The 72,089-nt window shown below is 45.6% G+C and overlaps 2 protein-coding genes and 2 long non-coding RNA genes across 6 annotated transcripts; 1 reads left to right on the top strand and 3 right to left on the bottom strand.

Moving 5' to 3' along the window:
- Positions 1–225: 225 nt before the first annotated feature.
- LOC132463924 (uncharacterized) lies at positions 226–1,798 on the bottom strand. Its single transcript, XR_009527145.1, has 3 exons — positions 1,536–1,798; positions 1,131–1,295; positions 226–916 (listed from the first exon to the last, which is right to left on the bottom strand). It is a non-coding gene; the product is annotated as an uncharacterized LOC132463924 (long non-coding RNA).
- A 27,774-nt stretch (positions 1,799–29,572) lies between these two features.
- Positions 29,573–68,281, bottom strand: LOC132464856 (uncharacterized). The gene is made up of 3 exons (XR_009527366.1): positions 67,996–68,281; positions 59,998–60,701; positions 29,573–30,229 (listed from the first exon to the last, which is right to left on the bottom strand). It is a non-coding gene; the product is annotated as an uncharacterized LOC132464856 (long non-coding RNA).
- On the top strand, positions 34,418–38,029 carry LOC132464854 (zona pellucida sperm-binding protein 1-like). 2 transcript variants are annotated; one of them, XM_060061487.1, is made up of 8 exons: positions 34,418–35,386; positions 35,483–35,667; positions 35,767–35,864; positions 35,947–36,107; positions 36,418–36,610; positions 36,779–36,923; positions 37,002–37,080; positions 37,171–38,029. In XM_060061487.1, exons 1-8 carry the CDS (start codon positions 34,780–34,782, stop codon positions 37,275–37,277), a joined length of 1,575 nt encoding a protein of 524 aa, XP_059917470.1. In that variant the 5' UTR covers positions 34,418–34,779; the 3' UTR covers positions 37,278–38,029. The 2 variants fall into 2 exon arrangements, with proteins under 2 accessions (XP_059917470.1, XP_059917471.1); XM_060061488.1 differs by having other exon boundaries at positions 35,243–35,667.
- tmem263 (transmembrane protein 263) lies at positions 38,407–41,072 on the bottom strand. 2 transcript variants are annotated; one of them, XM_060061490.1, is made up of 3 exons: positions 40,912–41,072; positions 39,951–40,019; positions 38,407–39,757 (listed from the first exon to the last, which is right to left on the bottom strand). In XM_060061490.1, exons 1-3 carry the CDS (start codon positions 40,922–40,924, stop codon positions 39,453–39,455), a joined length of 387 nt encoding a protein of 128 aa, XP_059917473.1. In that variant the 5' UTR covers positions 40,925–41,072; the 3' UTR covers positions 38,407–39,452. The 2 variants fall into 2 exon arrangements, with proteins under 2 accessions (XP_059917473.1, XP_059917474.1); XM_060061491.1 differs by lacking the exon at positions 40,912–41,072 and adding an exon at positions 40,387–40,896.
- Positions 68,282–72,089: the final 3,808 nt, after the last annotated feature.

The raw sequence follows: 72,089 nt of genomic DNA, 5'->3' as shown, positions 1-72,089 counted from the left end.
ACCTGTTTCAAACGTCCCGCACATCACCATGCGTAATTGCGCGCACATTGCACGATCAATACCTGTATAAATTACAGAATTAATAAATGTTTTGCAATGATTAACTACTGCTTTGAATTAATAACATATTTTTAATGAACAAAACGTGTTTATCACATGCATCAACAGTTTACTGAGAGAAGGGGAGGGCAGAGGGCAGTGAAGCCATTCATATTGGGCTCACCCCTAATGAGGTCAGTGTTGTGAAAAGGGCTACATACATTTTTGGACAGGCACACATGTATGCTATGCACATAGTTTAATTAATAAATATGAACAAATAACATAAACATAAACACACAAATGTACATCAACTGTTTACGACCCCGTGCATTTCAGCTGCCCATTCCCTGCATCCTGGTCGAGGAAGGACTGGATCACCTCCTTCATGGAGCGCAGTAGCAGCTTCCCCCTTCGGCGTCCAGAGGCCACTAGCCAACAACGGTTGTCCAGCTTCAATCAAAACAATGTCAACTTGTTCTACCAAAATTGAAAGACGGTGCTGGACAGGCACCAGTTCCAGGCCAAGGATATTTGGAACATTAATGAAACCGGTATTTAATATGAACTTTATTAATATAAAACACATCAATACATTTATAAAAATAAACTATGCTCACAACCATATAAATATGAAAAAAACGATATACACTTAACTAGTAGAAACGATGCTAACAACTATATACATATCAAAACAACTATATACACATCACTATATATATACACAACTATGCTCACACAACTATTTACAGGGGTCACCACTGTCCAGGTGCGCCCAGATGGGGCAGAAGCAGGTCAGGTCAGTGACCTCAGCGGAGTCACACCCGTGTCCGAGGAGTCGAAGCTGCTCCGCCTGCTGGACAATCACCCGTCCCACCTGTCAATTGCAGCAATCGATTACTGCAGAGCCAACGGCATAGTGCTGCTGTCATTCCCTCCCCACTGCACCCGCAGGTTGCAGCCAATGGACATTAGTGTCTTCGGCCCCCTAAAGGGGTACGTAAACAGTGCGGCGGACAGGTGGATGAGGAGCCACCAAGGGATCAACATCTCGATATATGATGTGCCCTCCATCATTGCTGAAGCCTTACCAGAGGCTGCAACAGTGAAGAACATCACCTCCGGGTTCTCAAGTTCAGGGATCTGGCCTTTTAAACCCTCCGCGTTTGAGGGAAATGACTTCACCGGATCCCATTCCACAGACCGTCCTCCTCCCAAGGCTTCAGGTGACGAGGTCAGCGCTTCTCCAGGTGCCACTTCAGGTAGGAACAGTTCATCAGAAGCAACAGAGTTCATAATACATAAGTAAATAGTCCCATAAGTCAAAGTTCATAAAAAAAGTCTATAGGTTAGTGGATGGCAGAGAAGCTGCTAGACCACCAGGCTACAACTCTCCCATCAGGGAATTTAACAAGGATCAGGAGGGTGGGAATATAAACATTTATTTATTTAAAAGTGTATTTTTTAAATGTGTCCTTTGGCAGGCATGGATGTACCTGGACGAGTTGCCGGGCCTGACGAAGCTGTCTGGCCTGAGGAAGATGCCCTCGAATTCTGCCTGGACATCGTCCGGTCTTACCCTAAGGCCGGGCCTAGAAAGATTACAAAGAGAAAAGGGAGAAAGAGGCATTTGGAGTTACTCTTGCATCTCATATCTTGTCTGGCCTTCCTTTGTCTACAGTCATGTAGACCTACCACATTTAAAGTAATTCAATTAGCATTAAAATGCACATTTTATGTTTTCAGGACAACTGCTATACTTACGACACCCCGAACTCTGAAGCAGCGTCATCCCGCCAAGCAGCCTCCCTCCTCTCGGGCTCCCAAGAAGAGGCTCTTCTCGCCCGCTCCTGATGCCGCCCCCCTTGCTGGAGTCACCCCTGGTGCCACCTCAGCTGCTCCTCCCACCATCACCTGGCCCGCTGATGGAGTCACCCCCACCTTGGGTCCAGTGTGATCGCATGAGGTTTGCACCGACGGGAGTACACACTACCTGTGTCACCTGTGTGACAAAGAATACAAATATTTAGCCTACTATACTGTCCATGTGTCTTCACTAGTTTGCAGTGGAAATACTGTAAATGTAGGCCTACAGCACAATTCACTTAACATTATAGACTGATTAACTAACTAACTATTAGGCCTGGGTTAGGCTATGAGTGGGAGCTGGGCTATTACATATTTTGCTGGGTAGGCCTACTTTTTGTCCATGATTGTAACGCATCCAAAATAACAACGGCTACATTAAATTATGACAATAATAATTTAATTTAGTGGACATGCACACTTAAAAACTGCTGGGTATAAGCTATAGGCTAGCCTACTACACCCTTGCTCTTGGTCATGACACATGGCATGCCGATTTATTTTTTTCTCCAGCCATTACCATCTATCAGCTAGAGTGCAATCTTCATCAAAGTTCTGCTTATTATATGATTTCAACATAATGTTCATGTCAATGTGCAGACTATTACACAATATTTATCAGATAAAATAAGTTTAGCCACTTACCTGTCCACAGAGACTCCGGATGCTTCTGTGTGCCGGGCTGTGCGTGTTGAAAAGAAATTAACCCCGTGCGGCGCTTGGATAAATTTCCGCTGTAACAGGTCTCGTGATATCCTGTTGACCTGGTCGTTTTTGTTTAAAATAAATAAAAGGATGTTCAACTGTGTATCCTTAAACATGACTTAGGACAGGGAAATAAGTAAATTGAATGCAAATTTAGTCGTCCAAAAGAAGAAAGGTGAGTTTTAATCGAAATGTGCATCTTGACAATTACGCACGGGCCAAAAATATATTTTGACCTATTTATATTATGCGGAATTATGTGAAATTTTAGCAATGAAGAGTACACTAGTATGTTGTCTGGTATGTTGCATAAAAACAAGAGTAAGGGCAATAGATTATTTTTAAAATATGCTGTTTCATTCGTCCCGCATGCGTGTTTCAAACGTCCTGACTAGGCGGGGCGTTTGAAACAAATGTCAACATACGTTCAAAGTTAAAAAACAGCTCGATCATCCAACATATGTATTAAATTTCACTTGCAACTAAGAGAACACACCTGTGAGTTGTTGATCACATGTTAAAATTATTTGTATACGTAACGTCATCTTTGAAAAAGACGTTTAACTGAAAAGTGTTTCAATCGACCCGGCTCTCCCCTACTACGTATCAGCGTGATAATCCCCCATTTCTTTGGAGCGTTTCCCGAAACTCCTCTTAACGTGAACGCGCATTCGCTGCACTCACGACGATCGTAGGATTGTACCTGTCCGCTGACATGGTGCTGAAACGGGCTATGACGCAGGGGGAGACGCAGGAATGTCGGAGAAAAATGGGGTTAAAAAGGGTTAAAATATCTCCCCATCAAGGCCAACCGCAGAGTAGCCTACGAAAAGAATAGATTGCAATAATATGAATGCTAAAGATATTAAAACACAATTGATTAAGCCTAGGCCGACATATATATCAGTCCTAATCCTGAATGCACTGTGCATACATTTATTCACGGCATTTCCCCCCCTGAAATAATTCCATATTACGAAAATCCAAAATAGCTTGTGTGACAACTACATTTATCTTAATGTGCTGATTTTTTAAACACATATTTTGCGCAGCAAGAGAGCCGGCTTTATCTGATATAGGCCGTAAATATGGGCTATTATGACACGGCTTTTCTCAATGCCGTGGAACGCTCCGTTCACTTGCATGGGCCCTTCACAACAACGCCAGCTTCTTCGGTTGCTAAGCGACGTCAACGTCTTTGGCTAACTATTTCTCTGCTGATCAACACTACTTATGGTAAGTTGGTAACAAATAAATTGTTTTTCGTTTGGCAAGTAGCCGCTCATTATCGAAAATAAATAATAAATTATCGAAACACCTCCGCTTCGAATCGGTGTCCGGTTCGCCCTGTCTGGGGTTATTTTCCCGATAATGACCGGCGTTCTATTATCCCACTTAACGTCAATATAACTGCATGTGGAAGGGAAAATAGCTTTATTGGTAATGACAATAATATGCTGTTGTATTTTCCGAGACCCCCACATATATTTGAGTTTACTGCTTTCATGGGAGCCAGACCTCTCTATGGGAGCTCAGCTCCAAGGGCGTCAGTTTGTTTTTAGAAGTGGTGGGGACAATAACCATAAGCTTGAATGTGGTCTGAAAAGTGCTGGGTACCCTTATGTAAGCTATTCATCCAGTCAACGCTGCATTACAATATGCTCTATTGTCAGGTGTTGAAATTATTCGAATATTCGAATAGGCCTACCAGTTCGGAAAATGTGTATTTGAAGCTTAAAGGTTGGGTACGGAATTTGCTTTTTAGGCCATTTTTGCAAAATTACTTGAAATCCTTATCATAACCCGCTTACAGCCACTGAGTTAGAAGTACTGACATGAAAATTAAACAAGTCAATCATCTGTGGAACGGGCAGGGCTCGAAAAACTCCAGCCAATCATTTGGATTGCCACCTCGTTGCATTGGACAGTAAGTACGTCAATCAAACGGTCGTACTGCACTCCCCCTCCCCCGCGCCCCGCTCGCGACCCCTTCGTGCAGTACTCGTGACCCAGAGCTCGTGACCCAGAGCAAGCTCCTGTTTGTTGTTATCCTGCGGTAGCTACTGGAACTAGTTAATCCACATTTGGACCTAGCAGTAGAAGACAATTTCCATGGCAGACAAGACCCACCACCACCACCAGCAAAGAGAAGGAAAACTCTTTTTCAGAGAGTAGTTGATAATAAAAACGCTGAAAGAGAAAAACTGAAATCAAGAATAATCCTAGGCGCTGCTTTCGAACGTTGGCGGCAACTGAAGGACGAGAAGGGTCTAAAAACCGATGCTTGTGTGGCGGTTGACATAGTTTCAAAGTTTATACCGTTTATACTCGGTAATACCGGTGTTGAGACGAGTGTATTACTCGTTGTGAAAATGTCCACACCGCAGCAATCCTAGTGAAAACCAGGACTTCCAATACAATTATATGAAACAAACATACATTTTCTAAAAATAGTAATGATTTATGTGTCCGTTTAATGTTTATAACATCTGGTGCAACCATAGCCGCGAGAACGTATTCTCAGCAGGGGGTGCTGGAAAAAAAAAACTCGACTAGACTCGCAACTCGTTACATTGATAAAAAAGATATATAGCAGCGCAGCTCAATTACACCAGTGCATGCGCGCACAGTTGAAAATCGATCGTTGTGTTCACACCATGGTTCACATCCAGCTGCTCAAAGAACAAGTTTAGCGCACCACCGCTACCCTCACACTTTTTCATGTAACCTTTTTTCAGCACTAGGTCATATGAGCATTAAATAAATGCTGCGTCTCAAAATGCCTTGGACAGCAGCGAGGATGACTCGCTTTGCCACGGGCCGAAACAGTTCGGAGCGACCACAGCCGGAGCGAACACAGCGGGGCAGAGAGGAGTGTCAGGAATAGTCTTTGGTGTACACATCAGTACGGCCTATTTGCACTACTGTTTAGTGGCAATGCAGTGTTTTATTCTATGCCTTTTTATTTTCGTGTATTATTTCAATGAATACAATTTATTTATTCATAAAAACAAGATCTGGTCTTCAAATCTTTTTTCCAAATATAGGTCGTCTTACAATGGGGTTTGTGTTTATATTCGGACCAATACGGTACAGCGGGCGCTCACATGACGTTAAGCATTTCCTAGTGCATAATGTGACGCTTCAGAACCTAAAATCCCGTTTCTCCCCGTTGACACGACAACACATAACCGGCGTTTTCACAAATCTCCACTTTGGCCGGAGTTTTTAGAAATGATCGTTTTCTGTGATAAGACAGGGCCTCGGACAGGGGGTGTTGCAGCACCCCCAGCACCCCTACTTCCCGCGGTACTGGGTGCAACTTACAGCTGAATGTAGTGCCATGTTGTTAAACGAAAACCTACGCTAGCCTGGCTCGCTCTCGCGCATCTCTGTTCGCGCTCGTGCATGATTGCGCGTCCAGGGACTTGGAATGGGTGGAGTCAGAGTCAGCGTTGAAGGAGAGGGGGTAGGACCATTTGAGTTGTGTATTTTCAAAATCTGCTGGCGTTTCGCAAATCGCATACCCAACCTTTAAATCAGTATTTCGGAGCTTCGTTATTTTATTTTTTTTCCACGTACGTGACTTTACCAGAGCGAGGGAGGCAAACTATAAGCGTCAGCGACACCAAGCAGAGATCGCGAGAGAGGTGGAGGAAGAATCTATATCTTGTTTCCCTTTACTTTATAACACATCATTAGCGGGATCTATGGAGGAAAAGTAATACTTAAAACCTTAGCTTAGTTGTTTGTTTACGTTCGCTGTACAGCGCCGCGCCAATCAACTGTGACTGGCTTGCTGCAGAGCGTGAGCGTCTTGGGAATACCCGGTCAATATAATGGATATAATATGGACACATAAGACAATCAATATTCGGTATTTGTTATGGATTTATTGTACAAATTCCCTGAAAATATGCACGTTCCAGGATTAATTGAAAAGCTCCTGTAAGGGCTGAGATGGCAGAGAACAGCTGATTTGGAACGGAGCAACAGCTGTTCGCTTTCACAGGGAAAAACGAAGGAACTTCAACCTACTTAGGCCTACTAATTAACGGTCAAAAGCTATTAAATCGTCAACAAAATATGCAGATACTGTCAAAATCGGTTCGAGGGAGTATATAAGGATTATTAATGTTGTTTTTGATGGTGTTTTTTTCTGGAACGAGTATTCGAATATTCGCTCCGAAAAACCGAAGTATTCGAAGCCTGAAAAATGGCATTCGGGCCAGCCCTATGAAGATCCTATTCGAACAATAAAAGTTGAAAACCACAGTTTGTGTTTTGGCTTGTTTTGCAAAACGGCGTTGGAAACACCAGGGTATTGGCTCGGGATGTAGGCCTAATACTAGTGCACACAGGACAAAGAACAGTGTTGGCAATTTAACACTTATCTTGACATCAACAAAGTTTACCAGACAAACAATGCCAGACTGTAAAGGGGGTACGAAATGAAACGAGGTACTGAGCATCAGCCTTTTGAAGACGAGCAAGGGCTGCTGGTAGCATGTTATGCTGTATTAAAAAAAAGCAGAACAATACAAGCACCCAGAGGAGAATTGCATCTGCCAAATCCTGACCACCAGTAAACACTTGCGAAGGACCAATGTAGACTTCACTCGTTACAACATCATAAGAAAATTGTCCGCAAATAAAATCCCCTTGAGTTTAGGATAATCACACAGGTTATGCGAGAACATATTTATGTCAGGATAGGCCTACCAGGATCCAAGTCGTCACATATCTCAATCAGACAAAACCAACTATAACCACATTGGCATAGCAATCGCACCGTGTGTAGCTGCCACTAGCTGCAATCTATATATACAATGCATACTAACTGGAGAACCAACCAGAATCAGATCACAATCGCTTGGGACCGTGGGAAACCTTTGGCCAGGTCATCACGATTCACGAGCAAACAGAACCAGCAGCAAAGTTTACTAAACCAATTTCTTACCTTATGTGGCCCTCCACATGCACGCTAGATAACGTATCCATATCGATATCCAGTGTCACAAACATGCTTTTTATAGGAAGCAAAATTACCAGCTATTTTCTGAATACAAATGTCAATTTTGGCTGTCTGTCTTGAAACTTCTCCTGTGCGTAACACGCAACGGGACGACAAGATCCCATACAAAGTGAACGTATAGACGCGTATCGGGCGAATTTTTGTTTTGTCTTTTTGATTAGTCGCGCCACACTTTCGCCGTGCACAGACGAGCGCGTTCACGAGGATTTGTGGCGCGACAAATTTCAACTTTGACACGAATTTCACGTGCTGACAGCCAATCAGCGTTCAACAGCGTGGCCACTGAGTGACATGTGTAACGTAACAATCAGCGTTCAACCGTCAAACTCAGCACAGTGCAGTCCGGGGTGTACTGCAGCATGGAGGAGAAAGTGATTGTTGCCGTTTGCGACTCTCGGAGCTCTATATATAATAGTATATAATATAATATAATTGTATATATAATATCACGGCCAAAAGCTCTGTGTGCCTCCGGATGGCCGTAGCGCGGGGAGCTCATAGGGATTGGGCTTCTCGGGAGTCGGGGTTTGTTTACCGGCGTTGCTATGGGTTCCGGTCTTGTGTGTTCCAACGGTTTATTAGGTAGGCCTATCTAATAAATGATGTCTTCGAGCGCGCCTATCGCATGATTTTAGACTCGACGATTTCGGTTGAGTATGTGGGGATTTTTTCAGTCCTAATTGGTTTGCACATTTTTAAAACTGGTGGGGACAAAATTCGTATTTCAAATAGTGGGGGGGACATGTCCCCCCCGTAATCGACGCCTATGCTCAGCTCCCACTGGCTCCCACCTAACTCGAACCCTGGCTATAGGTCTTTCTACACTGCCGAGCCGGTTCGGTCGCAGCTTGGCACGCCGGGCGATTTCACCTTCTTATCTCAAGTTTCCTGTGTCAAACCGAGGGGGTTAAATCCCCCGTTCGTCACGGAGCAGGGTTTCTTGGTTCACTGGGGAAGGCGGGGCTGTGCACGGAGTCTCTGGCCTCTTTAGAATAATTTGTATTATTGCATACTCCCGAATGTTTTCATTTTTTATGAATGAAGACACCCGCATGCAATAATGAGTTCACTCTATAGTAGGCTAACGACGCTCTTAGCGTCCTACGAGTACCCTGGAGCACTCGTTAGCTACGAGCGTTTTCAAGACGTTCGTTACCAACGATGCTTTCGGGAAACGGTCCGAAAACTGTACGATGCTCGTACGACCCACTCTGCGATCCACTTAGGCTAACGATGCTTTCGGGAAACGGGGCCCTGGTCCGATAGGGCGACTATTTGTTGCTGCTTCAGGGTTTTCGTGCGAGCTGTGGTGTAGTTCTTGTAAGCAAGTTATTTTAAGTATTTTCTTTCACGGCAATGTAGTTGATGCTGTCTGATGGCTAACACTAGTGTGGTCTCAGGTAAACGTTGATGACGGCCGGAGTCCTCTCTCCCTCCCTCCTCCTGTGTGAACGGGAGTGTGTGTGTGTGCCCGTGTTTGGTTTTCTCTGCCGATCAACACTACGAATGCTGGAAACACACCAGACACACCATGTGAAGTTATTTAACCCGATTATTGTTATTTATATCCGAGATTATTTAATCTAACCCGATTCAAGCTCTATCATGCACCCAGACACGGCGGCGTTTGGGTTTCCTTCCTCGGACTCCTAAATCCAGCGCAGCCACAGGCGCGTAGCTGCGTATGTAGGACCATTTTTGACACAAAATGGTCAAGCAACATTTTAGCTGCGTTACGCGCGTACATGGTACGCGGGATACGCTTTTGGTGTGTCCGCACCTTTAGGGTGCTCATCCAGTGTGTCTTTTGGCCGGGGTTTCCCCCCCACCCGAGTGTGCATGAGTGTTAATGTGTGTTCTAATTATTTGAATGATTTGTTTTCTTTTGGTTTGATTACTTCTTTATTTCTGAGTTTATCTAAACTATCTCGTGTGTATTGTTTGTTTTCTTTTGATTTGATTACTTATTTAGTTCTGCGTTTATCTAAACTATTTTGTGTGTATTGTTTGTTATCTTTTGGTTGCATGGTGAAGATTTTGCATTGAAAAGGAAAAGTTATTGAATAAATTGTATTTTTCTATGACATTTAAACCACGTCTCATGCCTTTTAAACGAGTGGACTTACCTGTGTGCTTTGCACTTTACATCAATTCCCTGAGGTGAAATTCCAAGGGTGGCGTTGTCGGTTCCTTTTTCTTATTTCTTAGTTAGATCTTTTAGTTTATTTTACTTTCGCCTACCACCTTGCCACAGATACAAGGAGCTAACGTTGCTAAGTTATCAATATCTATATTAGCCTATTTCAGGCTTGCAAACTAGTCACCTTTCGCCGAAATTCGCTGTTTTGAAGACAAAATTGACCACTTGTGTGATTCGTGGAGATCCGTTGAGAAAACATTTGGAGGGGGGGGGGGGGGGGGGGTCTGATGGCCAGCCATGGAGTCCTTGTAACGCCTGCTAATACATTCTCAATGGAGAGGCGAGCGGCCAGACAGAAGACGCAGCATTCTGTCAGGCGGCACGACAAGTGGGCGCACTCCCGAGGAACTGTCGCTTACGTGCTCGTCGAACACATGCGCTCGCTCGTGAAGCCGCGCGGCCAGCCGACAGCGCGAGCGGAAAGTCGCCTACCATCTGAAACGGCCAAGCGTGAGCCCATCGGAGCCTTTAAATGCCTCGTTTCCACGAGCGTTTCCACCGCCGACAGTACCCTCATGGTAGGCCGGATGTCGCGGCAAAAAAAGTCGCGGCAGCTACGTAAACATCCCGAAGGTGAACGACGAGAACTGATTCCCAAAACAAACATAACAAAATTATAGTCACGTAAATAAAATATAGAAACAAACAGAGCTTCGTCTCCCCGCGACCTTATATTATCTAAACTTTCTCTTCGATTCAGCCAATGAGAGTGCAATCGCGTTGCCATGGCAACGCGAGGGTAAACAAATGATAAGGCACCACCACACAAGTTAACTAACGATCGCTGTAGGCTTCAATATCATGCAAGCACTTTGTTTTCTTTTTATTTTGTCCTACATCACAATTGCATGCTTTAATAAAGTATTGTCTTTAATAGGTCCATGCTCCACCTCCTTGTTCGCCCAAGCAGAGCCGGCCCTGGGCATAGGCAGTATAGGCAAATAAAAAGCAGTTAAAGTGTATTACTGTTAATATTTCATACCTTAGCTTTCACATATCATTCATAGGCTATATATACATATATATTCATTTCACTGCACTTTACTGGTTTTTGCACTGTGGTTAGACTGAATTGCATTGCAATGACTATAAAGTTGAATGGATATCATCACATTTTCATTATTAGTCTATATTAGTCTCTTGTAGAGCACACCAAGCATGTTTTTTTAATTTAAATGTAACATGCAGTTGTCACATATACTTCTCTTCTCTCTTCAGATGCACTTTTTAATATTTCAGTACCACCCCCAGTGACACAGCATCAGGTGCTGCTGTCCCGTCTACCTCTGCACAGCCCTGATACATTATTGTATTTTTTATTTATTTTTATTTTTACACTTCAGTTGAGTGCTTGTTTAATCTCTGGTTAGAACCAAACTAGATAAACCATACTACATTTAATTGTATTTACAATCATTTGAATCTGAACTCTATCTATTAGTTTGCTTATGAATGCCTTTAGTAAACATCATGCATTTCTTTGCAGTATTTTGTGCATACCTTATTGTATGAGTGATTCATTGTCACTTGATTTGCAAGACTTTTTTTTTTACTGCAAAGTGTTTAATTATTAAAAGTTCTAACGTCTGCAGTATTTTGTGCATACCATATTGTATTTATGATTCATTGCTTGTTACTTGGTTTGTAATACGTTTTGTGTGTTTAATTTTCTATCTAAAATCAAGGAGTCTCAAAGACAAAGCTTTGTAGCTTCTCTGAGTTTATGAACATTGGTAGTCAAATTTACCCTGCGATCCAAAGGATAGGGGGCTCCAGGAAAAATCTTGCCTAGGGCGCCAAATTGGTCAGGGCCGGCCCTGCGCCCAAGCTAACGTTTTACGCGACATGTCCATTGTCTAGAATGATACCTGTTTTTATCCCCATGTCACGCCCACTTTTGGCGGTGGAAACGCGAACCGTGCCGCAACTTTGCAAACCGAACCGAACGCACCCTCCGGTGGAAACGCACCAAAAGAGAATTTTTCAGCGGGTCACCAGTTGTGTTGATACATACTAGTCGATATAGCCGAGAGAAGTCGCTGTTTTGCATGCTGCAAAACAGCGAAAGCGGGCCTTTGAGACACTGGTCCAGGCCAAGAAGAAAAATAAATATTGGCATACTCCTATTGCCCTGTCCTCCCACCTCTTTTTATTCTTCTCAATATTCTTTCTTAATTTTGTAATAAGTTATGTACCTGTAATGCTTTGTTCGTAATTGTGCGCAGTCCTGTACTTTTTTTTAGCTTGTGACTAACCCTAATACATTACAAAAGTAATAAAAAATGTAAAAGAAAACTCCCCGGAGTATAAACCTGGAACCCTATAGTGGGTCTGTGTTTTTCTCAGCTCACGCATCATTCTCACCTTTTTCACCCCGAGCCAGTTTGCATGCCTGCTATTTGCTAGAGTGGCGGTGTCATGCCAAATTTGTACCGGCTGCCAAATTTGTACCGGGCGCGTCATCCATACGTAATCCATTCCAAACCTGCCTGGCAACAGATGATCGCGTCGTCCGTTGCCTGGCAACGGACGATCGCGTCGAATGACGTGAAAGGTTCACGAACATTCGCGAACCTTCTATCTAGCGATCCGTTATCTGTATTCTGCTATTTCGTCCTTGACCTGCTTTAAACACTCAGTTTACTTGCTAAATTTGATAAAAAAATTAAATACAATACAAATATAAAGTAAAAACAAGTGTTATCTAGCTATCCGTTTTCTGTATTATGTTATTTCGTCTTTGGCAACATGAGCGCGAATGTTTTTTGAAACCCGCTTCAAACACTCAGTTTACTAGCTAAATTTGATTAAACAATTGAATACAATACAAATATAAAGTAAAAACAAGTGTTATCTAGCGATCCGTTAACTGTATTATGTTATTTCGTCTTTGGCAACATGAGCGCGAATGTTTTTTGAAACCTGCCCGGCAACGGACGACGCGATCATCTGCTGCCATGCAGGTTTGGAATGGATTACGTATGGATGACGCGCCCGGTACAAATTTGGCAGCCGGTACAAATTTGGCATGACAGCGGCAGTGGCGCAGGAGGGAGAGCGGGTTGCCTAGACAGCCAGCTAACCGGGAGCCTTGCATGGCTGACCCGCTCTCGGGGTGTGAATGTCTGTATCAATAGGTGGATGTGAGGCAAAAATTGTAAAGCGCTTTTACAATTGTTATATATGACCTATTGAAGGAATTAACTTACCTCATCCACATATCCACCGTTAGATAAAAAGTCTGCTTCTTAACCGTGCGCCTTCCTCTGCGTGCGCGCGTGGAGCAAGTGCCGCAAATCTTGTAGAAGAATGTTCAAGAATGTTCCAGGCCACTAACGGCTCATTTCAGAAAGGGATGTGATTGGACAGTTATGTGTTGACCAACATACACCAAGAATTGGACACAAATTCAACATAAAATGACACAAACTGTGTTACAAGTGTGATAACACAAAAAATGAGTAACTGTATAACACATTTCTGAACTCATGTTATGGCGACCATTAAAATACATTGAAGGACATTTGCGGCATGTAAATGAAATGCTTTGGGGGGAATTCACTTGAACTAAGTCATTTCTTTTAACATAATGTAGGACATAGCCGTCGATTACGGGGGGGACGGGGGTGACATGTCCCCCCAACTATTTGAAATACAAATTTTGTCCCCACCACTTTTAAAAATGTGCAAACCAATTGCGACCGAAAAAATCCCCACACACTCAACTGAAATCGTCAAGTCTAAAATCATGAGATAGGCGCTCACAAAGACATCATTTATTAGATAGGCCTACCTAATAAACCGTTGGAACACTCAAGACCGGAATCCATAGCAACGCCGGTAAACAAACCCCGACTCCCGAGAAGCCCAATCCCTATGAGCTCCCCGCGCTACGGCCATCCGGAGGCGCACAGAGCTTTTGGCCGTGATATTATACATACAATTATATTATATTATATACTATTATATATAGAGCTCCAAGAGTCGCAAACGGCAACAATCACTTTCTCCTCCATGCTGCAGTTCACCCCGGACTGCATCGATGGGATCTTGTCGCGCCACAAATCCTTGTGAACGCGACAAATCAAAAAAATGTGTACGTTCACTTTGTATGGGATCTTGTCGCCCCGTTGCGTTTGGTGTGGTGCATTTTTATTCAGAAAATAGCCGGTCCTTTTGCTTCCTATAAAAAGCATGTTTGTGACACTGGATAACGATATGGATACATCATCTAGCCTGCATGTGGAGGGCCACATAAGGTAAGAAATTGGTTTACGTAAACTTTGCTGCTGGTTCTGTTTGCTCGTGATGACCTGGGCCCTGTACCACGAAGCTCGCTTAGAGGGTTAGCGAGGTATGTTGAGCTCCAAGCCTGGGTTAATTGTACCACGAAAGTCGATCTCTTTTCGCGTCGCTGTATCACCATGGTGACTTATGCTCGCAACCAAACCTGGTCGGCAGCAGTTTTTCGGCTTAGTCTAGCCGGAGATCGGCTACTTAAATCGGCGTGCACAGCTTCCTAGCCCCTCCTCTGACAATGGCGTCACCATTTGTGGGTGTTCCCGTGGACCTCGGCGCACTTCTCGTACAGGCGTCTCTCCGGAGACAGAGGGTTTTACGGGACAGAACCGATCCCTTGGCACTGTCTGACGATATTCAGATTTCAGACTTTATTGTCATTGTGCAAACAACGAAATTGGGGTTCTTCATGAGAGATACAGATTCTCATCAGAGGGTGTTCGTTATTTGATCGTCCTTTTGGACCTTATGTAGACAATGCTTACTGTTGCGCATTGTGTCTCTGTGACAGAGTGCTAGAGTGGAGGTAGCGCGTCAGTCTTGAATTTCTGCGTGGGGGGTTCGACTCCCAAGAGACGCGAATTTATGCGAATTTAAGCTTAAAAAGTCCCAATTCTCATGCATATGGAATACTTATTCACTAATGGAATTATATTTTTGTGCTTATTTCGAACTTGAACCCATATTTTCAAGGCCGTGCTGGTGTTGGGAAAAATAACCTGATGAGCACATCACATGGCAGGCACATTAATATATAGTCGACTCTTGCTCTAAACCCAACGAACACATAACACAAACATGATAATATAGTCAGGTCAAGGCCAGAGCCGAAGGCCCCATTTCCCAGGCAAATGGTTGACACTCAGACAATGCACCAGTCATCCTCAAGAACGGGAGAGCCACATTAATTTATCACACAGGAGACACCTCGAAGCTCTCCCCCACTAGAAGGAACACATGCAGATACTAGGGGCCTGAGAGCCACATTAATTTATCACACACGAGACATTTTGAGAGCTCTTCCCCGTTAGGAGGAACCAAGAGATACCTCTGCCCACACCAGGGGCCTGAGAGCCACATTAAATTATCACACAGGAGACATTTCAGGGGGGCACTCTCCGTTTTAATTTATCACACCGGAGACACGAGGAACTCTCCCCGTTACGAAGCTCTCTCAGGGCCTGGGAGCCAAAACACACAGAACCACACACACCTCAAACGCACACACCTCATCGAGAGGAGGATACAGCATAAAAACTGTACCACACAGGGACTCTGCATCCCCTTCTTCTGCAGCAGACCTTCCATGGAGGCGAAGCTCTGGACGAACCATCAGCGCTGATTAGGGACTTAGACATATTCGATTTCTCACGCTTTATGACTCTGTATAACCGTTGCCACTTTACTTAATAAATCCAAGGTCCTCGTGCCGATAGACTTTATTACCTCTCCGTCTCATTTCATCTGGTCCAGTAACTAGACAGACCGTTTTTCCCAACAATTTGGTGACCCACGACGTGATTTTTTCTGAATTGAACCGCAACTGGGAAACGAGAGACGGAGAGCGGCGCGACCTCGGGACCCCGGAGCACCGGACCGATTCCTGCAGTCTCACCTCGCATGCGCCCAACAAAAGGTAGGCAGAACCTGTTGATAAAATCCAAACTCTGCATAGTTATATAGGAATCACATTAGGAGGTGAGACTGTGAGAGCGGTTCGCTACGGGATATCTCGTGGGGACGAATAGGACTGCATCCCAGTATTTCCCCATAAACCCAATTGACCCTGAACGCGTGACACATCGAATATCGGCTCGTTGCATGGTGAAAGAATACCCTCGAGACCATAGGGCCTATAAGAATCGGGCATAGTGATACAAGACTACCGATGGCCTAGTGATAAATGCCTGGGCCAAGAGTGGACCCGGAGGGATGCCTGGACCGCGGGTGGAATCGAGAGGGAATGAGAAGAAAAACACTAGGGCCTATAATAATCGGTCATAGTGATACAAGACTACCGATGGCCTAGTGATAAATGCCTGGGCCAAGAGTGGACCCGGAGGGATGCCTGGACCGCGGGTGGAATCCAGAGGGAATGAGAAGAAAAACACTAGGGCCTATAAGAATCGGTCATAGTGATACAAGACTACCGATGGCCAAGTAATAAATGTGTATTAAATAATTCTATGTGGTAAGAAGGTTAGAGTCCCTTTGCAGAGGGAACCGTATGCCTGGGGCACGAGTGACACACAGAGAGACAGTGTGTGTATGCGCGAGTGAGAGAGAGAGAGAGACTGTGTGTGTGTGTAAGAGGCCCAGAGAAAAAAAAAAAAAAAGAGAACAAGCGTATCTGTGAGCTGGCTAAATATAGAAATAAATCATTCAATGATAACCCGGGTGTGTGTGTGCAGCGTTTCCTTGCTTTGTTATGCTCAACGCTATGTGTGCAGCGCTTGCTTGCTTTGTTGTGCTCAACGCTATTTTGCCGTGTCTGATGATTGTGGGCGCGGGACACAGAATGAGAAGTCTGTTGATATGTTTCTGTGTGCGTCTGCGAGAAAGAGGGAATCTGTGAGTGAATCAGTGGGTGTGTATGCGTGGCCCGCTCTATCTTGACCCGTTAAAACGGGTAAAGGAAAGAATAGATAGATTGATAATAATGAATAATGTCTCTCTGACGTATTGCTTCGGTCTATGGCTTAACCTGCGGACTTAGATAAATTGACAAATGACAAATAACCTTTTACGGCGTTGCTTCCATTTACTGTTGGACCCGTTACAAACTAGACCTAGATAAGTTGACAAGGATAAGTGATATCTCTTTTACTGTGTTTCTTTGAATTACTACTGGACATGTCGCATAGATAAACTACGTGTGTGCGTCTGCGGGAGACAGAACGAGAGGTCTGTTGATATGTCTCTGTGTGTGCGTTTAGAGGAGACAGAGTGAGAAAGGCTGTGTGCGTCTCTGTGCGCGTGTACGCAAGAGGTGATGTTTCTGTGTGTGCGTTTGGAGGAGACAGAATGAGAAAGGTCTGTTTAGGTGTGTGTGTGTGTTTGTGAGAGAGGGAGAGAGAGAGATAGCAAGGAGAGATAGCAAGGAGAGCTAAAGTCGGAGGACGATCGAGAGGGACCATTTTCCCTCTAGACAGTTGGAGGTAGCGATAGAGTGCGTGTTTTTCTAACAATGAACAGTTGTTTCAGGACCACGAGAAAGGACTCTGTATGGTTTTCAGGCCCAGAGTGTAATCCCCTTTCCCATATGTGTAGTCCTCCCATTTGAGGTCCCCGTCCACCATATTTGAAGTCCTCTACTCCACCTCATGTTGTAGTTCCCCTCCCTAAAATTGTATGGAAGTTAGAACCTGTGAGGGTGTTTTGGTTCGGCCTGACGAGGCCTGTACCAATTTCGGTGGTCAGCTTCTAGTTTTGTGTATATAGAAATTTGGAAAGGGGGAGCAGTATTAAGTTATATATAATAAAGTGAAAAGTTATTTGTGAATGAAGGGACAGAAGGATCTTTTTGTGTGTGAGAGATAGTTATTAGGCCTTGTTCCATGATGGAGAGTTGAGGATGTTGCATTCCAGGCTTATCTGTTAACGGTCCTAGCTGCTGCTTGACCCTAAGGGGAGCGAGGAAGGGTGAGAGAGAGAGAACACATTTCCCCCCCCATTTGTCGACCTACACCATTCAGGCAGTACAGAGAGACACACTAACACACAGTACAGAGAAAGGAAATAGAGTGCGTTCAACTGAAAGCGTGTGGTGGCCATACGCCATAAAATACCACATATCCAAGGAATGCAGGTAGAGCTCTGTTGAGTTTTCAGGCTTTGATAAATTTGTAGTTCCCTGTCTGCCATGTTTGAAGTTCCTTGTAGTCTCTGTCCATAGGTTTCACCTGAACAACCCCTCTGCTGGCCGAGAAAAGGAACTACCCATGGTTTCTCTCACACCCAGCCCCCAGAGCACGCTCGCTTTCAAGGCGTTATGGCCGCACCCAACGTGGGAGGGAGACACGCAGAGAGAGAGAGAAGCCACATTCCACCCTTATCTGTTGTCTTGCACCAAACAGCACCCCGTACTGAGGAGGGAGAGAGAGCGTGTTCTCCCGAAGGAGGGAGAGAGTCACAGGGAGACACGCAGCGGATATTCACATTATGGCTAATTTGTTTTTCTTTAAGTTTAGTTTTAGTTTTGTTTTTTATTCAGGATGATGAACACCCTGACACAGTTACCATTCAGGATGAAGAACATCAAAGTTCATGAGGAGGTTATAAGGACAATAACGTTGATACTTTAATAGGACAACAGTGATGATAATCTAATGCAATTGGACTAAAGAAGGTGTTGCTATTAACTAAGTGATTCATATTATTTTCACACAGGAAAGAATAATTGAATAAATATGGATATGATAAAGAAGGAGAATAATAATAAAATAAAATAAAGTAATCTTGATAAACTGATTACAAGTAGGACTACACCTATTAAAATATGGGGTGTATCTCTTTGGTCAAGGATGACAGGTGGATTGAAGCCACATCTGCTGGGAAGGGGTCCTACATGCTATGTTGTCAATTTGGATTCGGAAGTAGTGGGTTTACCTTTCAAATGCCACTACTGCTGCTGCAATAATTTTAACTCTGATAAATTACCTTTTGTTTTATAATTTCCCTGATGTGTATCCAATACGCACACACTTGGCTGCATAGAACAGATGGGGCTGAAGACTCTGTCTCCATCCCTCCACTTTGCGATCTATACCACCATATAGGTGGGGATTGATTGTATCCCAGGTATGGCATCCTGCAGCGAGCCAGTATGGAAGGCTGGTTAGCCAACGACGGGTAAGATCCCACCTTGACACCCGGGACGACCTAAGGCAGGCACAGTCACGATTACTTGGCAGAGTCGCTGTGGACACTGGCTTACTTGATCATGAAGTCACGAGCTGCAACAATCATAGGAAGTGCCGGGTGGGGTGTAGGGTGGAGGAGGAACAGGAGTCAGATATGTCAGCTCTGGCAGCAGAGGTGGTCTTGGAACGGGGCATGTCGCGTTTTATTTTATTTTACATTTGTGGTATAGAAGGCCACTAACGCATGTACGTTTTTCGGTTTAGTGCATGACTTTGGAACAGCGTGGTCTCCGGCGGCTGATGGTAAACCCACCCATATTGGGCTTTGGTTTTGGACATACTGGTTTCGATTTCCCTTCCCAAAAGATTGGTTTTAGTTTGCTGATGGTTAAGGTTAGACGTTTCGACGTTGGTTGCACCAACGGCATTCTTAGATTTGCTTATCATTTAATGTGCATGGTTTTGACCATTGCGCAAGGGGGGAGGTATTGAGGAGAATTAAAAAGAAAATTTGAAAACAAGGTTTTCTTCACCATACTTGCAAAAAAAAAAAAAAAAAACAGTGTTCAACAGATGGGTAGAAGCAGTCCCATCAAAAGACCCAAGTGCGGCTACAGTAATCAAGTTTCGGACTAGAGAAGTCATGACTAGGTTTGGAATTCCGTCAGAAATAAGCTCAGACGGAGCGTTTATTCAGAGAACACTCAAACATGTGATTCAATATTTGCATGTCAAATAAAGACTAGATTACGCCCCAATCCTCAACCACAAGGTATGGTGGAAAGAGTGAATGGGACGCTCAAGACAAAAAATTAACAACATTTGTGCAAGCACTAAATTGAACTAATGCACTACGACTGACACTAATGAGTTATCGCATGAAAACTAACAGAACGACGCATCTAACCCCGCATGAAATGCTTAAGGGTCGACCCATGCCTTCACCTAACATTCAAGGGTCCCAAAAGGGACTTCCATTAGAGTAATTAGAAATAGAATTAAGGAAAATATGTTTGAACATCTAACTGTTGTACATAAGTTTGTAATTCCAGCAAGAGAAACACGAAGTTCCAGGGCCAGAGGAGGAGCCAGATGCAGACACGCCCGGAGCTGACCAACCACCCAAGGATGATGCAATCAGATTTCGCACCGGATGGGTCGGTGGCCAGGGTGCTGGCAGGGTTACAGTCCCTCAGATTAGATTTGGCAGAGAGCTCCGGCATTAATGACCCCTTCACAGGATGGATGGAGAGCCCAATGAGCGATGGGCGCTACAGGTGCAGCAGGTGCCATCCAAGCTTACCTGGGGATCGAGTATACACCGGAGAGTTTGGACGAGGGACCACCAGAGGGGCCCGACCTGATCCGGCTGGAGAACATGGTGGGCTGCCCCATTCCCGTCCCCGCCAACGGCACCACCCCCCTCCCACCTGATGCACCCACGTCGCCCGGACCAGGGATCTGCGTTCCGGTACCAGGGGCTGCGGCCCGTTCCCTTAAGGTTTAAGGGCGCCCCTGGCTGTATTCGCTTCTGTATGCTTCACTGTTTTTAGCCACTCCCATATCTATGCCCGCGTCTACGCAACCGACGCCGGGAACATAAATGTTGTTGTTTATATCGCTGTCCCACTAGATGGAGCTCGGGGATACACACGGGCGAGATTCCAGGGGCCTTGATTGCCCGTTTATCAGATGGGGTCCTGAGCGCAGTTGAATAAAAGGGTCTAATGCTCAGGTGGCGCCTTGCGACCACCTGCCCGTGATGACGCTCAGGACTATTCCGTGGTTTCAGTTGTTCCCGTGCCCCGGGCCTACCCTGAATACCCCATGCGTGTGATTGCTTATTGTTGCACGACCAGTTAACTCCTCCTCACATCCTTAGTGTGCGGTCATCTAGGGATGGGTTGAGGGGGATTGCCATTCGTTGTTTACCTCATATCTTTCTGATATTATTATTATTATTTAGGGACACGTTTCAGGGTTGCATTTCTTTCCTGTGATTGTTATTGTGTAGTGTTTGTGTGATTGTTGCATTTTTGTTTATATCGTTATTGTTTACTGGTAGTTTTATTGTTGCATTTTGTTGTTGTTGTTATGGTTTGGTGTTGGTTTTGTTGTGTATCATCTGCTGCCAGTATTGTTGGTATTGTCTGCTCGCGATGTAAGGCCGGGGTGGATGCCACCCCCTAGGTGGGGTGTGTATGGCATACCCATGTCTGAAGCATGGGTAGCGTTTCTCCCACGTGGTTCCCCATACGCCCGGTCCAGCGAGTTGTTTTAGTCCCATGCTCATGGTTGTTTGTTTTTATGATCATTTTGCCTTCTTTCTGTTATTTCTAATGGTGTTATAATGGTAGTCCCGCGCTGGAGTCCTATCCCTCGTACCCCTAATGAGTAAAAGTCGTCTTGCGACGACTTGAGGGGGATATGTTGGGAAAAATAACCTGATGAGCACATCACATGGCAGGCACATTAATATATAGTCGACTCTTGCTCTAAACCCAACGAACACATAACACAAACATGATAATATAGTCAGGTCAAGGCCAGAGCCGAAGGCCCCATTTCCCAGGCAAATGGTTGACACTCAGACAATGCACCAGTCATCCTCAAGAACGGGAGAGCCACATTAATTTATCACACAGGAGACACCTCGAAGCTCTCCCCCACTAGAAGGAACACATGCAGATACTAGGGGCCTGAGAGCCACATTAATTTATCACACACAAGACATTTTGAGAGCTCTTCCCCGTTAGGAGGAACCAAGAGATACCTCTGCCCACACCAGGGGCCTGAGAGCCACATTCAATTATCACACAGGAGACATTTCAGGGGGGCACTCCCCGTTTTAATTTATCACTCCGGAGACACGAGGAACTCTCCCCGTTACGAAGCTCTCTCAGGGCCTGGGAGCCAAAACACACAGAACCACACACACCTCAAACGCACACACCTCATCGAGAGGAGGATACAGCATAAAAACTGTACCACACAGGGACTCTGCATCCCCTTCTTCCGCAGCAGACCTTCCACGGAGGCGAAGCTCTGGACGAACCATCAGCGCTGATTAGGGACTTAGACATATTCGATTTCTCACGCTTTATGACTCTGTATAACCGTTGCCACTTTACTTAATAAATCCAAGGTCCTCGTGCCGATAGACTTTATTACCTCTCCGTCTCATTTCATCTGGTCCAGTAACTAGACAGACCGTTTTTCCCAACACTGGCACCACATCTATGGGGGTAAAATGCATGATGATAGACCGGCGAATTTGATCCCCGGTCGCTGGCGTTCGGGTCTTATACTAATCCACTACGCTACAGCCGCTACCTCTCAGCGGTTGATAACATGCCATACATTTCTTACATAGGGTGTTTTTAAAGTGAATTCCCTAAATGATAGAATAAGGCAGGATGGACGTTGCTTATGCATTTTTAAATCATCATTCTATTTGGATTAATGGCAAACAATTCTGCATTTGGCATAGTTATTTTATAGACAATATGCAGAATCTTTTCACTTATACGCATATAGACTGCTTGATCTATCGTAAAGGTGAGAAAAATGACGCAAAAAACACCCCTTTCACGTGAACGCGCACTGAACCTAAAGCAGAAAACCTGGTTCAACTAATTGAATCTAAAGTGAGCTTCATGGTACCATTTAACTCTGATTGCGAGTTGCGGCTCTGTCGAGCCAGGTTTTCCCAAGAAAGGCTGGGTATGTTCAGCGAGGTTCGTGGTATACCCCCCTGGCCAAAGGTTACCCACGGTCCTAAGCGATTGTGATCTGATTCTGGTTGGTGCTCCAGCTAGTATGCATTGTATATATAGATTGCAGCTAGTAGCAGCTACACACGGTGCGATTGCTATGCCAATGTGGTTATAGTTGTTTTGTCTGATTGAGATATGTGACGACTTGGAGCCTGGTAGGCCTATCCTGACATAATTATGTTCTCGCATAACCTGTGTGACTATCCTAAACTGTAGGGGATTTTATTTGCGGGCAATTTGCTTATGATGTTGTAACGAGTGAAGTCTACATTGGTCCCTCGCAAGTGTTTACTGGTGGTCAGGATTTGGCAGATGCAATTCTCCTCTGGGCGCTTCTTTTTTTAATGCTGCATAACATATGCTACCAGCAGCCCTTGCTCGTCTTCAAAAGGCTGATGCTCAGTACCTCGTTTCATTTCGTACCCCCTTTACAGTCTGGCATTGTTTGTCTGGTAAACTTTGTTGATGTGTAGATAAGTGTTAAATTGCCAACACTGTTCTTTGTCCTGTGTGTATTAGTATTACACATCCCGAGCCAATACCCTGGTGTTTCCAACGCCGTTTTGCAAAACAAGCCAAAACACAAACTGTGGTTTTCAACTTTTATTGTTCGAATAGGATTTTCAACACCTGACAATACACTGTAGAGCATATTGTAATGCAGTGTTGAATGGATGAATAGCTTACATAAGGGTACCCAGCACTTTTCAAACCACACTCAAGCTTATGCTTATTGTCCCCACCACTTCTAAAAACAAAGTAGCCCGCGCAACACGGTGGGGAGATCCCAGCGTGGTGTAAGCACGCGCGAAACAGGCCTAACCCGTCTAGCCCCACGCAAGAACCTCTTGACCAGTGGATGGCTGAAGATCGGTCCACCATCACAGCCCGCATGGCCAGCCGAAAACAGCTGCCTTATAGACCTTGATAGTGGAGAAAGCCAAACCTTTCCCCAATAAGTGCTGTAGAAACGCAAGCACGCTTCCCACCTCGCAACGGGATGGGACAGCGTGGTTCCTGTCACACCAATCAGAGAGAGCGCACCACTTCGCCGCATAGAGGGAAGAAGTAGAAGGCGCACGAGCACCTCGTACCTGAATAGTGTTGATAACCGCTTCAGGCAAACCTTTGCCCTGCAGGATCAACCTCTCGGGAGCCAAATCAACAACCGTCGGGCGGGTGGTGCACCGTCCCATGGGCCTGTGAAAATGCATCCGGTCTGAACGGTACCGGCCACGGCGCCGTCCGTGAGAGCGCCGCCAGCTCTGGAAACCACAGTTCTCCAGAGCCACTACAATCAGGGACAATCTCTCCTGTCTGACCCGTTCCAGAAGAGGAAGGATCAGCTGGAGCGGAGGAAACGCATACAAGAGAACCCGCGGCCAAATTGTGTGCGCCAACGCATCCACCCCCAACGGGGGAAGATCCGGAGGGTCGAGAGAGAACCACCACCTGCAGTGTGTGTTCTCCCTGCACGCGAACAGGTCCACCTGAGCCGTCCTGAACCTCTGCCTGATCAGTCTGACAATGTCGGGATGCAACCGCCACTCGTCGCGACGGGGACCGCCGCGAGACATGAGGTCCGCCCCGAAGTTCTGGGCACCGGCGATATGCAGGGTTCTCAGACTGAGGAGATACTGAAGAGCCCAAAGCCAGAGCTCGACCGCCTTTTGGTTGAGAGCAGAGGAGCGCACTCCCCCCTGTTTGTTTATGTACGCCGCCACCAACACACTGTCTGTCCTGATCAGAACGTGGTGGCCACGCACCAGGTGAAAGAAATGCAACAGCACTTTCCTCACAGCGACGAGTCCCAGCACATTTATGTGGACTGTAGGGGGCGTGCGCCACTCGCCTCCGACCGAGTGAGAGAGGCACGTTCCTCCCCAACCATTCAACGAGGCGTCCGTGAAGACCACTATGTAGGACGTCACTCTGCCCAGGGGAACACCCCTGAGAAGGGCGGGGGGGGGTTCCCAAATATTCCAGGTTTGGTGACACCGAACGGGGTAGGAGGAGCACCCTGAGCTTGTGTCGCACGGGGTCAAACCGTTGGCGAGCAAACCACCGCTGGAGTCTGCGCATAAAGAGCAGACCCAGGGGAACCACGGGATGGGCGGCTGCCATCAGCCCTAACAGGCGCATGGTGGACAGCGCGGTCATGTTTCTGAGAATGCGAAAGCGAGAGAGCGCCAACAGGATGGCGTCTCGCCGAGGAGGCGAGAGCATTGCTGTCATGGTGGCTAAGTCTAGGCAAAGCCCCAAGTAGGCCATCTGCCGGCCGGGGAGCGGGAAGCTTTAGCCGAATGGCAGGCACTGGTACACGTACGGCACCCCCATAAAGGCAAAACGGAGAAACCTCCTGTGCGCCTGCCGAAAGGGACGTGGAAGGAAGAATCCTAGAGATCCAGGGATGTAAACCAGTCGCCCTCTCTCACACATTGGAGCAGCGCTCCAATAGTGAGCATTCCGAATTTTCTCGTGGCAACGAATCTGTTGAACACGCGAAGATCCAGAATAGGTCTCATCTCCCCTGACTTTCAGGAAACCAGGAAGTAGCAGGAGTAAAACCCTTGATGTGACTCGTGGGGGGGGGAACAACAGTGATGGCCCCCTTCTCAAAGAGACGGGCCACGTCTGCTGCCAGAGCCGTGCTTGCCACCGGATCCTGTAGCCTGGTCTCCACCAACCCCATAAAGGATGGGGAACGGCGCTTGAACTGTATGGGATGACCCAATCTCAACTTGTTGTCCAACCACGATTGTAGAACGCACCGCTCTAGCCAACACGCATAGCGGTTGGAGAGAGGGCGAGCCGACAGCTGAGGAACTCTGCCCAGGAATAACCCGTATTCCTCGGACCCTACCGCCTCCACACAGTGTGTGGACCAAGGGGGACATCCCATGAAAGGGAGGAGGCTCAGCGAGCGTGGAAGACGTCACAGAACTAGTGGCTGTACAAACAGCGAGCTGTCTAGACGCCGCGCTCGTGTCCGCTGAACAGGCAACGAGCCGTCTAGCCGTAGCACTCATGACCGTGCGTTGTCCGCTGGCTGTAACCACAGCGCGCAGACCCGTCTTCTCGCCTTCCACAGACTGTAGAAGGGAGGTAGAGGGGATTAGGTGGGAAACTAGAAACTAGTACAAACGTCCGTATCCACGGGCTTGTTTAACGAGTCTCCAGCCCGCCCACGAAGCTCAAAGGGACGCCGCTTCTTAGAAGCAGGTGAACCAGAGGTTATGTAAACACGCCGTCCGGCCGCCACCCTACAGCCATCTGGCTGAGGGGGGGGGGGGAATATCTAAAGGAATATCGCTCTTTAGGGAGTATTTACTGCCGTTCGGTCGAGCGGTCTTTCTTTTCTTTATTGGTAAAATAAGAGAAAGTGGGAGCAAGTTTGCGGAACTTCTGGCCCCGCGCTCCCCGGCTGCGGTGGCGCTGCTCTCCCCGGCTGCGGCGGCAGCTGCTGCTGCGAATGCTGCTGCGGCATCGGGGTTGGAGGCGGAGGCGGCCCCCTGGAGCGCTGGAACCGGCCTGCTGGTGGGAGGAGCCCGTGATAATCACCCCGAACCGGGAACGATTCTCACGGACGGCCTGCTGGTGAGCGAGCACCTCCGAGAACCGAGGCCCAAATAGTCCATCCGGAGCTAATGGGCCCTGGACGAGGCTGGCCCGCTCTCGCTCCGGAACCGTGGTGTGAGAGAGCCATATGGCCCTCTGGACCATTGTGGCCCACGCCATATACCGGCCGGCCGAAACGGCTACCGGCTGGCACAGCTGAAGCATGGCGCTGGAGAAGCGGGAAACCGCCAGCCATCTCGCGGCCTCCTCCGGGCCGTAAGCCTCCCTGCCAGCCGACAAGGAGACCAGGGCAGAGGAGAACAGGGCGATGTTGTTGACCGCCACCGCAGACTGCGAGGCACAGACGAACACCCTGTCCGTCAGGCCGTCAATCTGCCTCTGGAGGCGGTCGGGGGGCAGCGGCTTCTCGTTAGGACGCCATCCGGCGCCCGGACAGAGAAGAGATCCCAGGGAAGGCTACGGGCGAGGGATCCCCCTCGCCTGAGTATCAGCCCACCCTTCCATGTTGGTGAAGTCAGTGAAGGCCCTCACCGGGGCCTTCAAAGCAGAGGGGTCCGCATCCGCAGCGGTGAAAAGGTGCTGAACCGGTGGGAACAGGGGGCACTGGGTAACCCGCCGGGAGGAAGACAGGGTGCGAAAACACTCGCCCTGCATGTCATCCGACATGGGGGCGGGTGGCGGGGCTGGCATAGGGATGCCCTTGACGGCCGCAGCCTCACCCATGATCTCGCCGATCATGGGTGAGAGATCGGCCATCCGGCGCGGTCTCTCCCTCGGGACGATAGTGACTTCGGTGGAAGCCCCGGAGCGGGAGAACTCAGACGCAGAGCCAGGAAAGACGTCATCCAAGGAGGCGACGTCGTCAACCTCGAAGCGCTCGTCGGCGTCCTGGGCGTCCGGAACTTTGGCCCCGAAGATGTCAATGGCGTCAGCGAGATCCACCGACGGGGAGAAAAATAGGTGCCTGGAGAGGAGCCCCTCTGCAGGCGGCGCAGGAGGCGGGGGCACCCAAGGCAGCCGCGGTGTGTTCAGCGCCGAGGCACCTGAAACACGCCCAGTGTCACCCGGAGCCAGGGAGGCGGGACAGGAGGCTCACTGAGGCCCTGAAAAGGGCCCGCCAGCTCCAGTGGCCCTGAAAAGGGCCGTTGGTCCGTGGCCTCACCCATGCCGCCGCCACCGGTCATCTTAATGGAAGTCATCTTCGTTTTCATTTAGTCAGTACAAAGGCTGAAAGAAAAGGGAGGATGGGCGGCGGTTTGCGCTGCCTTATATACACGGTGCCGTGGGAATGTGGGCGGTGCCCACGTTGATTGGTGCATAGTTGAAAATGTTCAGGGACAAGTCCATGAGGCGAAGCGTAGACGGCGTAGCCTACATGAAATAGAACTGTCGTTCCCAACAATGGTATGTGACACCAGCACGGCCCGCCTCCTCCGCATAATTTCAAGACAAGTATTGCCTTAAATGTAAAGCTATATATATTTGGTTTTTATTGACACTATAACACAACATAACGCCGTAAATAAAGGGATTTATATGTTTCTCTCGTCCGATCTATTGTTAGGATATTTGCGATCAGTTTGTTGTTGCTTTTGAAATGACAGATGCTTTTGAAAACAGCCGGACTTGCTCCGGTGACGGTAGTTAGCCTAGCCACCTAAAAAGACCTGTTTAGGTGGCTAGTCTAACTACCGTTACCATTTCGTACTGGCTCCTACCGTTTTTCCACTGGCATGGCATTCATGTAAAATGGTAATTACCAGTTTATACTGGCACCTAGCGTTCTTCCAGTGGCATGCCACTCATGTCAAATGGTAATTACGATTTCGTACTGGCTCCTACCGTTTTTCCACTGGCATGCCACACCTTTCCTGAGATATTTGCCCGTTCATACACGCATTAAGCCAATAGCCTTTTGAGGCAGTGTTTTTTCTGAATATTAGTGTTAAGGACCAATAATGCTTACTATCATACGTTAGTTACCATGTCTATGGACACATTTGTATGCAGTCACATGTAAATATAAAAAAAAAATTGTCCTATTGACTTATGATGGTGTAGCCATGCATGTTGTTTTATTGTTAATGTCAATTTTTTTTTTTTTAATACTTTGTGTAGATTAATTATCCCCAAACTTGTCATCGTAACACCTTTGAAATAAACATGATTTAACATGGCAGATACCTGTGTATTGTTTATCATATGCGGTAAGAGTGTAACATTTTCAACTGAGTTCCTTGGTAGCACCTACTTACTGTAAAAATAACTTCTGATGGAAAAAATGATGTGTATGAAAACACTTTTCTTATCTATTGTTACTATTATATTGTTTAAAATGAACGCATATATTAAAAAAATATGGAGTGGCTGGTAGGGCTGTAACGATACGCGTATCGAAACCGAAATCGCGACACTCAAAGCCACGAACCTGTCTCGCGGTGTGAGAAGGCAGAAGCGCGATATGCCCTTTCTAACTCTCCGGTCAAAATGTCCGATTGAAATTTGCTAATAATTGTCTAAATAATAGTCTGCTGACAGCGCCCCTCCTATGCCTTAAGTATGCGACGAGATGCCCTCTCTGTGATGACCGCTCTCCGTGGCTACGGAGGATTGCATTTCTCCACAGCCGTCGAAGGTCCTCATATGCGATATGAACGACATTTATCCAGAGTGGGAGTTGACTGGCAGTTTGTCTGCTTATAGGTCGGAATGAAGCGGCCACCGATTATTGACAGGATGGGTACTTTATTCTACCGGACTCGTTCGCTTCTACACTAGACACTAGGGATGTGTCGGTCGCGACCGATTCGTTACAACGAACGAATCCCGAACGTGAACGACAAGAACTGGTTCCCCAAAACAAGAAGAACTGGTTCTTTGATTCTTTTTTTTAAACATAAACCAAAAATATGGTCACGTAAATAAAATATACAAACGAACAGAGCTTCGTCTCCCCGCAACTTATATTGATTGAGTCAACGTTCTCAAAGATTCAGCCAATGAGAGGTAGCAATGGTGTTGCAATGGCACCTGGGTAAGCCAATGACAAGGCGGTACCGTCGAATATGCGCGCTTTCTGTCCGACGTATCTTGGGTCATACCATTCGACGTGGGGCCACTCATATATCCCCCTACATTTTTTCGAAAATAGACTTGACCTCCATCTGTTTAATAAATAAACGTTTTTTTAATTTTTATTTTTTTTAAGACGTAATCTGACGTAACGAACGAATCAAAACGACCGAATCAAATAAACGAATCGTTATAGTGAACTGAACTGAAAGAACTAGTTCCCGGAAAATAATCATTTTGCCCATCCCTACTAGACACACGCGCTACCGCTCGCTCTCCTCGCTCGTCCACTCACTCGCTGACGTCACTCACACACGCATACGCACACTGCCAATCTCGCGCACACACATATGCTACTCGTAACACTATGCCTCGTTATTGCGACGTTCATGTTAAAGACGTTCATGTTTTTCCCCATCTATTGAAAGTTAGGCGATTAAACATGTTGCATTCTATACGGCCTGATTATGTCATTATTTAAGCCACATAGCCTAATAAGAAGCGCTAATAAGGATATTTGACTAAACCAACCAAACAGTTGAGGGTTTTTGCCTACCAGCAAAAAGCATCCTCCAACTGCAATCTTTGTTTATTTCTTTATTAATTTAGCTATACTTTAATAGTATTCTTTCTGTTCAAATCTGTTCAGTGTTCCAAATTATTTGTTATCAAATGTTACATAAAGTTAATTGGTATATCAGTGTTGTTTAAATAAAACGCTTTTTAAATTTAAAAAAATCATGGGATGTATCGAACCATGGGTCAAAAATCGTGATACAAACCGAATCGTGAGTTTCTGTATCGTTACAGCCCTAGTGGCTGGTACATTTTTTAATATACCTGCCACAGTGGCTGGTGGGCAAAAAAGTTAATTTCCATCTCTGGCCTGCACCCATTTATTTTTTAACTGTAAGCTGACTATTTCCTTACAATGACATTGTTTTCCACAAAGTATCTAATTTCACAGATCGATTGTCTTGTGAATACTCTCTGCATTCCTGCTGTTAAGTTATTTTTGTGTTACATAATGTGATGGAAGAAACAAATTATGACGTCATTCAGACGTCATCATTTGTTTCTTCCATCACATTCTGTTTCTTCCGTAGGCCAAAGAGCTGCACGGACATCAATTTTCTTACAAGTATGGGAAGGAAGATCTGTATAATGTTGTATGAGTGAGAGAAGCGCTGGAGCAAGATGGACGTTTTAGTGACGAGGTATTACAAATCAATTATTTTCTGCAGGACACAAAGGATGTAAAGGTACGGAAATGTCCACCCCTGCAGATTTTCTTGACGGTAGATGTTTCAAGATAACCAGAGGTTACTGCTTAAAACCGTCATGTTAGTTAAACGTCTGTGCGTGGTTTACAACAAACGTAGGGTCTTTCCTGATGACGCTACGCTTACTTATGGATATTAGCTATTAGGCTATCATCCGTAGTGATAAACAAGGGGTACGAGGTTGTACAGACTAATGTTTTGGTTCATTGTTGTTTTTTATTTGTTTTTTGTAATATTTTTGTGCATTATATGTTGGTGTCATCAGTCTCTTTTGTAAAATGATTTGTATATATACCCGATTAATGTGTGAATAAAGAATAAGATAAGATAAGATAAGATTTTTATTGTTATCATTGCACATGTTACAGAGCAACGAAATTTCCAGTTACATACAATGTCAAATATCGTATGTTAAATGTTTAATGGTTTTTGTCACAAAGTATCCATCCCATCAGGGGGGGCAAGAAGGGTGGTAAGATGGCTTTGGGGAACAATATGTCTGACCCCAGGCTTCAACAACCGTTCAGCATGGTAGTATCAGGACCATCAAACACCGGCAAAACCTTCTTTGTCAAAACAGTTATTGAGAATATGATCGTCTATTTTCCGAAAAGATTGACAAATATAGTATATATTTATTCATTCTGGCCACCTATATATGCCGAATTGGTTAAAATGAGGTGCATTAACGTTGTGTAAGGGATCCTTAAATCTCTGGGGCGATGATTCAATCTTACCATCCAATACTAGATATCGGCTCATTATGGATGACTTGATGAATGATGCTTGCAATAATTTAGAGGTTCAGCATGTTTTTACCAAATTTGTACACCATCGTAACCTCAGTTGTATGTATCTGGTACAGAGTTTATTCATGCAAGGAAAAAACAGGCAAACAATAGGCTTAAATACAAATTACATGGTTTTGTTTAAGAACCCTCGTGACAATTTTCAGATTTTGTTGATAGCCAGACAGATGTTTCCGTTTAAGACAAAGTATTTTCTAGACTCCTTTAACGATGCTAATAGTATACCGTAAGGATATTGTAGACTTTGGAGCCACGACCCCTGATAGTATGACACTTAGAACAGCAATTTTATCAGACCGACAAGTTGTCTACCCCCAGAGATGAAAAGTGACTAGCCAGAGGCCATGTCGTCGCGTATAAGCAGAAATCTAGTCATACCCCGTCTAGGGGTATGCCTAGATGGGGGGAGTGAGAGTTTGAGTCTGAACGTTAAAGTGTTAAAAGGGGGGTTTTATCTATGATATGAAACACTATAGTTACCGTATAGTAACATGCCAAATGAGTATGGGGGGGAAAAGATGGGATGGTATATACGAGGTATGTTCACTAATATACAGTATATGTATATTAAAGTGTGTAGTATGTATGTAACCTATTTCGATAGCAGGCATTATGCATTATGGTGTATCTACCACCAGGACAGGCAATTGCAAACAGGATGTCTGACAGCCCCAAGGTGGTCTGTGGTCAAGGGTCGGGTCAATCCCCAAGGCTGTTCCACTGGCACGAGGGAAACGACGGAAACGACAGACGGACGGAAGGACGGACGGACGGACGGAAAGATATGGATTCATCGATTTTATTTGGATCCCCATTAGCTGATGCAGAAGACACCAACTACTCTTCCTGGGGTCCACACATAACATATAACAAGACAAGATTCAACATACAAGACAACAGACAAAAAACAGGAAAAGAATGGATAACTAAACCATCAGCATGCATAACAAACAAAAACAAAAATAAATAAAAGTAAATGTCAAATGCTGCTGCTTGAGGTCTAACAAAGACCAACAAATTTGTACATATTACACCAATTCTTAAATCGTTACATTGGCTTCCTGTAGGTCAGAGAATTGATTTTAAAATCATGTTGCTAACCTATAAATCCCTACATAGTTTATGGCCAAAATATTAAGATCTTCTGAGACCAATCTGTTAATTTTCCCCAGAGTAAACACGAAACATGGGAAAGCAGGATTTAGTTACAATGCAACAAATAGCTGGAATAAACTCCCTGAGGATTTAACACATGACCCCAACTCGGACCTCAAGACTGAAGACTTTTATGTTTAATTTAGCTTTCTGCTAAATCTTAAGTACATTGCACTTTCTAAAAATAAAAGCCTTTTTAACTATACCTTTATTTTCTATTTTTCTTTCTAAAATGCTTTTTTAACTTTGCCTTTTATGTTCTATCTATTTTACTAAATGTCTGCATATGTGTTATTTTCTAGTAATTAATTTTTAATTAATTTTAGTGTATGACAATGTTTATATGTGAAGCACTTTGAGTCTGCCTCATGTTGATATGTGAAGCACTTTGAGTCTGCCTTGTGCATGAAAAGTGCAGCATAAATAAAGTTGCCTTGCCTCAGTTTAATATCATTTTGTATCAAAGAGCTGAGTTGTTTTATGGTGATATCAAAGATACAAATCTTTGGGTGATATTTAAGCATTATTACGGTAAATATACAGTATACATCAGTAAGCATGTACAAGAGTGAGGCCACGTACCTATGTGTGTATATAAGCGTAAAATTTGACTTTTTGACTTGTGCTTTGGATTAGAAATGGATCCTCTCCCTAATCTTTCTTTTTTGTTTGTTTTGATGTCCTGCGGACATATGTACCACCTTTGTTTATGTTCTGTAAAAGAAAACTCAATAAAAAGGTAAAGATAAGAAAGAATGAAGTCTGCATTAATAAATAGCTTATTTAAGATGGTTAGATGTTTAAGTGCAGGTATTGGGTTATAGATGGTTAAAGTTAGGTAAGTGTTTAGGTGACAGATGGTTAAATTAAGAGATGGTAAATTAATTGGCATGAATTATTCTTGAGTTACCTACTTGAGTTAAATAGTTGAGGCAATTCTGAGAGCGTAACAAGGCCTTCGGGACATCCTGTGCCGAAGGCCTTGTTACACTCTCAGGATTGTGTTATGAAACTGAAGTCTCCACTACAGCAGGCCCATACTCCATATCTCAGGTAGGACACCACTAGATTGCCACAAAGCATCTCAAAGTAAGGCAATACATCATGTGCCAAATTTGACCCTAGTTCAATTTTCATTCAGAGCCAAAACACAGTGCAGCTCAACCTGCCACAGTCTATCACAATGTCAAAAAAAACTGTTTGGCTTCTCACTTTTTCCAATTCTTGGTCAGTAAACGCAGCTGTGAATATGCAAATTAATTTGGATGTTTATAGAAATGTGTCAACTTTTAATGTACAAATGTGCTAGTACTCTTGGAATCTAAGTACTATCTGTCAGGGTGTGGGTGTCTCCCTGTGTTTCCCTCCTGTGTTGATTACTGTTCCCTCCCCTAATGTGTCTCAGCTGTTCCTCGTTGTGTTTGTTATTTAAGCCCTCGTCTTTCCTTTGTTCCTTGTGCTGTCATTGTGGTTGTTAGTTGTGGTTTGCTGTGGTTGTTTGCGGTGGCTAGTCATGCGTGTTCCGTGTTCCCTGTCGTCTCCCGTGTTCCCTGTCGTCTCCCGAGTTCCCTGTAGTCTCCCGAGTTCCGAGTTGTCTCCCGAGTTCCCTGATTCCTGTGCCTTAGCCTTTAGGCCTGAATAAAGTGCCGTTTCCGTTCAATACCGTCTGCGTTTGGGTCCTACCTGCCTGCTCGCACCACCAGCTACCTTAACACTATCAAAAATGGAATAGACAAGTCCTGTTCAATGTGCACTTTAAAAAATAAATATTTGCTGGCAAATAAAGTTTACAGGTCAAACAGACCTTTAGGAGTTAGGGTCATCATGACCAAAATGTGACCATTGTCAATAAACATTGTCACGTCTTTCTAGTGAAGTGATGTGGTAGGACAGTTATTTTTTTTGCTACCCTTAAAACTGATCTTGATGCAAGCCATCAAAGTCTGTTAGAGGGTGATGTCAAGAAAAACATTGCCCTAAAAAGTGGAGGTGACCTTGGGGGTTGGGTTTATAATAAGTCACATATAACCACATATAAAAGCAGTGGCCAGCCACAACAGGAGAGTAGTGGATTCCTCTGATCAGCCAGATCAAAGGACATGGTGGGACATTCAAGTGTACCCTTAAGTGTGGCACTAGTGCTGCTGGGTTGCTATGCTGGAAACTTGGTGGTAGCTCAGAAGGGTGCTCAGCACCCTCAGCCATCCTGGCCGGCATATCCACCTCCACAAGACCATCAGCCACCAAAGACACCATCCTGGCCGGCACATCCGCCTCCACAAGACCATCAGCCACCAAAGACACCATCCTGGCCGGCACATCCGCCTCCACAAGACCATCAGCCACCAAAGACACCATCCTGGCCGGCACATCCGCCTCAACATGACTATCAGCCACCAAAGACACCATCCTGGCCGGCACATCCGCCTCCACAGCACCAGCAGCCACCAAAGGCACCAGAATATCCAAAGCAACCACCCTGGCCAGCACACCGACCCCCAATGAAGCACTCTCAGGTTGAGTTTGATGCCGCTGGTAAAGGGCAACATTTGCAGAATCCAGGACAAGTAATGTCTCCTAATCCCCAAAGCTGTGAGGTGGACATACCCCTGAGGGTTCCCTGCGGAGGGCCTGAAATATCACCCGCTGCTTGTATGGAGATCCATTGCTGCTCTGACATAAACGGATGCTACTATGGAAAAGCAGGTGAGTGTTAAGAGACATTGAACAGAAAATTGTATTATTTTAAATATGAACAATTGTAGAAGACCTCTTCTAATTATTGTGGCTTTGTAACTATAGTGACCGTCCAGTGCACCAAGGATGCCAGCTTCATTGTAGTCGCTGCCCGGGATGCCACTCTTCCCAACATCGACCTGGAGTCCATTTCTCTGATGAGCTCAGAGCCTGATTGCACTCATGTTGACTTTAATTCACTCTTTGCAATCTACCACTTTCCTGTAACTTCCTGTGGCTCCGTTGTTATGGTATGTATCTATTATAAATATTTTTTTCAACAGATATAAAATCCCTTATTGTCACTATCATTATGATCAGTTGTATAAGCTTAATGGCTACTCCCACAGGAAGTCCAAGGATCTATAATCTATGAGAACAGGTTGTTTTCCACCTACGAATTGGGTGTCGGACCCTTGGGAAGCATCACCAGGGACAGCTACTATGAGTAGGATAAAAGTTTTTAGATCGACGTTAATATTAAATATAACTGTCACTCAGACGTATGCCATTTTTACTTTTTTTTTCAGAGTGCGCTTCCGGTGTATATACCGTGGGGTTTCTGTGGAAACACTGATGACTCAAACAATGAACCTGGCAGGGCCTGTAGCCATAGCTCCTGTGATTGGTCCCATTCAAGTGGAGCTAAGATTGGGAAATGGAGTATGCACGACGAAGGGCTGTCGTGCAGGTAAAAACAACGGACAAAAAGCCAACAGAGCCAACAGGTCCTAGTGATTTTAATCATTCATTCATTTCTACTGCAGCTTTTTTTCCAGAAAAAAGTATCTGAACTAGAAATGTTCTCAAGAATAAAATGTGGCCATCCACAGATGGGTCTCTATAATTCAATTTATTGTGGTCCAGTTTTGAGAGACAGTTATGAAACAGCTATTGTTCTTCAAACGTAAGCCACTAGAGGCTACTAATGGGAAAATGGACAAAAATATTCCAGGTCTTTTTCACAATTAATCGTTAACCAAAACGTCTCTTTCTTTCAGTGGATGTTGCATATGACTCATACTACGTGGATTCAGACTATCCTGTTACCAAAGTGTTGAGGGATCCAGTTTATATAGAAGTGCGTCTCCTGAACATGATGGATCCTAGGCTTATTCTGACTCTGGGTCGCTGCTGGACCACCACCCAACTCAACCCACACAGCCTGCCCCAGTGGGACATCCTCATTGAAGGGTAAATATATAGCAATGTTAAATAAGGGATCCAAATATCACGTACTACTAAACTTACTGTGGCATAATACTATTTAAATAATATATTTTTGGACAACTTTCTCAGATAAACATCAAGAGACAATTCTAAAATGTAATATTTTCCTTCTAATGTTTGTTATTTGTTCAGATGTCCGAACCAGGGCGACCGTTACCTGTCCACTCTGATTCCTATCGGTCTTTCATCTGGCCTGCCGTTCCCAAGTCACTACAAGCGTTTCATTTTCCAGATGTTTACCTTTGTGGATCAGGACATGAGCCCCCTTAAGGAGCAGGTGAATCAATAATCAATTATCCCATAGTAATCCACGCCTAAAGAAGAGTCTCATCACTAACATGGTTGGTTTTTCCAGGTTTATATCCATTGCAGCACTGAAGTGTGCACACCTGGACAAGGCGAACAATGTGATTCCAGATGTGGTGGCAGAAAAAGTGAGTACATCCATTCTGTACTTGCTTGGCAGAATTTGTGGCGATGTTGTGTTATTTCAAATGACCACCTTCCTTCGTATCCGTCCACAGAAAAGAGGGACGTTGCTGCGACCGCTGTGGCGAAGGAGCCCAGGATGGTGATGACCGTTGGGCCGCTGCTGATGGGTCGGGTAGAGGAGGCCCATCAGGTCCCATAATGAATACGAGTGGTTTCAACGTTAATATTGTGCACAACCATTAATGTTTTAAATTATTCTTATGCATGAAATTAAACCAGATGGTTTATCACACGATTCAAAGTTTTGTAATTTCTTCTGCACAAAGAACATTTTTACTGCAAGAACGACAAAGCTCATAGAGCTTTGTCGATCACTCATTGAATCGTTCACTCATTGAATAGATTATCAAAATCAAATACATTGTGACAGAGCTCGACACGTCTGTCATTCTCCCAGCACGCTGACTCTGTATACAAGAAATCCCAGTAGCGCCTCCACCTGCTTAGGAAGCTCAGAGTTTTTAATGTCAGCAATGACATTTTAACAGGGTTTACTGTTCACTCATTGAATCCATACTTTCAGGAACTCAGCCTGGTACAACACCGTCACCATCAAGCACAAAACAAAACTTGCCCGGATAGTAAATCAAGCCGGCAAATAATTTTCTTTCCCCAAGCCCCAACAGCCAATACAATCACACAGGACCCCACCCACCCCCTCCGCCAATCCTTTGAGTTACTTCCATCAGGTCGACGCTTGGCACGAAAAAACATCAGCAAAAAATCTTTTATCCCCATTGCCATCACCACACTGAACAGTCACAAATGGGCAACATATCGTACTCCATTAAGTCATCCCTTTGCACGGCTTGCATTCTTTTGCATTAAATTATTGTCATTATTTTGTCTTGTAGTATGTATTTATTTTGTGTAAATTGAACATGCTCTGTCAAAGACGAATTTCTGTCACTTGTGACAGACAATAAAGTTCTTATCTTATCTTGGTCTTATCTTATATCTGTGGAAAAATCTGTTGATTTCATAAACGATTCATTCAATAATTTGGATAATTCTATTCAGTGGTATACCACTTAACTTAGATAAACTTGGAGCCACTGTCATGTACACATTACATGTACATGTACACGTTATGTAGACATGTACTGATTTCAGTTTCTTGGACTACCATTACACCAACAAGTGACGATACAATGAAACAATGCTTGAGTTAAATAACAAGACAACCCAAACAAGATCATATATATTGATATAGAGGATACAGCTATCCTAAGCCATGCTCATGTGAACAGAAAGGACTGAAGCGGGAGTTCATACAGAACTTTATTATCACGGTCAGCAGGGAGGTGAACCATGTTGACCTCAAAGACTGAAATGATCAAGTGAACCGTCAGCGTAAGGCAGACTCATGGGCACTGCTCTGTAATCAACTTCAACTTCAACGCTTGACATTTCAAACACTTGTTATGTATACTATTCTGACACATGGCCATGTGTAAATTGACATCTTATATTTGAAATGTGAAGGATAGTGTGTGTGTGTGTGTGTGTGTGTGTGTGTGTGTGTGTGTGTGTGGTAGTGCATATATACTCACCTAAATACCTCATTTTAGGATAAACTGGTTTTACCATTTAATCCTAAAATGGATTTAAAAAAAAAACTCAGTGTTTGAGGTTATTTTCATGGCTTCTCATCTAATTACAAAAAAAATATTAGGATGAAAACTTTTCATTTTCACAAAGTAAATTACAAAGTTCGTTCACTTTGTTTTACCAGGTAACATGTAAACATAAAGTACTCAGCCAGAAACGTTACGTACACATTCTTGTTTTTTCACCAAAATCAACATAATCTGATGATATCAATGTTGTTCAAATGTGCATTTGGAAACTAATTGTCTTTTATTTGGATTCAACCACCTTTTAGGCCAATGTTCATACCAAAACTCATTTCAGAATAAACATCCCAAAGACCACCAGATATTTTTTTCCTGCTACTACAGTAAAATACACTGTTTGATTGTCTTGCAAGTAAAGCCCCTGTGCTTTGTCTTGAGGAAACATAGTCTATACTGCTGATCCCACCTCTCAGACAAACTCAAATAAAACACTGTCCAATGTTTCACTGATTAAATGGAAAGGTAAGGGAAGTCGGGTGGGTCCCTGCTCAAAGGGGCCATTACCCTTGACGTAGTGTACCAGTTACGGGCCCCCCGGATCGAGCCCGAGCCTCCTTGTGAAAAGTCCACACACACATTTTAAGTACTGCTCCGGCCCCCACCCCCCTCACTGCACAGTAAACACAGTAATGAGCAAACATGTTTGCTCATGAACCAGAAATGCAGCCTCCCCAATATCAGTCAGACTTGTCCTTCTTCTTGCCGCCTCCTCCTCCTATGGGAACCCTGGAGGCCACCGCCGAACCCACTGCAGACACGCCTCCAGCCACGGCACAGACGCCTCCCTTCACCAGGCCTGCTCCCATGACGGGCACCGCAGCCAGAGAGCTGACCGTCGTCTTGGTGATGTCCAGGCTCTTCCCCCCGATCCACAGCACACCGCCCATGGTGGCCCCAAACGCCCCCTTGGTGGCACCGAACAGGCCCCCCGTCACCCTGCCCAGGAGGCTGGGCTGTGTGGGGGGATGATCCTTCTGAGGGTCTGTGACATGACAGGAGGACACGCCGTGTATGAGTAATATATCAATGGCCCACAAAGAAAAGGAGCAGGCATGCAATCCCCTCTGCAATGTATAAGCTATTTAGATATGCAACATATGGATCCACTAAGTGGCATTATGGAGATCATGTACATAGGCAACTAGGTGGATGTTTATACACCCATCAAACTTTACCTCCAGCTGTAGTCTCATCCTTAAGGCATGGAGGACCTTCCCCTGCTCCCTTCTCTTGAGGGTTCATCGCTGAGATATGGGGGAGGTCAGCTTGGTTATGTTCATGTTATACACTTCTGTGCACACATAGTATATCCAATGTTATTGCAAATGGTCGTCCGTGTGCCGTAAAGGGGAAAAACACTAGACTTGATGAAAGATAGTAAATGTGCCACAATGCCGTCCCCCCTCGCATTGAGCCTCACCATCGTTCGTCTCACACAGAGATACATAGAGAACTACATCTGACACATGTGTAGTTAAAAACGAACTATTTACTTTGGGTGTGCTGATTCAGTCGACAAAACAAGGCAGACATGTTTCATGTTCCGTACGCAAGAGGTGTCCAAAAAGAACAGAACTATTTTTTTTGTTAGATATATCGGGTCATAAATACCTTGTGGATCATTATTCTATAAACTGCAAATGATAAGGAAAAAACACGATGAAGGAAGTGTAGAGGTGCAACTACTAGTCAAGCACCTCGACATTCAGCCTCGGAGAAGTTGTAGGCCAACACAGCTTCATAACATTTCCTGCCCGATAACATCTCGCTTAAACCAATACAGTTGTGCATCCCTTGTACTTGATAACATTAAACATCCACTGTATGCACCGTGAAAAGCCAAACGCATGGCCCAGCCCCGTGTGTACTGTGTACTGTGAGCGAACGTAAAGTCTTGCATAAGCCCAACTCACTTTAACGCATTCGCGTTCATTATGCTAACTTCACTAAGTAGGCTACAACTGCGTCCACATGACAGTATTAATACTAGACAGAAATAACTTTAACACATTCATAGCACAGTATTAAAAACGGAGCTGATGCCGTGCGTGGTTCTCCACAGTTAAAAAACTAACCCTATTAACCCTTTGTTATCCAACTTGCAGCACTAGTTTAGATTAATGATCTCCGTCCTACCTGCTGGTCTCATACAGGGACACGTCGGCAGAAATCTTCTCCTTCAACGATGAGCTCCGGTGGAGATCCGGCGTCACATCTGTTCTGAATAAAGCTGAATCTCCACCCCCGTTTCAAACCCGTTCAGTGGCGCACCGCCTACAGGCCAACTCCTTGTACTGCAGGCCTTCACCTCTGTACTGCAGGCCTCCACCTCTGTAGGGTCAGACCGGTTCTCCACTGAGTGGACCAGGAGGGATCTATCTAGTCCATATGGTCCATGGACTAGTCAAGTCCATGGACCATATGGACTCGACCACATTGACTATAGTCAATTTGGTCCATTCCATATGGACCATTCGAGACTGGACTAGTCCATATCTACCACGTATGGCCCATATGGACAGGACCATATGGAATAGACTAGTCCATATAGACCAGTCGGGACTAGACTGGTCCATATGGACTAGACTAGTCCATGGACTAGCCTAGTCCATTTGGTCCAGTCCATATGGACGAGTCGGGACTAGACTAGTCCATATGGTCCATATCATCCACATATTCTCATTTGAGAGTGAGCTGCCAAATCCTTTTCCAAAGTGAATAGACTTTGAACTCTTAAAGTATAAGTCACAGGCTCGTCATGGACTCTGTTTGTTCTCAATTCATATCGAGAAGATATCATATCTAGAAGTTTTGAGGACTCAATAATGACTCAAATAATAATAAATAAAAGGTAAAAGTCATCAAATGATAAACCTATTTATTACTATAAGAAGTGTGGTTTCGGATGAGAAAAAGGCCATTCATTTTCTCCATAGAGGATTTGATTATTAGCCATAATGTCGTAACCATCCAAAGAATACTTATCATGAGTCGTTATATTGTGAAACGATTGTATGTGCTCCTGTAAACGCCACAAGTCAAAGAAGTTAACTTCTAGTTTAATGTGCATATTTACATTGTTTACTCCATTTAGACTTTTGAACTTTTGTTCAAATCCCTTCACTTGATTTAAGCCATTTAACGTTTCTTTATGCCAATCCAGGGATTCCCAAAGTGTGGTACTCGCACGGTCGCACCCCCAGGGGTACTCGAGCTGCCACCAGGAGGTTCGCGAGATGAAAAAAGTAATAGCGGTCTGGTGTAATATTACACAATTACAGTGTTGTTTTTTTCAGTGGGATTTTTCGATACAATAAAAAAACATTAACAGTAAACATTTCCTTTGTAATCCCTTTTATTTTAAATCAAAAAACTATATATTTTTTTGATAAAAAAAAAATCAATGCTGTCTTCTTCTACGGCTGCGCACTGCTGTCTTCTTCTACGGACTGCCATATGCGCGCCAACTCGTTTCATTCATTCCTATATAAATATGCTTAACTGGCTGAAATCAGGGAAACTGTCAAGTGGGACATCTTATGATAATGTTGTTAGTCACGGAGAAGGAGAGGGACCAAGAGAGAGTGAGGATTTGGAGGCAAGAATAGAGAAAGAAAATGAGCGGGAGTCAGACGATGCGCCGGAGGAAACCGAAGAGGAGGGAAGGACATGGCAAAAAAGAGATCATGAGGGTGAAAACCAGACAGGGAAAAAAAGAAGGAAATATGATGACAATTATCTGGGTCTGGGCTTCACTAGGATCGGCGATAGGCTACAGATTGCCCGAAGCCTCAGTGCGTGGTGTGCAGTGAGGTTCTAGCAAACAGCTGTCTGAAGCCGTCTTCTCTCCGTCGTCACCTGCGCACGAAACATGGCAATTTAAGTCAAATGCACCTTTTGCTATATTTGCGCTATATTTGATTAAACATGAGTCGTTATATGGCGATAAAACAAAGCTTTGTTGCGTTTTATTTTCCTTCTTTTTGAAGTGGGGATTGGGGGTGCGCCAACCCGCTTGGGACGTAGAAGGGGGTGCGCAGGAAAAAAAGTTTGGGAACCGCTGCCTTAGTCTATATGGCTTTATTAATTATTTCTAGTTAGGTGAGTGCTGCATGCAGCGCTCAACTATTGTTCTTCATAAGTTTTATTCTTTCTTTCTTTCTTTCTTTCTTTCTTTCTTTCTTTCTTTCTTTCTTTCTTTCTTTCTTTCTTTCTTTCTTTCTTATTCTCTACAAACTTTGGCACCTATCTCCTTCCTCAATTTTTCACCTAGACTCCATTCAAATTTTTAAATATTCAGAATAGCTTGGAATCGCGTGCTTCTTTTCAGATTTTAAAATATTTTATACTATTTAAGATATTCTACTTTTAAAATATTATCTTTTCTTAACATGGGAGTCAAACACACACATATACATACAGTGCAGGTTAATACATTTGACATTTCAGATTCTTCAGGTCAATTCATTTTATATTTTAGCAATGCTTTGCGCTTTTCATTCAGCGGTAACTTTATTTGTTTCCAACCATTTACTTTTTCTAAAATTGTGTGCATGTTTACATTGTTTACGCCATTTAGACTTTTTAACTTTTGTTCAAATCCCTTCACTTGATTTAAGCCATTTAACGTTTCTTTATGTCTTAATCTATGTGGCATTATTAAAAAATATTTTCAACCTCACTTTGTACCACAACACTCCCCGCATTTTCTGCAGGAAATGCATTTTCTACTAGTTCACAATGTCATTTAAAAGCCCTACGCTACCCATAATCCTAAAGTGTAAGACAACGTTTTTGATTGGTGAAGCTTGCTGTTACCATGGAAACGTTTAACCTCATCCGTGAAAGTAAAGTCGTGGACAACCGCTGCCACTTAACTCGATCGCTTACCATAGCAATCAGGATTTATGAAAAACTAAACACTCAAGCCCCCTGGAACAGTGCATACTTCCGCAATCCACCAGTGCTCAGCGGCCAAGCCTGGTATCGCAGCTGTTTAAGCGGGCTGTGGACGGGTCCCTCGATTCATAGAGCCCAGGGGCCGTATTCACAAAGGATCTTAGGGCTAAAAGTAGGTCCTAACTGGCGAATCTAGGAGTAACTCCTAAAAATAATGGGCGTGTCACTCTTATATTTAGGACTCCTAATTTTTTTCACTAAGAGCAATTCACAAAGTATTTTAGGCCTAAAAGTAGCACCTAAGTCTAGGAGACCTCAAGAGGACTCCTAACTCAGTAAGTCAGATTCACAAAGAATCGCAAAATGCCTGCGAGACGAAATGTTAGGGTATTAAACTTGTTGTGGAGTTAGTGCGCGATGCAATAACATCCCCGACTAACAGGAATAATCCGATTAGTCCCGAAATAAAATGTTTGGCCACACTACGTTATTTAGCAACAGGGGAAATGCAACTTTGCAATGCCGACGATTTAAAAATATCGCAACCATCAGTCAGCCGTGCCATAAACTTTCCTTTGGACATTCAACAATTACACAGGATCAAAGCCAACTTCATGGCAATTGCAGGTATGCCCGGTGTGGTCGGTGCTATTGACGGGACGCACATAAAAATAATTGCGCCATCAAAAGACGAGGACGTGTTCGTCAGTAGGAAGAAAGTGCATTCCATCAACACGCAGGTTGTTTTTGATGCAAATTTTAACATAGCCTACTGGATGTTGTTGCAAAGTGGCCTGGATCTTCAGCTACCCATGATTCGCGCATTTTAATGGTGAGCGGTCTGAGGCAGCTTTTTGAGATGTACCAGTTGGGTGACACTTGCTGGGTGACAATCCATGCAAGACGTGGCTCTAGACACCCTACCTCAATCCACAACCGGGAGCACAGTTAAAGTATAACATGTAAGTGATTAAGCAGATTACGATTAGTCCTATGCGTAAAACACATCGTATTGGCTCTTTGAAGCCTTTTATTTGTTGAATCCATATTTATTATTGTTTACTGATTTCCTCCATATATGCTAGAGCACACAAACATACACAAAATGTTGTGGAGAGAGGAATTGGGCAGATGAAACGTCGGTTTCATGTCCTCCACGGCGAAATACGCCTCACCCCAGAGAGTGCAAGCACAGTAATCACTGTATGTGCCATTCTACACAACCTCTGCAAGCGGAGGAACATTCCACAGCCAGACGATGATGATGATGATGATGATGATGATGGCGATCAACATGACAAGGAATTTGGCCGTGTGGAACCGAGTGGACAGGCATTTAGGGATCACTTTGAAAACACATTTTAGGTAAACACCTTGGCACAAATCAGTCAACACTTGGGTAGTTCATAACATTTATTTTCTTTTAAATTTTACATATTTTTATTGTTTGCTTTCTCTCTCTCTTTACCGTGCAGGCTACAACGTCATTATCGTGGTCTGCACAAAATTGTCATCATGCGTGTATTCTGCTAACTGCACTATAACTACTTAATAGGAATTAATTTCTAGCCTAGGCTATTTCCTTGTTTTTCGGTGATTCAGTGATTCAGTGATTCTGAACAACCAATCACCGAACTGACCGCTTCTAAACTCGTGCACGAGAATTGACGTAATCCATAGCAACGGCGCGTCACTCTTAGTTCACTCTTTGTGATTTATCCTTAGTAAGAGTAGGTCTCAGTGGCTTTGTGAATAACTTTTAAAGGTCCCATGACATGAAAATCTCACTTTATGAGGTTTTCTAACATAAATATGAGTTCCCCTAGCCTGCCTATGGTCCCCCAATGGCTAAAACTTGCGTTTGGTGTAAAACGAGCACTAGCTGTTCTGCTCGCCTTTGAAAAAACGGAGGCTCAAGTGCGCTGATTTGGAATGTCTGTATTCATGACGTCATCAGGAATCTCAGCTCCTCCCCTTACTCTGCCTTGCCCGCCCAGAGACGTTAGCCCGCCAATGAGACTCGACCGTGCGAGCGCCACGTGTGTGTGTGTGTGTGTGTGTGTGTGTGTGTGTGTGTGTGTGTGTGTGTGTGTGTGTGTGTGTGTGTGTGTGTGTGTGTGTGTGTGTGTGTGTGTGTGTGTGTGTGTGTGTGAATACACACACTGTAACGCAAGTGTTTCTTGTCGGTTCTTTGACGTGTCTTGTATTTCCACAACAAGACTGTTGTGGGGGTTATCTGAGCCATGGTTGAGAAGGAATTGGGGGAAAGGAACTTTGGCTTTGACTGGCTGAAGTACATGAACTGCGACATGCCGCCGGTTGCCGCGAGGCACCATCGCCCGGCAGCGGGCAGCGGGCAGCGGGCAGCGGGCAGCGGGCAGCCGGCAGCGGGCAGCCGGCAGCGGGCAGCCGGCAGCAGGCAGCGCCCGGTTCAGTCGACTTCAGGTTGATGTGAAAGTGGAAGAACCAGAGACGTCGCAGAACCCGACAAAGTCGTTTGTGATTCATAATATCGTCTGGAGGCGCACACAGCTTTTGGCCGTGATAATATGTATTAAATGATATAGATTTCTATGTATTATATGATATTATTTAGATATAGAGCGCCAGGACTGTAACGCAAGTGTTGAACACTTCCTTGTTATTTGGATAACCGTTCTGTCGGACTCTCGTCTCTGGTATTTCTACAACGAGACTCGTATTGGGGGTTATCTCAGCCAAGGTTGAGAATGAATTGGGGGGAAGGAACTTTGGCTTTGACTCCCTCAAGAACATGAACCACGACATGGAGGAGAAAGGGATTGTTGGCGGCGAATGTCTCCAGCTTGAGACCCGCTGAGGGACCACCGCCGGAGGCGGAGGTGCCTAAGCGCTGCCCGGCAACGATCCCTTTCTCCTCCTTGTCGCGGTTCAGTCTACTTCACATTGATGAGGACGTTGAAGAACCAGGAACGTCGGAGAACCCAACGCGGTCGTTTGAGATTCATAATATCGGCTCACACAGCTTTTGGCCGTTATAATATATATTATATGATATAGATATCTATGTAGGCTATATGATAATATTTAGATATAGAGCTCCAGGATTCCCGTGTGTTCTAGAATATTTACAGAACACGGCTAAAGGCTGTGTGCGCCTCGCCATTGCGATACATCCACTGTAAACAGAGCGCATGGTACCGTGGCTGCAAGCTGCTCAGGGCCACACCCCCACCCTCCTCCTTGACCCGCCTCGCTCCTCCTCATTTGCATTAAAGCTACAGACACCAAAACAGCGCATTTGGGGGAAGCTCAATGTGCGACTGGCTCGGAGTGGCTGTAACTCTGCACCACGGCTGAATTTCGGGAACGTCTTTGAATACTGTGTTAGTTGCCCACTAATACCTATATTAAAGAATACATAAAATAGCATGTCATGGGACCTTTAAGAAAAAACTCCTACGTAAAATGTTTTAGCGCGAGTTAGGAGCACTCCTAGCGGTAAGATAAAATGCTTTGTGAATACGGCCCCAGGTCTCTAAGCTTGAATATTTGCATTAACATGATGAATCTATAAAAACCAATACAGCACAAAATATGTGCGGTACTTTAATATAACTTCACTTACATTTGAACGTGTACTGCTTTCCCTCTGCCATTTTTTATATCCTGTGCAGCGTGTGAATGCAGTGGATTGTGGGTAATTTGGGCTCGTCTAGGATGCAGCGTTTTATTAACCGTTTCCTCTAATTATTTTTTGTTGGAAAAGAAGGGGTGGGCAGCTGAAAGGAGTCGTAGTGAAACAAATGTTGTTTTGACCTGGCATCCGAGAGGGCCTTGTTCAGTGCTTCGTTAAAGTGTCAGATTTTTAGTCTGGTTCAGCGGCTGCTCAATAACTCTCACGGTCCTCTGCTTGCGATCACTGCGATTCACCATATATTGATCCATTTATTCAAAAGATACAAAGACAAAGAACAGGTGCATTACGGTATCATTTTATATTATTGTTAATAGTCTAACATTTCAGTAGCGTTGGTATTTAATTTTGCATTTGCTTGTTTAGCTATGTATGACAGTTAACAATGTTGGTGTAATTATTTATGTGTGTATGCCACTCCAACTTCGTTGCTGGTTGATATGTAACCATTTATTTGTACATAAGCTATTGATTGCATTTTTCGCAAATAGTTAGTTGAAAGGAATCTGTTTCTTAAGCAATAACATTGAACTGTATTTTTTCTAGGCCTACATACATTTACTATGTTGTTGGTGCTATATTATATTGTTATTATATTATATTAGATTGTTATATTATATTATATTGTGGCGAATATCAAAAGCAGAGGCGTGCTATATTCTTTCAGTGACTTTATTGAATCCCCCGAGTAGGGATGGGAATTGATAAGAATTTCACGATTCCGATTCCGACTCTGCTTATCGATCCGATTCCTTATCGATTCTCTTATCGATTCTCATTGGGTGAGAAAATAAGTACAAATGTGTTTGTTTGTATTAAATCTCTTTAAAGGCACCCAGTGCAACTTTCGAGGCAAAAATGAACATTCAATTTCTAGTCTTTTTTACACGTAGTATATTTCAATAACTCCCTACCATGACATATCGACATTCAAGGAGCGAAGATGAGACGTCGTTGTGTGGTGAGAACTGATAGAAAATCGTAAACAAAAACAATGGGCGACATCTTCTTTATTTATTGTAACCTACAAAAAATAACCCAGGATTCCAGTCGGCAAGCCTCGGAGTTTTCCGAACACGTGACGTCACTATTTGGGAGCGCATGGTTTTATCTACAAGATAGCCAGCATCACCTTTATTCTATTGACTCTGCCGTCCCTTAGTCTCTGGACCCTGTGCCTTTCCTCCACCGATGCTAGTGGGGGGTTGTATTGTCTTCTTCCTCCTCTCCTTGCCCCTCGTCCCCTTGCGCCACTTCTTGCACCTCTTCCCCTTGCTCCTCTGCTGGCTCCTCTTTCACTTTCTCCTCCACTTCTGGCACTGTCGAGATTACTCTCATCACTGTCCATCTCAAAGGACATATCCGCAGAGGACATGTCCATGTCTAGAAGTGGTTCAGTGGCCGGACCTGATGATACTCTCTCTGCCATGTGTCGGGCAAATGCCCTTTGTGGCCCCAGATTGTCCTAGACCAGACAGTAAAAGATGAATGAGAAAGGGTACTAGAATGATTCAAGATGAAAAGTAAGGCCTGCTTTACATTTGAAATTGCTGTACGATGTGTAGAACAGTAATGTAAATCGGGCCTAATAAGTGATTATCATGTTTATAGGTTTTCATCTATAGTTACTAAGTTTGGCGGTCGGATAAAGGGCAATATGCATTCTCTTGTTTTTATATTGGTTTGGTTCAGATCTTCCATAATTAGCACTCGACCGAGAAAGGTGACAGGGTCATTGAAATGCTAAACTCCACTGTTGTTTACATTAGGTTCGAAGCGTAGACTTTAGGGAATATCGGCGGGTAAATTGCCGCCTGGCTTCTATTTTCCACGGTAGATGCTATAAATCCCCCCCCCAAAAATGGCTTGCTGGACGCAAAATTCATCAAATCGGTACTTCCATGAAAACAAACTTATACAAATGGGAAAACTTATCAAATCGGAACTGAAGGTGGTTGACAGGTAAGTAATCTACTTTATCTACTCATATCTATTAGAGAATACTAAGTGAGACCGGTGATCGATGACAACACATAACGTTACGGTCCACGCAAAAGTTAGAAAACAAAACTTTTCTACATACCTCGTTGCTGGAATCTTCCTCCATCAGGTGAAAACCCTCCAGGGCTTTCTGCTTTGTTGCTCGGGGAGGACGACGTGCCATCCTTACAGAAATGAGAAAACCACGGGCGCAGAAAAAGCAGCACAAAACGGTACAAAACGGTACAAAATTTGAATGTGGGTGCGTATCGTAAAGTATGTACACACTTAGAAAACAATTCGCGCATTGGCAAACAGAACCAGTGACAGGATCACATTTTAGAATCTCCGGAAGCGTTCGGGACTCATCGGTCTTGTTCCGAGGATTGCCGACTGGAATCCTGTTTATTTTTGTGAGATCGCAATAAATAAAGAAAATGTCGCCCATTGTTTTTGTTTACGATTTTCTATCAGTTCTCACCACACAACGACGTCTCATCTTCGCTCCTTGAATGTCGATATGTAATGGTAGGGAGTTATTGAAATATACTACGTGTAAAAAAGACTAGAAATTGAATGTTCATTTTTGCCTCGAAAGTTGCACTGGGTGCCTTAAATATCTGGTCAGAAGTGCGTTTAGTATTAGGAAATTGTACATTTTAAATCAATTGTTCCAGACAAAAAAATATATGTTTAATTAATGCCAAATTATGTGCCATTAAACTAAAAACACAGACTGAAAACAGTCAAGTAGTGCCTTTTGGAATACTAACAGTGCTCTTTGCATTCAACTTGTAACAAAATTCAACTGACATAAACAAAATGAAGTATTGATTAGACAGAGATTTATTAGATGGGCCTACCTAATAAACCGTTGGAACGCACAAGACCGGAAACCATAGCAACGCCGGTAAACAAACTCTGAGAAGCCCAATCCCTATGAGAGCTCCCCACCAGAGCTGCCAACTCTCCCGTTTTTCCCGGGTTTCTCCCGTTTTCTGATCCATCTCCCGCCGCCCTCCCGTTTTGTCATTTCTCCCGGTTAACTCCCGTATTTCACGATGTCCAAACTTATTTTATTTATAATCAAATCAAAATCTGTGTCGAATGTTCTAAAGTTGCCAGATCATGTATCAAACGCAAGCATGAGAGGCAACGCAAGCGTCAGCCAATCAAATGCATTTGCAGCAAATACGACAGCACAGGCTGTAGCCAATCAGATCACGTCTATGGTCACTTCTCAAGAGCGCAGAGCTAAAAAAAACAAAACATGGCGGAGCAAACTCCGTAAATGGTCGTATAAAAATGGCAGAAGCGGGTGTACCATCGAAGAAGATTAAATATATGTGTACTTTTAAGTCGGAATGGACCAAAGAGTATGATTCAATATCAAATAGTCACCTGGACAATAGTCACGCTTTTTGTAAAGCATGTAAAATGACGTCCGTCAACATTTAAAGTCCCTGAAACATGTCCGTGCTGCCGGGGCACAAAAGGGCACTCAGGCGATAACGGGTTTCATCACTAAGGGACAAAACGAGCAGGAACAAGTGCTCCAGGCTATTGTAATAGTTAGTTAATAAATAAGTGATTGTCAATGAATTCATTGTGAATAATAATAATAATAATAATTAATTAATGACCCTTGCATAGTGTGAGCTCTTTGCAGAAGAGAGTGCTTTTTTGTATTGAAGTATATGCTCCGAGTACATCCCTTGGTGGACAGCAAGACCAGTCTTTTTTGAAAGCCGTTCCAGACGTCGACCCATGGGCTTCATTTGGCGTAGCTCAGGAGTGAACCAAGGTGCAGAGTGCACAAATGAAACAGTCCGTGTCTTTAAGGGGGCAAGACTGTCAAAAGCTGTAGACAGGCAGTTGTTGTAGTGGTCAACCAGATCCGCTGCTGAAGCATTGGAAGAAGGGCAAGGATAGGAGGCAACTAGTGAAGTAAATGCCTCTGGCTCTACCTTTTTGATGTTGCGGTAAGACATGGCACGCTGAACTTTTGCTTTTCTAATGGACAGACAGGTGTCAAATAGCACAGCTTTGTGGTCTGAGATGGGTAGTTCAGCAGTACTGAAATTGGCAGGTGTTATACCAGAACAACAGACCAGATCTAAAATATGACCGTTGTTGTGCATTGGAAAATCAACATATTGGGTGATGTCAAAACAATCAAGCATGTCCATAAGGTCTTTAGTGCATGTTTTAGAAGACTTATCCATGTGTATATTAAAATCACCCACCAAAATAATGTTGGGAGACATTGCATTCAGTTCAGTGAGGACAGTTGACAGTTCAGCAATAAACACACTTGATGGTTTTGGAGGTCTGTATAATACCGCAATAATGGTGGGTGTAGCTCCTTGAAGTTCGACAGCCAGCATTTCAAACGAGGATTGATCAGGCAGAGTGAGCGGTGTTAGCTTGATGTTCTCGCGATAGAGCAGGGCGAGACCACCCCCTCTCCCGGAGGTGCGAGGCTTGCAGATGTAAACAAATCCAGACGGGACAGCCTGATTAAGATGGAAGAAGTCATTGCTTTGCTGCCACGTCTCAGTGAGACACAAAAAGTCAATTTCATGGTCTGTAATAAACTCGTTGATCAAAGGGGCTTTGTTGGAGATGGATCTGATGTTGTAAAGTCCAACTTTTCGTCGGTTGAAGTGAGTGTGCACATTTGACCTGGGCAAGAATACATACATAATGATACATAAAAAATACGTTTTTTGTTAATGAATACAGTTATTGTGTATTTATTTATATACTGAAGACTACATGATGAATATGTTGTCTATAAATAGCTACTTATATGCACAACATCCCTTAAAACCAACATTTGTAACCACCTCTGTCATCCATGCTCCCCACCACCGGCCCCGCCCCCCGCCTGCCGAAATCTCCCGGATTTTGCTAGTCAAATGTTGGCAGGTATGCTCATAGACATCTTATAGATAGACGGAGCATTGGCTGCTGGGACGCGAGAAATACGGCCGCCATCTTGGAGTGGTCAACCGGGAGCAGAAACAGCAGCAGAAACAGGATGCCGGGCTGTTGTTCAGCGTATTCCTGCTCAAATCGGCGGACGATCCATAATAGGAATCGGGGGATTACTTTTCACAAGCAAGATTTAACATTACCGTACTATTGGTATAATTAGTATCAAATAATAAAACACGCCAAACCATGTGGCCTTTATCATAGCTACACGTATGACAAAAAACCGCATGAAAATCAGTGGTATTCAGTGAGGTATGATCAATTAAATGCGCTGACAGCTCATTGCTCCCGCCAAACGGCGGCCCCGCGTCTCGTCAGCGCCAGTAGGCGGTAGCATTCGATGCTCCGTCTATCTATAAGATGTCTATGGGTATGCTCCCCACGCTACGGCCATCCGGAGGCGCACAGAGCTGTTAGCCCTGATATTATCTATACAATTAAATTACATTATATACTATTATATATAGAGCTCTGGGAGTCGCAAACGGCAACAATCACTTTCTCCTCCATGCTGCAGTTCACCCCGGTCTGCACTGCACTGAGTTTGAATGTTGAACGCTGATTGGCTGTTACGATACACATGTCACTCAGTTGTCACGTGGTTGAACGCTGATTGGCTGTCATCACGCGACGGCTCTATCACCCCCGCCCCAGCCATCTCCCGGATCATCTGCTCTGCTGCTTCATGTTTGGCGAACCCTAGTCGGCGTGCTCGCAGTCTAATGGGCAGGGCCGTGCCAGTGTCAATTGAGTGCTGCACCAGGTTAGTTTGGGTGCATTCCTGATTTCGTGCAGAAAAAATGTCTGTAAACTGCTGGAGCAGGTCTCGCAGCTGTTGACTCTGCTGAGCATCGAGTCCTTCACTGCTCCACTAGTACAGTTCCTGGATAACGTTGTCAACATCTGACGATGGCGGTTGAGGAGTCGTAGCCTCCACTGAGGTCGCTGTTGTCGGGATGGCGGTGTCACACTAAATTTGTACCGGCTGCCAAATTTGTACCGGGTGCGTCATCCATACGTAATTCACTCCAAATCTGCCTGGCAACGGATGATCGCTTCGACCGTTGCCTGGCAACGGACGATCGCGTCGAATGACTGAAAGGTTCACGAACATTCGCGAACCTTCTATCTAGCGATCCGTTATCTGTATTGTGCTATTTCGTCCTTGACCTGCTTTAAACACTCAGTTTACTTGCTAAATTTGATTAAACAATTAAATACAATACAAATATAAAGTAAAAACAAGTGTTATCTAGATCCGTTTTCTGTATTATGTTATTTCGTCTTTGGCAACATGAGCGCAAATGTTTTTTGAAACCCGCTTTAAACACTCAGTTTACTAGCTAAATTTGATCAAACAATTAAATACAATACAAATAGAAAGTAAAAACAAGTGTTATCTAGCGATCCGTTAACTGTATTATGTTATTTCGTCTTTGGCAACATGAGCGCGAATGTTTTTTGAAACTTGCCCGGCAACGGACGATGCGATCATCTGCTGACAGGCAGGTTTGGAATGTATTACGTATGGATGACGCGCCCGGTACAAATTTGGCAGCCGGTACAAATTTAGTGTGACAGCGGCGGTGGCTGTGGAGGCGGCGGTGAACACAGCTGGGCTCGAGTACACACTATCTTCCCCCCTTGACCAGGGCTGTACGCTTACTTTTTTCAAATGGTAGCACTGGTGCTAGCAAGCGAAAAAATTCAGTAGCACAAAAATTATTTTGGTAGCACACATACTACAGTCAAAAAAATAAAAGTACTATATGAACAGAATAGGACGTATAGCCCATACAAAAGCAACACTATATTGTGGCGACTCCTACCCCCCGGGGAGTCTGGGTATTCATAATGTTTGGGGAAAAGGGGTTTTATTGTCTTTGTATAACTTGTTATGTTATTAGGTTAAGTGGGGTTAACGGGTTTGGGTTCTTTATTGTTTGTGTGTTAATTGTGATGTGTAGTGTGATCGGGACCATTAGTGAGAGTGTTGTGTGTGTTGGTCAGATGCCGTGTTTTCTGTTATGTGTGTTTGAATAAAGGCAGCTCTCGGGGTCGTGCGGTGTACTGAGGCACGAGAGTTGCGCCACCATTTAAACCTGGGCTCCCGTCTCGTCCTTCCCGCGCTGCTCGTCACATTGGTGTCAGAAGTAGTGGCGGATTCAATGATTAGTTTCCGTGACCCAGTTCGCGTGATTCAGTTCGCCACGAGGAGTCGTTCGCGAATCGTTCGTTCGTTCGTTTAGTCGAGTTTCCGGTAGCACTAACTCCACTGAGTCTGACTGACTCAGCTGAGAACCGTGCAATGGGGTCCATTCCATGATGCGATCTACCGCTACCGGAAACCAAGCTGAACGAACATACGATTCGTGAACGACTCCTCCTAGTTCAGTCGAGTTTCCGGTGAATCGATTCACCGAAAACTCGACTGAACGTGGAGGAGTCGTTCGCGATTCAACCTAGTTTCCGGTAACGGTGAATCGCATCATGGAATGCACACCATTGCACGGTTCTCAGTTGAGTCAGTCAGACTCAGTGTAGTTAGTGCTACCGGAAACTCGTTTGTTCGTTCAGTCGAGTTTCCGGTGAATCGAATGGTGAACGAGACGAACGAACGAACGAGAGAGACGAACCGGTTCAGTTCGTTCGTCCTAAAGACTCGGTCATTCGAACCGGTTCGCGAACGAACGAGCCAACACTAGTCAGAAGTGGGATGTGGCCTGCGCATGCACAGGGGGATTTGAGTTTCGTGGTCGAGCCCATGGATAACGCACCCTGCGCTATGGGAGCGCAGCGCCCCCCTGTGGACACGACCGGAAGGCCCGGAGGACCGGCAGCTGCCCACCGCCCCAGGACAGCGGTTAGGCTGCCAAAGTTCACCGGGGTAACGCAGTTGGAACCATACCTGGCCCAGTTCCGGCTTGCAGCGTGGCACAACGGCTGGGGTGCCGAGGAGGCGGTTTTCCATCTTGCCCTGGCGTTGGAGGAGACGGCAGCACGGGTGCTGCTCGACCTGGACCAAGCGGACCAGCGAGACCTTCAGGCCCTGATCCAAGCATTGGAGAGGCGGTTGGGTGAACGGGTCTCCAGCAACGAGAGCAAGCAGTTGCTGGCTTCTCACCGCCGCAGGGAGGAGGAGAGCCTGGCGGTCTACGCTGCGGATGTCCAGCTCTTGACCCGACGCAGCGACCCGGAATTATCCGCGGCTACACGGGAGGCCCTGGCGCTCCACGCCTTCTTGCGGGGACTGCAGCCGGAGAGTCTGGGGCAGCATGTCCGCCTCACCGCGCCCCAGACCCTCGATGCGGCTCTGGACCAGGCCGAACGGGCTGAGGTGGAGCTCTGCCGCCGTCGCGGTGGTGGATCCGTGGACGCGGCTGGGGCAGCCCTCCCCCCCGGCACCAAGAACGTGGGGGTCAAGTCCAGGCAGCGGAAGGGCCGGATCCAGACGGCCACCCTTCCCGCCACCGAGGCGGCTGAGGCTTCCCTTGCGCAGTGTCGGCAGCTGGGGCTGGTCGAGGACTGCGGGTGGACGGGGCAGCGTGCCACTCATCCTCGTCGCAGCCGCCGGCGTGGCCGTCGGAAGGCCAGACGTCGGAGGGCGGCAGAGGATGGGGTGCCCGAACGGCGCCCCAGAGGCCCCCTACAGCGGAACCTGGTGGGGGCCCCGATGGAGGTGGTCCCCGACCACAACCCCAGGACCGCTACTGACTGTTGGAGACAGGCGTCCCAACCCGAGGGGAAGGCTGCACCGCAACGGGGCCGCTACTGGCCGGGGCCAAGGCGACGGCGCCGGCCCCCTGAACACTCGGGACTGTGCATTGGGTGTTGGGGTCGTCGGGACGTCTGACCCCTAAGGTGGGGGCTGTGTGGCGACTCCTACCCCCCGGGGAGTCTGGGTATTCATAATGTTTGGGGAAAAGGGGTTTTATTGTCTTTGTATAACTTGTTATGTTATTAGGTTAAGTGGGGTTAACGGGTTTGGGTTCTTTAATGTTTGTGTGTTAATTGTGATGTGTAGTGTGATCGGGACCATTAGTGAGAGTGTTGTGTGTGTTGGTCAGATGCCGTGTTTTCTGTTATGTGTGTTTGAATAAAGGCAGCTCTCGGGGTCGTGCGGTGTACTGAGGCACGAGAGTTGCGCTGCCATTTAAACCTGGGCTCCCGTCTCGTCCTTCCCGCGCTGCTCGCCACATTATGAACAAATTTAGCAACAGTAAAGTGACAATGAACATATTAAATAGTAAAGTGACTATGAGAGCCTCTTTTAAAACATCAGCAGCCAGAAGTGGTGAACACATTCAACGAAATTAAGTAATTATTACAAATTTAACAAACATTTTTTTTTTTAACCTCTGATGTCCTTTCCCCTACCTCGAGGCAATATTTACAAAACATAGACTTCTTGGATTGGTCGTAGACCAGCCAATTGAACGTTTTTAACCACTGGGGGTTAAACCTGTAGGTTTTCCCGTTGGCCGAGACGGAGTCATGGGTGGAGTCGGCTTCGTGCGAAGGTGCCGGTTCCGTGCTTGTGGTCGCCGAGTCAATCTCTTACATACGTGGATTTTTTTTTCCAAGTTTCCATCTTTATTTGATGAAGAACTTCCGAAAACAGGGAAATACCTTTTAATTTTTCTGTTTTGCTTAAAAAGTGAATTTCCCGCGACCGTTACAAAGCCTCTTCCTCAACGTGTGAATGTTCGGGAAATGTCGTTTTTTAGTAGTCGAGCGGAACTGGCGAGCCTATAACTCAAAATACATTTCCCAACATTCAACGCTCCCATCATGCTCCCACACACTCGCGCTTAGTGGTGCCATTGAAAGCCGTACAGAAAGACGTATTTATTTCCGGCACGGGTCCTTCTCACCCTTTCACACCGGTGCGAGTGGACTTGTATTTATCTTCGCACGCTAAGTATTTCAATGGCAAATGCGATCAAAACTGTCGCACTGTACAGCCCTGCCCTTGACGGAGCTGGAGGGTCAGCGTCTCCGTGCCGAAGTGAATGGTGTTCCTCGACACATCCACCCTAGCTCCCCAACGAGTCAGTAGATCCAGCCCGATGATGCAGGGGTCTAGAATTTCGGCCACCCAAAACTTGTGGGTGGTTTCCGTGTTCCCCACCTTCACTGGCAGCGGGATTTTCCCCAGCATCCCAGATAGTTCTCCGGTCACTGTTCGGATCTTACAGTCGGTGGGCGTCCATCCTGTCTCTGGAAGCACCCCTTGGCGCACAATGGAGATGGAGGAGCCCGTGTCCACGAGGGCCCAGCAGGGGTGTCCCTTGATGGAACAGAGGAGGTAGAGGCCGTGTGCGTGGCCCACTCTACCCATCTTGTCATTGTTCTCAATGGGGTCTATGGTCGGTTGGACGGGTGGCAGTATCCCCAGGATGCCTACCCACATTAGTTTCCCGACTGTGGGGCTCTGTGGTGTTTTGGTGCGGGGGCGAGGCAGTCCGGGGCCCAGTACCACACCTCTCCACAGCGCCAGCACGGGTCGTTGAAACGGCGTTCCCGGGACCCGTGAGTTGGTCGACGTCGGTCTGGTCGAGTTGGCGACGGACGAGCCTGGAAGACGACCATTCCCTCGACGTTCCCTTCTCCATCGCTGACGTCGGCCGGCCCTGGTCGTTTGCATGGGATTATAACAGCCTCCACCCTCTCTGCCTCATCCAGCGCAGCGTTGAGGCTGGTCGGTGCCATGGTGCGGAGGTGTTCTTTCAGTCTCTGGTGTGAGGCTATGAATGAAGGTGCCCAGGGCTAGCTCCTCAAGGGCTGCTTCCTCAAACGTGGGGTAGCCCCAACATGCATAGAAGTGCACATCTGCGGCATAAGTACCCAACGTCTCACCCTCTTGGTGGCGCCGGCGGGTCAGCTGGTCCCGCATGTTGTCCTTTGAAACCCGTTTGCCAAAGCGTCGTTCCAATGCAACCGCCAGTATCGCGTAGTCTAGTCGCTCGGTGGGCGTAAGGTTGAGCAAGACCTGCTGTGCCTTCCCCTCTAGTGCTAGGGCAACGTGGGCAGCAGTGGCTTGGTTGTTCCACTGGTTATTCGCTGCAGCCAGTCCAACTTGCGCTAGGTACGGCTCCAGGGCTGTAATGGCGGCGTATCGTGGGAGCTTGAAGGTGTCCCGTGGTGCTGGGCTAGCGATGGGCATGCCGGCGGCAGCGGCCGGCGGCGAGGCGGTCGGCGGCGAGGCGGTCGGCGGCGAGGCGGTCGGCGGCGTCCTCCCGGCGGCGGTCGGCAACGTCCTCTTGGCGGCGACGATCGACGGCGAGCTCTCAACTTCGGCTGACACCCGCCTTGCTTGGCGGCGGGGAGCACTGGCACCGTCGGGTCGATCACTCATCTCCGCAGGAAGATCTTCGCCGAGACGCTGAAGAATAACTTCAATCTCGTGGATTTTCTTCACTAAATAGCTTCTTGACATCGCCATCTTCGTAGGGGGTATTCGTTTTATAAAATCCCACTTCTGACACCAATGTGGCGAATATCGAATGCAGAGGCGTCGTGCTATATTCTTTCAGTGACTTTATTGAATCCTCAGAGTCACCGTAACCACAACAAAGCTCCACGAGCACCCCGTAACCACAACAAAGCTCTACCGTCTTTTTAACTCCTCCCCTAACTTCCGCACCGCATAGCATGATGGGAACACATCTACCACAATAGCAGTCGTATAACAGCACAACAAACATAACCCTGGTGCTACAATATTGTTGGTGTTATATGGAGCAATCTAATATTTATAAAGTTCAAAGATCAATAAATGTATATCTCTTTTTTTTTTTTTTTTTTAACTGCCTGTATGTCCTCTTGATTATAGTATTACAGTGTGAAGGCCTACCTTAATTATCAGCTATGAAAAAAAAATATGCAGCCACACATGCAAATGGCTGCATGTGTAAGAAATAGGACTTGAACAAAAAGTGTCACAATAAGAAAGCTATTATTACAAAAATCCTCCCAACCCCAATTTTAACAGAACACATTTTTTTTGTTTTGTTTTTTACTTATTGGGGACAGCTGTACAACGTGGACAGGAGAGTAAGTCAGTTTGGCTGGGGTAGAAGAGTGGAAGGTGGAACAAAGAAAGGTATAGGAAGAAGTAGGGAAATGAATGAACAGTGTGATAAACACTCATATATGCAGAGAAGAGCATCATTGAATAAAGATTAAGGACCTGGATTATATTTTACAGTATTGAAAACTCAGTTGAAATTACAATTCAGAGTGGGAGAAGGCTGAACATATTGGCCCTGAAAGTGTCTGTTTTCTCCCTCTCTGGTTTATCGCTTCAAGAGACTGAAATGCTTTTTAAAAAAAAAAAATTTCCCCTATAGGGGAAATGAACCTTGTCTTTTAGGTATAAACCACAGCAGTTGAACCGTATCCCAGGATGCTCTACACTGTTGCCTCGTAGCTGTACACTAACAAATACGTTCATCACACTGTTCACCGATTTCCTAGCGTGAATTCGCTTCCCCGGATGGTCAGCACTCCACCGGCGTCTCTCGTTGATGTTGTAGTAGGCCTACACGAACAGCATCGCTGGGAACTGCCGGTGGAGGTCCTGCTTCATGGCGGCAACAACCTCAACTCCCTCCAGGCGTCCGAGGTCGTTGCCGCCACAGTGGATGGTAGGGCTGTAACGATACGCGTATCGAAACCGAAATCGCGACACTCAAAGCCACGAACCTGTCTCGCGGTGTGAGAAGGCAGAAGCGCGATATGCCCTTTCTAACTCTCCGGTCAAAATGTCCAATTGAAATTTGCTAATAATTGTCTAAATAATAGTCTGCTGACAGCGCCCCTCCTATGCCTTAAGTATGCGACGAGATGCCCTCTCTGTGATGACTGCTCTCCGTGGCTACGGAGGATTGCATTTCTCCACAGCCGTCGAAGGTCCTCATATGCGATATGAACGACATTTATCCAGAGTGGGCCAAGCGCGAAGAAAATTGCCTCTGTGATCCTGTCTCTATTGTTTTGTGTGATTTGACTGGCAGTTTGTCTGCTTATAGGTCGGAATGAAGCGGCCACCGATTATTGACAGGATGGGTACTTTATTCTACCGGACTCGTTCGCTTCTTCACTAGACACACGCGCTACCGCTCGCTCTCCTCGCTCGTCCACTCACTCACACACGCATACGCACACTGCCAATCTCGCGCACACACATTATGCTACTCGTAACACTATGCCTCGTTATTGCGACGTTCATGATAAAGACGTTCATGTTTTCCCCATCTATTGAAAGTTAGGCTATTAAACATGTTGCATTCTATACGGCCTGATTATGTCATTATTTAAGCCACATAGCCTAATAAGAAGCGCTAATAAGGATATTTGACTAATGCCGCTTTTCCACTGCATGGTACCAGCTCGACACTGTAAAGTAATGCGATAGATACATGTTCGGATGCTCAACTCCGGTTTATTAACTCCGCGTGTCTCACTCACATCAGTAATACTGACCTACCGTATAACCCCCAGTATATGCGCAAGCACATTAACTACCGTATATGACAATATGCGCAAGCGCATTAACTACCGTATATGACATCTCCCCCTTTTTAAAGTGTTATGTCAATAACATCACAGGAACAGTTTAACTGAAAATGCCTATTCAAACAGGTCATAGCATAAACCAAGATTAACTTAAATTAACTTAAATGGAGACATTTCTAACATACACAGGTCTCTTTCCCCTCAACCCACAGATAAACCTTATCAACAGATAAACATGTACAACTGTACAACTTTCACAAATCAACAGTATCACATTAATATCAATACAACTTTTCTTCTTTTTTTTTCACAAATCAACAGTATCACATTAATATCAATACAACTTTTCTTCTCTTTTTTTTTTCAAAAGGGCATATGATCTGCACTTATTTACAGGTCAAGCCTGTCGATTTGCTTGCACACCCGTCCCGATCTGGTCACAGTCTGACCGGGCAGAGGGGTTGTGGGTGTAGCCACACACTGACTCACAGGAACGGTCTCTGACATGGTGGCACCGTCAGAGTGTGTGTCTGTCCCTGTGACGTCCCTGTGCGCTGCTGGGATGGGCTGGGGAACTGGCCCTGGTTGGAGGTGACGGCGGTTCCGCCGCAGCTCCGCTCCATGCTGCGTCCTGATGACGAAGGATCTCGGGGTGGTGCTCTCGCTTGAGATCACCGCTGGCAAAGACCATGACTTTTCATGGTCCAACTTGGAGAATACAGCATCTCCTGGTTGCAGGGCAGGTAAGGGCCTGGCTCCATGACGGCGGTTGAAGTAGTGAGCCTGTTTAGCCTTTTCCCTTCCGTCCCTCTCCTTCACAGCTGTCCTGCTAGGCCATTTGGGTAGGAGATTTTTCTCCAGAGTGGGGAGTGTGGTTCTGATTTTCCTCCCCATCAACAGCTCGGCTGGACTGAAGCCTGTGGTGGAGCACGGAGTGGACCTATAGCTCATCAGAGCCATCACAGGATCTTCTTGCTTGAGAATTTTCTTTGCCGTCTGTACAGCTCTCTCTGCGTGCCCATTGCCCTGTGGATGGTGAGGGCTGGATGTGCAGTGCTTGAAGTCGAGCTGCCTCGCGCACTCCTTGAACTCTGCACTTGAAAACTGGGGTCCGTTATCACTCACCACCTCATCTGGAATGCCAAACCTGGCGAAGACCGCTTTCATTCTTTGAATTACCTGTGCACTCGTTGTCGAGGGTAAGTGCAGTATCTCTAGGAACCTGGAGTAATAATCTGAGATTACCAGGTAGTTGTGGTGGTTGTGCTCACAAAGGTCCATTGCAATTCTCTTCCAGGGTCGCTCTGGAAGCGGTGTGGAGATGAGAGGTTCCTTTTGATGTGTTCTTTTCAGTTCACAGCACACCTGACATGACGTCACAAGCATGCTTATCTCCGTAGAGAGTCTGGGCCACCACACAGATGAGCACGCTCTCTCCCTACATTTGACTAGGCCCTGGTGCCCTTCGTGAATCTTCTGAAGGATCTCACCTCTCATTGACTTTGGCACGACAATCCTGCTTCCTCTGAGGACCAGGCCATCGTGTTCTGATAGCTCTGACTTCACTTGGACGTACTCTCTCGCGTCCATGGGCACATTGCTCAAGTGTTCAGGCCATCCTTTCTTTATGAGTTTCACAACCGACAGCAGTTCGGCATCGGCTGCTGTCGCCGTTCTGATTTCATCCATCTTGCTTGATGATGCAGGGATCCCCTCTACTACACTATCCACGTAGCATGCCACGTCACTGTGTGTGTCTGTCTCTGCACACGTGCTGGCCAGTGGACTGCGTGACAGGGTGTCCGCGATGACCAGAGTTTTCCCTGGCGCATATTCTGCCACTGGATTGAATCTCATGAGCCTCATGAGAAGACGCTGACATCTTAGAGGTACATTGTCTAGACTGTGGCTGTTAATGAGAGGCACTAGCGGTTTGTGATCAGTGATGAGCTTGAACTGCTCCAGTCCATTGAGGTATCTGTCAAACTTCTCGCATGCCCACACACTGGCCAGGCATTCCTTCTCTATCTGGGCGTAGCGTGTTTCTGCCTCAGTGAGCCGTCTGGAGCAATATGCCACAGGTTTCCACTGCTCCCCGTGGAGCTGAAGGAGCACACCCCCCAGTCCATAACTACTTGCATCTGCTGACACAGCCGTGGGCTTGTTCAAGTCATAGAAAACAAGTACTGGTGCAGTTGACAGCATGACAGCTCCTTGATGTGTTCAAAAGCAGTTTGTTGTGCGTGGCTCCATGTCCATGAATTCTTGTCCCTCAAGAGCTCGTACAGCGGCTGTCCTACGGTAGAGAGCATGGGGATGTATCTTCCAAGATAATTTACCATTCCCAGTATCCTTCTCAATTCTTGCACGTCTGCTGGTGGTGAAAGCTGCCTTATAGCTTTCACTTTGTCTGGGTCAGGCCGGATCCCGGACCGGTCAATGAGATGTCCAAGGAACCGCAGCTGACTCTGCCTGATGGAGCACTTCTCACGGTTGAGCTTCAGACCAGCTGTCACAATGCGCTGCATTACCTTCTCCAGGCGACCGTCGTGCTGCTCTTGTGTGGTCCCATAGACCAGAATGTCGTCCATGAAGACCTCAACAACCTCCAGCCCCTGCAGGGTCTCCATCATCTTCCTCTGGAAGATTTCTGGTGCGCTCGTGATTCCAAACGGTAGCCGCTTGAAGTTGAATCTGCCAAATGGTGTAATAAAGGTAGTGAGCTTACAGCTGTCTGGGTGTAGCGGTATCTGGAAGAACCCACTGGCGGCATCGAGCGAAGAGAAGACAGTGGCCCCACTCAGCTTTGCTGTAATCTCATCAGTAGTAGGCAGGATATACTGTTCTCTTTTCACTGCCTCATTCAGCCTCTTGAGATCAACACATATGCGGGCTTTACCTGTGCTCTTCAAGACTGGCACCATGGGTGCACACCAGTCCGTGGGCTGTGTCACCCTCTCGATGATGCCATTTCCCTCCATCCTCTTGAGCTCCTCCTTTACCTTTTGCAGCATAGGGAGAGGCACGCGTCGTGCTGTGTATACAGCATATGGCTGAGCATTGTCTTTCAGCAGTATTCTCACTGGTTCAGTCTTTAAAGTCCCATGCGTGCCATATGCCTGTGGATGTCCTCTGTTGCACACCGTTTCATTCACCCTCCTCACTAGATCCATTTTCACAGACAGCGGCCTGCTGAGTAGGTTGTTGACCGTACGTCCGCGGATGACATATGCTGTGAGTGGGTGAGTCTTTCCTTTGTAGGTCACAGTGCTCTGGAACTGTCCTATGCACTGCAGCTCGCCCCCTGGGCTGTCCAGTGGCATCTCTGCAGGCTGCAGTGCTCTTTTGGGCATGAGTGAGTGGTAGGTCTCCTCGCAGATGACGTTAACATCGGCCCCTGTGTCGATTTTGAAGTCAACTGGTGTAGAGCCCACCAGTAACTCGACGGCCCATTGCTCTGGCGACCCGTCTGCTTTGCTCACAGCCCCAAGAAAGTGTGACTGCTGCTCCGTTTGCTCTGTAACCTCACTCACTGCCTGCCTGCGCCTACACACTCTACTCCAATGTCCAACTTTGTTACATGTGTGGCATTAAGGGGAAAAACAAGCTAACCGACAACGCCACCCTAGGGATTGCACCCAGGGATATACTAATCAATTAAATCCAAACAATTATATAGCACACACGTTCGTTGACTGACGGCACCAGAGACGAAGTTCCAAAAATAGGTTGTTTTTATTAACTAAAACATGTGTGTTCCACATGTAACAAACAGGATAAATGAAATCAATTGGTATGTAGGGGATAGACAGGATGGTTAGGGCTGAGGCTTACCAGCAGGGGGGGCAAGATACCAGGAGACGGAGGGGGGAGACACATAAACACCAACCAGTCACTCGTGCTCGCACATACACACAGCAACACAGGATCAAAATGATAAAAGAGAAATTCCAAGAGGACACACGTGAAACCACACTCGGGAAGGGGGCACCACCACCTAAAGGATCTAGTTGCCTCCCTGCGGTGGGCACTCAGCGCCTGGAAACGAAGGAACAAAAGAGAGATGAGGGTAGATACAAGCGACCAAACAAAACAATAAACACAACTACACAAAATGTAATTCACAAAAAGGAAATCAGTAAGAAAACAAAATATAACAAACACACGAACCAGGCCAAAAAGGATCTTAAACATGCGTGATAAACTATAAACAAAATCCCCCAAATTAAACCAAACACTTCCCCAGGACAAACACGCACGCACTCGCCAACACTCTACACACACACACACACACACCAACACACACTAGTTGCGACACGGGCAGATGGAAACACACAAGGACAAGTCAACAGACAGATCACGTTCAAAGAGTGGTCGTTAGCGTCTTCGCCGCTATCCTCCAGGCTAGCCCAGGACAAACACGCACGCACTCGCCAACACTCTACAAACACACACACCGACACACACTAGTTGCGACACGGACAGGTGGAAACACACAAGGACAAGTCAACAGACAGATCACGTTCAGATAGTGGTCGTTGGCGTCTTCGCCGCTATCCTCCAGGCTAGCCCAGGACAGTTGGGCAGCTTTGGTGGTAAACAACGGGTGGCAAAAACAGCAGTCGGCAACGACACAATCGGCAGTACCTAGAAGGCATACAGGTCACCCCGTTAGTGCTAAACATAATTCTAAAAACAATAGCGATATAAAATAAGGGATACCTACCAGGAAGTTGGCAACTTCCTACTTAAGCCAGCGGCTCACAGCTGAATGTTAGCATTCGGTTGGAATCCACACCGAGACTGTTACGCGATCAACAACCTGCACGCATCACCAACCAAGGCAGGGCACCAGCAGGCACCAGCAAGCAACAGGCACAAGCGCTGCAAAGCGACCAGTGTGAAAAAGTAAATCACCATGCCAAACAAATCAGCCAGAGCGTCCATAGGGAAAGCACGCGTACATACCGGTAGCAAGTTGCCTGGAGGGGCGTAGCAGGAAATAACGAGGAGACAAATGCCGCTTTTCCACCGCACATGTAGCTCGACTCGACACGACTCGACACGACACGACTCGACACGGTAGCAGCACGGGTGCTTTTCCACCGCAAAAAGTACCTCCTGGACGTGGGCGGGGTCGGCTGCGCGAAAGGGCAGTGACGTATTTGTGTACGCGACGCAAACAACACATACGCAACCCACACATGGACAAAACCCACATAACAACAATGGAGGACATCGATCCCATTACTATTATTAGCTGGCATGTTGAAGAAGTTGGAGAAGTGGAACATGTTGGCTGCGGCGCTGCTATGGATGTTACCAGCATGGTTGCCATGTCGCTCTCGTGACTTCGTCACACTCTCTGGCCAATCAGTCGCCGGCCGTCTGCCGACGTCACCTTTTAGCATCGGCTCAGCTCGCTTGGAACCTAGAGCGAGTAGGTACTAGAAAAAGCAGCCACTTCAGGTACCGGATACCATGGTACCGCGGTGGAAACGCAAAAAATGCGAGCTGAGTCGAGTCGTGTCGAGCTGGTACCATGCAGTGGAAAAGCGGCAAAATTGTGGCACCTCCCGACACAAAAAGCTACCTCAGAATAAATAAGGTGGAGACGCAAGCCATTGGCTGTGACGGCCCTGATCATTACAAAGGGCTCTGCCCCTGCGTCTCACCACACATGTATTGCATGTGGAATTACGAGCCGGGCAATTTTCATCTTTACTGTGCCACGCTTTCCCACACAGTCCACATTGCCCTCTATTTCCCCCTTTTGGCTTACCGTAGTGATTGGGGTATTTGCTGCGCTCGTGAGTGACTTCTTGTATCACCCCCGTTGTCTCTCCTTGCATGCTGACTTGAGAAGCAACTTCTTCCGACTGCCTGACTGTCTCTATAGTCAGCGCTAGTGTTAAGTCCTTTGTCAGCTGCAATTTCCGTGAGACATCTTTGTCGAGTATTCCAACTACGATTCGGTCCCGGATATTCTCATCTCTGTTCCCGCCGAATTCGCAATATTCTGCCAGTTCATACAAAGCCCTGATAAAAGTTTCCGCTTTTTCTCCTGGTCTTTGCACGCGCAGATGGAAACATGCACGTTCGTGTATTACATTCCTTCTTGGCACAAAGTAATCATCGAACTTTCCAAGCACCCTCCCATAATCATCTCTATGCGCATTATCTTCGAAGTTAAACGAACGGAAGATGTTCTCCGACTCGCTTCCCATAGCGTAGATCAGGCTGCTAACCTGCACAGCACCATCTTCCTTGTCCAGCTTGGTTGCGATTCTGAATCTCACAAAACGCTGCTTCCACTCCGGCCACTCTCCTGGCCTATCGAAGGAAAAGTTTGTCGGAGGTGGGAACTTAGGCATGACTTCGTTTTCACTTCTGACACCATGTAAAGTAATGCGATAGATACATGTTCGGATGCTCAACTCCGGTTTATTAACTCTGCGTGTCTCACTCACATCAGTAATACTGACCTACCGTATAACCCCCAGTATATGCGCAAGCACATTAACTACCGTATATGACAATATGCGCAAGCGCATTAACTACCGTATATGACAGACACGACTCGACTCGACTCGACTCAGCTCGCATTTTTTGCGTTTCCACCGCGAAAACATGGTATCTGGTACCTGAAGTGGCTGCTTTTTCTAGTACCGCCTCGCTCTAGGTTCCAAGCGAGCTGAGCCGATGCTAAAAGGTGACGTCGGCAGACGGCCGGCCACTGATTGGCCAGAGAGTGTGACGAAGTCACAAGAGCGACATGGCAACCATGCTGGTAACAGCCATAGCAGCGCCGCAGCCAACATATTCCACTTCTTCAACTTCTTCAACATGCCAGCTAATAATACGAACACGAATACCATCACATCGATGTCCTCCATTGTTGTTATGTGGGTTCTGTCCATGTGTGGGTTGCGTAGGTGTTGTTTGCGTCGCGTACAAAAATACGTCACGGCCCTTTCGCGCAGCCGACCCCGCCCACGTCCAGGAGGTACTATTTGCGGTGGAAAAGGACCCGTGCTGCTGTCGAGTCGTGTGGAGTCGTGTCGTGTCGAGTCGTGTGGAGTCGAGCTACATGTGCGGTGGAAAAGCGGCATAAACCAACCAAACAGTTGAGGGTTTTTGCCTACCAGCAAAAAGCATCCTCCAACTGCAATCTTTGTTTATTTCTTTATTAATTTAGCTATACTTTAATAGTATTCTTTCTGTTCAAATCTGTTCAGTGTTCCAAATTATTTGTTATCAAATGTTACATAAAGTTAATTGGTATATCAGTGTTGTTTAAATAAAATGCTTTTTAAATTTAAAAAAATCGTGGGATGTATCGAACCGTGGGTCAAAAATCGTGATACAAACCGAATCGTGAGTTTCTGTATCGTTACAGCCCTAGTGGATGGGCATTTGATTCTCGTTTCAGAAACAGAAATATATTAAAAAACGAGTGGTAATTATGATTTCTGTTTTAAAATTCAAAAAGGTATATACACAGTCATAGGCGTCGATTACGGGGGACGGAGGGACCCCCCACTATTTGAAACATGAATTTTGTCCCCACCACTTTTAAAAATGTGCAAACCAATTGCGACTGAAAAAATCCCCACATACTCAACCGAAATCGTCGAGTCTAAAATCATGCGATAGGCGCGCACGAAGACATCATTTATTAGATAGGCCTACCTACCTAATAAACCGTTGGAACACCGGAACCCATAGCAACACCGGTAAACAAGCCCCGACTCCCGAGAAGCCCAATCTGAGCTCTCCGCGCTACGGCCATCCGGAGGCGCACAGAGCTTTTGGCCGTGATATTATATATACAATTATATTATATTATATACTATTATATATAGAGCTCCGAGAGTCGCAAACGGCAACAATCACTTTCTCCTCCATGCTGCAGTTCACCCCGGACTGCACTGCACTGAGTTTGACGGTTTAACGCTGATTGGCTGTTACGTTACACATGTCACTCAGTGGCCACGCTGTTGAACGCTGATTGGCTGTCATCACGCGAAATTCGTGTCAAAGTTGAAATATTTCAACTCGAGCGAATTTGTCGCGCCACAAATCCTCGTGAACGCGCTCGCCTGTGCACGGCGAAAGTGTGGCAGACAAATCAAAAAAATTTGCCCGATACGCGTCTATACGTTCACTTTGTATGGGATCTTGTCGCCCCCTTGTGTTTGGTGTGAACGCACTGGAGAAGTTTCAAGACAGACAGCCAAAATTGACATTTTTATTCAGAAAATAGCCAGTCCTTTCGCTTCCTATAAAAAGCATGTTTGTGACACTGGATAACAATATGGATACATCATCTAGCCTGCATGTGGAGGGCCACATAAGGTAAGAAATTGGTTTACGTAAACCTTGCTGCTGGTTCTGTTTGCTCGTGATGACCTGGCCAAAGGTTACCCACGGTCCTAAGCGACTGTGATCTGATTCTGGTTGGTGCTCCAGCTAGTATGCATTGTATATATAGATTGCAGCTAGTAGCAGCTACACACGGTGCAATTGCTATGCCAATGTGGTTATAGTTGTTTTGTCTGATTGAGATATGTGACGACTTGGAGCCTGGTAGGCCTATCCTGACATAAATATGTTGTCGCATAACCTGTGTGATTATCCTAAACTGTAGGGGATTTTATTCGCTCATGATGTTGTAACGAGTGAAGTCTACATTGGTCCTTCGCAAGTGTTTACTGGTGGTCAGGATTTGGCAGATGCAATCCTCCTCTGGGCGCTTGTTTTTTTCCTTATTTTTTTAATGCAGCATAACATATGCTACCAGCAGCCCTTGCTCGTCTTCAAAAGGCTGATGCTCAGTACCTCGTTTCATTTCGTACCCCCTTTCCAGTCTGGCATTGTTTGTCTGGTAAACTTTGTTGATGTCAAGATAAGTGTTAAATTGCCAACACTGTTCTTTGTCCTGTGTGTATTGGTATTACATATCCCGAGCCAATACCCTGGTGTTTCCAACGCCGATTTGCAAAAAGGATTTTCAACACCTGACAATACACTGTATAGCATATTGTAATGCAGCGTTGAATGGATGAATAGCTTACATAAGGGCACCCAGCACTTTTCAAACCACAAGCTTATGGTTATTGTCCCCACCACTTCTAAAAACAAACTGACGCCCTTGTACACAGTGCTTTTCTTATAAAGTCAAAATGGGACAAACTAATCCCAAATAATAATTGTTTAACATATGGAGAATAATCGGGGGATTAGTAATTTATACTTCCATGGACGGTAAACAATGCGACTGCGATCGCTCAGACCTCTCGCTTATGATACTACAATGCTAACAATGCTAAAAAACAAGAATGTTTCTGCATCCGGTAAGTCATGAAGCGGCTAGGCGTGGCTAGGCTCCCATGATGCGGAAGCATATCTCTGCTTGATGTTGCCCTGCGCCATTGAGCAGTTTACATAGAAATGAATGGGTGCCATTTTGGAATCCGGTGTCCATTCTATGATATGTCCATGTAAACACTACACACACAAACACAATATATGACACAACTTTTATTAACAACATAAAATATAAAAGAATGACAAAGGTTATAAGATGTAAGAAAAATGCGCTAAACTATTTGGTTGTAACCATTGCAATAGTTTGCAATGGTTTAAACTTTATTGGAAGAAACTTTTCTTCACTCGTTCACAAAAAAATGTGGTAAAACTTTTTAATAAGGTGCCATAATAAATAGCAAACTAGCCATTACCTAACCCTTTGTTAATATTTGTTAATTGTAACTAAAATATCTATTTGGCAAAAGTTACTTTTTTTTACATCATTAATTAAATATTAGTTTTTTGCATAACCCTAATCCAACCCTAACACACGGCCCTAACCATAACACAGGGCCCTAACCCTAACACACGACCCTAACCCGAACCCTAAACAGTGACACTCTGTGGTCAGTAAAAAAAACTATTAACTTGAGCCAAATAGATAATTAACAAATATTAACAAAGGGTTAGGTAATGACTAGGTTGCTATTTATTAGTGCCCCTTATTATAAAGTGTTACCAAAAAAGTACACAGTCTTGTACCTTTGTTCTCCCAAAAATGTTTTTGCTCGGAAGACATTTTTTTATGGATAAAAGTACATTGACGAGGGATTTGGCTTGGTTCCAGGCTTAAAGGTCCCATGCCATGCTACTTTATGGATGCTTTAATATAGGTATTAGTGGGCCCCTAACGCAGCATTTGAAGACTTTCCAGAAATTCAGCCGTGGTGCAGAATTACAGCCACTCAGAGCCAGTCGCAAATTGTGCTTTCCCCAAACGCACCATTTCATTGTCTGTAGCTTTAATGCAAATGAGGAGGAGAGAGGCGGGTCAAGGAGGAGGGTGGGGGTGTGGCCCTGAGCAGCTTGTGGCCACAGTACCATGTGCTCTGTCTACAGTGGATGTATCGCAATGGCGAGGCGCACACAGCCTTTGGCCGTGTTCTGTAAATATTCTAGAACACTCCGGGTGCTCTGGCAGTAGTCCTGGAGCTCTATATCTAAATCAGTGGTTTTCAAACTGTGGGGGGCGCCAGAGTTCTTTAGGGGGGGGCGCGACGTGAGAAAAAAATAAACCCGAAAAAACCCCTGAAAGACGATGATTCAAATCATCAGTCGTACTACAACTGTAGAAGTAACATAACTAAATCAATTTTCAACCGTTTATCTTCGTGCAAACCATTTAACAAATCGACACACTTGTATCTTCGATAATATCTAAACAGAATTTCGATATCATTTAAAATGTCTTCAGAATCACAGTTTCATACCGCTTCGTTTTCAGCTGTTTTCATTGAAGACGTCAGCCCATTCTGATACACCTACTTCTAGACATCGTAATAACTCATTCCTTTTTCAACCGTTTACCATCGTTCAAACCATTAAACAAATCTACACACTTGTATCTTCAATACTATCTAAACAGAATTCTGATAGCATTTATACTTTTTTCAGTATCACAGTTTTAGTTTCAAACCGGCGTCGTTTTCAGTTGCTTATAATAATTTAGGTCACCATAGCAACGCCGGTAAACAAACCCCGCCGAATAGTCGAATCTCTGGACTGAAAAGGCAGATCTGATTCGACTCAGAAAATCGGGGGGAGTCGGGGACCCTGAATGAATCTGTAAACTGGCAGTTTACACAGATTAAGATGTTCAAATGTATTTAAAAAAAGGTTAAGCTAAAACATGCTTAGATAAAGTTGT

The sequence above is a fragment of the Gadus macrocephalus genome, chromosome 9 (genome assembly GCF_031168955.1).
Source record: "Gadus macrocephalus chromosome 9, ASM3116895v1".
Classification (NCBI taxonomy): domain Eukaryota; kingdom Metazoa; phylum Chordata; class Actinopteri; order Gadiformes; family Gadidae; genus Gadus; species Gadus macrocephalus.
This window is presented reverse-complemented; position numbering and strand designations above follow the sequence as displayed.

What these genes read in the sequence shown, in the direction of transcription:
- LOC132464854 (XM_060061487.1), top strand. Translation starts at nt 34,780, where the DNA reads ATGGTGGGACATTCAAGTGTACCCTTAAGTGTGGCACTAGTGCTGCTG. An exon ending in ATGCTACTATGGAAAAGCAG is followed by an intron (nt 35,387 to 35,482) that starts GTGAGTGTTAAG and finishes TTGTAACTATAG; the next exon opens with TGACCGTCCAGTGCACCAAG. An exon ending in TGAGCCCCCTTAAGGAGCAG is followed by an intron (nt 36,924 to 37,001) that starts GTGAATCAATAA and finishes TGGTTTTTCCAG; the next exon opens with GTTTATATCCATTGCAGCAC.
- tmem263 (XM_060061490.1), bottom strand. An exon ending in GGATGAGACTACAGCTGGAG is followed by an intron (nt 39,758 to 39,950) that starts GTAAAGTTTGAT and finishes GTCATGTCACAG; the next exon opens with ACCCTCAGAAGGATCATCCC.